The sequence below is a fragment of the Oreochromis niloticus genome, linkage group LG20 (genome assembly GCF_001858045.2).
Source record: "Oreochromis niloticus isolate F11D_XX linkage group LG20, O_niloticus_UMD_NMBU, whole genome shotgun sequence".
Lineage (NCBI taxonomy): Eukaryota > Metazoa > Chordata > Actinopteri > Cichliformes > Cichlidae > Oreochromis > Oreochromis niloticus.
In genome coordinates this window covers 29,179,891-29,240,521 of record NC_031984.2, presented here as the reverse complement: position 1 = coordinate 29,240,521, position 60,631 = coordinate 29,179,891, and the positions used below count along the sequence as shown (strand labels likewise).

Below are 60,631 nucleotides of genomic sequence, written 5' to 3'. Positions count from 1 at the left end.
TGCGAGAGGCGGGGGATGGTACTGGCTTGCTTTAGAGGAAATCTGGAACCTATAAACTCGGGCAACTTCTGGGGCGAGAAACGTCAGAGCGATTCGTTTCACTTGGTTGTATGGCACACCTTTGTCTCCGCCTCATCCCTTTGATCCGACCAATCGGTCAGAATTCATTTTTTTCTGTTGTCTTGTGCTCAGCTGTCCCCCACAAAAAGAAACCTTTGGACCAATCAGTGAGTCAGATGGGTGGGCAACTGAAAGCTTCATGCTCCCTTCGCTTTAAAAAGTCTGATTCGGTTTGCTGTTGTCTCACATGCTGCAGTGGGAGTGGGACATGAGAACATTCTGGCTTTGCTGATGCAGCGTTCTCTCACCGAGTACGGGAAAAGATTTTTAACATGTAACGCGACAGAGCCGATCCAAAACTCAACTCATTACTCACGTGTTTTGGTTTGGCATGTCTGAATATGACAACGTGAAAAGTTGGTTGGCGAAGAAGAAGAACCCAGCAGAAGATCAGAGAAACCTGCGGCTGTACTGAGGGAGTTCCCGACAGCAATCAGAAGGGAGGGAAACTGCTGTTACGGGTGGAGGAGTGGAGAGAGACATCATAAAGGAAACTGGACAAAATAAGAGTGAAGGATACAGTGAAATAAAGAAGAGAGGAGACAGAAGAAGAACGTGGCCAAGCATGAGAGAGGAGGAACACTCAAATGACCATCCTGAGGGAGGGGTGGTGTCCAGCAAGGAGGACAACAAAAGACCGCTTTCTAATGCCTGTCCTGTTGTGGTTGCGACACCGGGGATCACCGGGCATAAGCGGCAGATGGGTGCCCAAATGGAGGATCACATTTCCGCAATTACACCCACCATGTCGGCAGATGACGGCAAGGTCAAGCCAGTAGATGACATCCAGATCTACAATCCAACTGGCCCCAAAAAGCTCAAGAAGAGTCCTCAGCATCGCCCGCTTTCCCTTTCTCCTGCACCCGGTCCCAGCCCTGAAGGTATTTCAAGCGGCCTGGAGGACCCACACGCCCAGCGGGTCATCGCCAACATCCGGGAGCGCCAGCGGACGCGATCTCTGAATGAAGCCTTTGCCTCGTTGCGCAAAATAATCCCAACGCTCCCCTCTGACAAACTGAGCAAGATCCAGACCCTTAAATTGGCGTCACGCTACATTGACTTTCTGTACCAGGTTCTGCAGAGTGATGAGATGGACACCAAGCTGGCAGGATGTAACTACCTGGCCCATGAGAGACTGAGCTATGCTTTCTCTGTCTGGAGGATGGAGGGAGCCTGGTCAACCATGTCTGCTGGTCACTAGCCTTGACTGGAAGCCTAAAAAGTATGACGCAAAGGGGCTGAGGAGATGTCCCAACTGTGTCTGCTCACTAGTGGATTCACACTACTTGACACCTCGATTGCAATCTGATTGCCTCAATGAAAAGACAGCGTAACACCTGATGAGAGGAAGCTTTCATATGAGCAATTGTTTGATTGGTTATCAACTTATGAGTCATTCCACTTGTTTGCTTTTTCCAAAGCAGCTATCACTGCTCACGAATGCAAATGCAATGAGTTCAGGAAATGCAGCAGGGACTGCTAGCTTATTTAGATTGTTTTCTCTCTTTTTTCCTTTTAACATGTGTATTTTGTTTACATGAATCATAATGGAAGCTTTCATTCAACATGCATTTGCTTCATCAAGCTGATGGTTAAGGACTCGATCGTGGTTGACGCTTCATTAGCAGCACAGCTATTTCTGCTGGAGCCCCCTGACCCATCAGCTCTCTCAGGTACTGAAGCATGACAGCTGGTTTCATCATCATTGTCATCACCTCTGATTTTATCACCGTAAATAAAATCAGTATTATCATTATTATCAGTAACATAATCATTACTATAAGTCTACATACAATGAGCCACTTTTTATTTAACTTTCTTTCTTCCTTGAGGTAGAAAGTGTATAAAGGTTTGTGTAAAATCTATAGAGCAGAGGACTTAAAAGAAAGAAAGAACTGCAAACACCATACTGAATGTCTCAAGAGTTGTCGGGCCTTTGACTTTTCCGTGGTCTTTCAGCTCCTGGTTTTCCAACACTCTGACATTTTACGAATCCCTGACTACCTCTGAACCTTAGCAAAAGTTGGAAAAAAAAAAAGCAGCCACGGCCGTCCGTCCGTCCGTCACCCTGCCTTAAGTTTCTTGTCCATCCCAAAACCTAGCCCCTTTGTTTCTTCCAGTGCCAACAAAACCTCTCCCCTTGACATTCTTTCCTCTCGTTCTGGCCCGAATTTGCTTGCGTTGCACGAAACCGTGATACAGCTAGCGAGCTGACGAGGAGGCGTAATGAAAACAAACGGTCTCGGAAAGCCATGAATCATGTGTGTCACCATCAAAGGGGAAGGCTGATGTGGCTCCCTGCTGGGCTCCCATAAACCACTGGTAGTGATGGAGGAGGTGAGAGCTGATTTATACACACAAATGTAGAGGTGCACACATGCAACTATACACTTACAAAAAATACACTTTTTTCAATACATTGGCTCCACTAGGGAAATGCTATTGGAGTCCACATCATTACCAAATGATATACCTTTCTTTCTAATATTGTAGGCTTTTCTTTTGTGAGACGCAATGAACATTAACTGCAAGGTTTACAGTTATTTCAAGAGAATAGGACTGACATGCTGTTTGGCTTCAAAGCACATCCATGACAATCCATTTCTCCCCTCACTGCCAAAATACATGAAGACCGGCAACCTATCATTAGAACGTCCCAGGGAGGTAGCTAATGTTTCCAGCTCTTTTAAAGACTTATGGAGATGTTTACCAAGCCCCACAGTCAGCGCATTGCGGTCTCTGAAGGCTAGACTTCACTGACATGTTAGAAGACACTTGACATTTAGAAAGAATCCAGTTGTGGGCCAGCAGAGAAAAAGCAGCCCCTGTGCATTTCTGTGTGAAATGCAAAGATTAAAAATGAGTGCATGGCCTTGCCTATTCTCTATGTTGTCATGTAATTCAAGTTGTATTCTAAATTTTCATTTATGGATCAAATTGACAGTGAAAGTGACTCATCTCTCGCTTGAGTTGCCTTAGAATAATATATAGTTACATCCTGCCTTTAATGCCATTCTTACTTGGAAACAGGAATTTTTTATTATTTTTATATTTACGCAACATCCAATGCTGATGTGTATAAGTGGTTACAGTAGTAATATGTCTTTCTTGTCTGACCAGCTGCTGAATAAAGTGACTGTGATCTTTCTTTTGAATCTCTGTTCTGCTCCTTGTTCTTGTTTGCACTTTGTATGTCATGCTTCAGAGTAATGTGGGAAAACGAGGATCAGCTATACACGCTCCGTCATTTACCGACATTTTTTGACCATTTTCCTTCTGTAGTACCTTAAAGAAACTGATATTATAGCTGTCGCTGTAAAAGATTGTGTAGTCGAAGCCAGGCTTTCATTTCAGACTGCATTAGCGTATCCATCTCTTGTGCACTTCTCAGACTTTAGAGTCAGGCTTTGTTTTTATGACATATTACTTGAAATGTGTACAGTGTGATGTTTTACACACTGACACAGTATGACTTCGTAAAGCATCATAAGCAGAAACCTCCGGAAAAATAAAACTATCTGCAAAACCTTCTTGAAGTTCTTGTTTTCAGTGATTGGTGCACAGATTTATACTCTCACCACGCCTTCCTTGTCTCCTGTCTCTCTTGTTAAACTGTCTCCTTTCCTTTCCCTTCCTCCTGCCTCCCCCTGCTTTCTGTTTTTTAACGAGGTCTGTGGGCCTTTACCCGGTCAGGAACAATTAATTCTTCCCAAAAGAAACATGTTAAAGTGCAATTAAGTGCTCAGGAAATATTTATAGTATGTTTAGACCTAAATAATAACTTATAGCTTTATCATCTCAGTTGTGCTACAGTGGTATGTAGAGTTACTGTTTTGCAACTTGATGATTTAACAAACACTAAATCAATAAAGCTTTTGCACCACAAGGTAAGAGTATTTTATTTTCATTTTTATGATCGCAAGGGAACATACAGTATAAAACTAAGTGAAGAATTTCGGTGCAAAAACCCTGAATTACAAACTGTCCAGTGATGACAAAGCTCCCAAATAAAACAAGAATAACATGATCTTAAGACTCGTGATATCTGTCTGCTAAGATATGTAGCTCCCCGATTTACAGCTTCTGATGTGCTGTGGTTTACAGAAAAATATAAACCCAAATGATTTTGACACAACATAAATACACTCACTAGCAACTCTTTAGCGTTAGCTTGTTAGCAGCCATCATGCTGGATTAAGACCTAAGTTTTAAGCTAGTGCTAGCAAGTTTGGTTAGCAATCAATTACCAACCATAACAACCATTTGAAAGGTGTGACTTGAAACTAAGTGAATGAGTTTTAAATGTCTCTTAAATATCAAGTGACGCATATCTTTTAGAAATGCAGTCAGGGGGAAAATCAGGTCCGTCAGTTAAACGCTACTTTTAAGTAAAGTATATACATTATCAAAAGTGATATTGCACTTATACACGTATTAAAACTCGTAATAAATGGATAAACAGTTCTAGCAGATCTCAGACTAAACTAGCCCATTGTGCTCATAATTTGTATTTGTCATAGGTGTATTTTCCTTTCTTACAATGGGTCTGTTCTGATTCACAGTATAGTGTACGCTATAAGTGTTAATTTCTGCAGAAAAAAATGACAAGGAAAAATAAAGGGCTAATACTGGAAATTATTTTTTAATCAAGAGGAAAAGACCAAAGTACAAAATAGACAATCTTTCTATACATACAAATGGTAGGAAATGTAAGAAAATAACATAAGTAAATAATAAAGAATAGTATGAAATAAAGATTTCAATGTCATGTTTAGAGATACAGAGTTACTGTAAGTCCAGTTAGTTAAGAGTTACCAATACACATACTACTGAATGCATCAAGGCACATGTGCAACGTGTATTTTGGTCTTTGAGTTACTATTTACAGTGTCTTTCTTTAAGAAGAAGGTACAAATTACATAAGTAATAAAGGGAATTAAGAGCTGAGGCAATACTGGCCTCTACATAAGACCAAACAAAAACACGAGTATAATACAAGAGAGGTCATTTACAGAATCACAGACAAGCAGTTTAACACTTGCAAATCCATGCACATTATGTACTAGTGTGCATGCAATAACAACACACTCTCTCTCTCACACACACGCACACACGTCAGATAACGTTGACTTCATACTTTACTTTCTTTTAAGAAAGACGCAGCATCACGTTTCAATGCTGCCACTTTGCTGTCGAGAATACTCTGATGCTCTACAAGAAAGACAAACCAGCCGCATTTATCGGAGAACAACGATCCTCCGTGCAACATTTTCTCAATAATTCCTGTTGAGATACACGAGTACTGCAGCAACATTGGGATAATAAAAAAAAGAAGATATAATTACATTTTGGTGTCCACTGTCATTTTTGTTTAAGGTAAAAGCTCCGAGGCCTCCTGTCGGGCAGAGTGTGCCCAGGGTCTGATTAAAAGAAATGCTTGAACAGTTTTTTATTTTACCCGGATTAATAAAAATGATTCTTTGTTACTTATAAACAACAAAATCATGGGAAAAAAAAAATCAAATTGTGCTGTTCAATCAATCAAATCATGGATGTAAAAAAAACAGAAAACTTCTAGACAAAGCTAAAGAGTGACTCCACTGATCAGCTAAGAATTCTAGTAGTTATTCGCTGTTAACAGAGGTCTGAACTTTACACTTTACCTTCAAAAGCTCAAAACTAAAAAACATTAGTACTGGTCATCAAAATGTGAAACTGGTCAAACCTCATATGATGGGGAAAAAAATACTTTAACAAACTAGATTTTGCTACAAAATAACCTTGAAGAAAAACGAAGACACACAATCTCGAACTTTCTTTGACTGTTTGGAATGCCAAGCCCTTTATATGCCCCTTTAAGAGGGTGGTCCAACCCCCCCCCCAAAAAAAACTAACTTCAAATGATTGACAACATGTCTATTACAAACATCAGCATAGATGATGGATCGACGTGTTGTAGCGTTGTCTAGGCTGATTGCATGATAACAGTTTGAATGAAAACAAGATTCTCACAATGAAGCTCACTTCAACATAGCATTCATTTCCTTAATTAGGCTGTGACAGATTATAGATAATCAACTAAACATTCACCAAAATAAAAAACAAAACAAGTTCATGTACTTGTTAACCAAATCAAACAGTTTACAAAAAGACTGCATGTGTTATGTTCATCTAAATCCACAGGTTTAAACGTTTTACAAAAGTCGAGTCGCTGTGGGAGCAGTATCCGTAGTGGTCCCTTACGGTGCTTCAACACAGTCCCATCACCAAGTGCAGGCTGTTTTAAGGCAATTTTCTTTGGGTGATGTCCTTTAAGTGCATTAACAGTATTGCTACTACAATAGAACAATACAGTGGTCCTCAGTGGTGCCACGGTGGAATGAACACTCCTTTAGTCTCAAATATAAACAATAATACACAGTATTGAATACTAGTGGTACATCGATAGTTCGTCATTGCTTTGTGTGTGTGTGTGTGTGTGTGTGTGTGTGTGTGTGTGTGTGTGTAGGCTTTTAAATGCACATGAATGTAAGACACTGAACAGCAGTAAATTCTGCTTTGAAAATATTGCCTACTTTTCAGATGAATTAAACTCTACAGTATTTCAGCCCAGACGTGTCCACAGTCAGTCAGGGACCACTTAAGACATCTCAGATGAAGAGTGGGAAAAAGATAGCAAACAACATTTCATCCAAATCTTCAAAAAAACCTTTAAATTATCTACAGAGAGGAGAAGTTTGTTTTTTCTTTCCCAGAGCTTTGGAATTTCTCATGGTTCACATTATGGATGAACAGTGCAATAAAACAACGAAGAACTGCCCGTTCTTTCTTTGTTTTGTGTCTTTGTTTCCTCTTCTTTGCTTTGTCATCTTCTTCTAGTGGTTAAATTGTAGGTAATGACATCATTATAGCAGACGCAGCAGCTAGGTCTCTCTTTTTTAAATCTTGTTTCTTAATGATGGGGCCACTTCTTCATGGTGCTACGTTTGCATCGTGTCCATCAAGCATATACGCCTTTAACTGATGGTATACAGTAGTTTGGTTCTGCATTGTTTTTCATCCCGCTCAGTTTGAGTCTGATATGAGAAGCAATGTGGCAGAAAGAATTTATGATCTGAAGTTTCCCTCTGATGTTGGTCTTAAGGCAAAGGTAAGGCAACAAAAACAGCTGCTGGTGCTCCAGGAGGAATCAGAGCTCAAGTCCACGTCTGAGTTTTGGTCTGATCCTCAAAAGTTTGTGGTAACAGGGCTGTGGCCCTGACAATACACACACACACACACGGTCCAATGTCAGTAAGAAGACATGAGAAGTCTATTAAAATCAACTTGTATTGCTCTTTGGTGAGGTTTCAGAAGGTTTCTCAGCTGCAGGTAGTGCTGCTGGCTTCAGCCAAGTGGTTACCAGCATTGAGGTGCTCATAACGGCGGGTCTGTAGAGGTTCAGCATTGTGTCTCGGTTGGTCTGTGTATGTGTGAAGAAGGTCGGGGCTCAGTGGCTTTGAAAATGTGTCCCCTTCATGTTCATATGATAGCACGGGAGATCTGAGGCTTGTGAACGTTCTGCGAGGTGATTGGTTGGGTTTTCCTACATGGAGTCGCTGTCGTGTTCCATTGGCTCATCAGGGAGGCTGGAGGGAAGTGTGAAAAGCACATGTGAGCAGAGACCTGGGAGAGTTTGCAGCAATATTAAGGATGAAAGTGGGATTTTTGACCATGTGTGTTTGTATCCATGCACTGTACCTCTTGCTTGAAAGAACTCCAACAGAGAGCGAGGCCAAAGCCTTGACAGCATCCGTTTCCTCACAGTCTCTGCTCTGAGCAGCCATGTATGACAGACCCACTGATCCACTGTAGGCCTTCACACTCTGCCAGTACTGACCTGCAAACACACAAGATGTAACAAAAATGTCAAGCGAAATTCAACGTTGTTGTTTTAACCTCATATCCACTGGTTAAGTGTTGATGACAACTGAAATAAAAAAGCAGAGAAGAAGATGAAACCTAAGTGCTGCTCACTTTGTATCTGTATGACAGTTTGTAGGGAGCGGACTGCGTTAGCATTGGGCTTCTGGAGGAGGACGTCCTCCGGCAGTGGTTCCTACAGGACAGACACACAACATAACATGATATTTAGAACCAAAATAGCTACAACAGTATCATTTAATTTCTACAAATTAAAAATACATTATTTATTTTTGATTTGAAGCTTGGACATGCACAAACTGGTTAAACAGAGAATGTTTCATTAGCCTGCCTGTTTTGCAAGACCTTTAATAGTCTTAACATCCTGACAATAAACTAGAATTCAGCTGACCCTGGAAAGAATTTCAGCACTGATCATCTGCTGGTAAAGTAGGACTGTGATCAATTCTGTCAAAATTTGGCACAATGTTTATTGAAATGGAAGCACCACTTCAGTGAGCACATTGTGGTAGCTGATCCATGATGTGACGAGTGACACTTGTGCAAATTTAAAGAATAACGAACCCCAAAACCTGTCGAACACTGAGATACACTGAGTGAAGGAAAGTCCCTCTAACTGTAGTAAAAGTGGTACACTGTGTTCCAGCTAACTGTAAAAAAAACAAACACTGGTAAAGAACTCCATTAGTCATACCTGTATGCCCAAGAGTGAACTGACACAGGCTTCAGATGCGTCACAGATTGCTGTGAGGTCGTGACCTCCCTCAAGGGCCAAAACCAGACGGCCTCCTGCTAGAGACATCAGCTGACGGGTCAGGAAACCGAAACCTGCGGCGAACAAACACGCACACAGAGTTGTTAACATTAAATGACAACAAAGCTTGGCAGGTGAACTGCTGCAATTTCCAATAGTCTCCAAAAACAAATGCATATTTTCATCCGTAGATCCTCCCACAGCAGCATACCAATTACTAATTACTGTAATTATGGTAATATCAGTGGTGAAGCAAGACACAGTAGAAGGAACTTGAATCCTGTTCTTTTGTTCATGCTAAACATGAGCTTTAAGAAACTCTAATATCTTCAAGTGCAGTCTGCGGTGGGAAACTGTGCTTACATTTGGCGGAGACCTTGTAGCCTCCTAGAGGAGCGGGATTTCCCTCGGCGGCGTCAAACCCGGCTGACACCAGAACTACATCTGGAGAGAACTCCTGAGCGATCGGCATCACCACAGACCTGTATGAACACACAGAGTTCATAATGACTTAAAGGGACTGGGAAGGGATGGTTGTAGGAGTTTCTACTGGTTTCTAATACAGTCTTCAAATGAGTGTGTAATTTTACTAAAATATCTTGTGTGTTTTGTACTTTTGTGTCGTTTTCCTGACTGTAACATGCACCTACAGTTGTTAGAAACACATTGCTGTCTAGGAATAGGACAAAAAATTATGATGTGCACATTTGAGCCTTAATTATAAAGTTCAACAGGAAACTGAGTCACTGATTGATTTGAAAATTAACACAAAATGAACATGAAAAACAAAACAAAAAAACGATATATTGACATCACCACTGAAACATCACGGGGGAAGTTAGGGTTAGGGTTAAGTGATGAAAAGCAAAGAAGAACCAGCTGTAGTCTCCATCTCTGTTGATTCAATGTTTAAATAAACTGCTGACAGAAGCACTTCGGTGTGGATTCATTTCATTAGGGTGCTTATGAAGACCGGCCCTAGCATTCAGTGAAATATAGCTGTTTTCAAACACAACTGGGCATGTCCAAACTGGACACATGACAAATATTTACCATTAAATCTAAAGAAGTCATTAACATGACAAGTGAAACCACATACTGGCTGATCCCAGACTCAGCAGCTCGAGCACAGCTGACAAAGAACTATTGTTTCCCCTGTGGGAGAAGCTGCAGAGCTTCGAGGAACACAAGCCTGCTCAACAAAGTCATATTGTTGTTTTGTCAGCTCTTATACTCGCTGACTTTTTTGTGGATTTCCAATAGATGAAATTGTCCTTAATGCTCTTGTTGTTAGGGAAGAACGTGGTACTGTCCGGAGACGGGGAGAAGCTCGACTCGATGCTGTCGGCGAGAAGTTCAAAGCCGCAGCGTGCGAGTCTGTTTCCCATTAGAGGCTTGTCACTCTCCTCACGTCATTGACAACACAGGGAAAAAGAGGAAAAACAGTCCATCTGGGATCCATTTACCTTCATTATTCTGCCTGGGGACTTTGGAGACCTCCCCTCCTTCCCCCTTCAAGCACACGCACACACACACAAAGGCGCACATATCCAAATGCATACTGCTGACATGACTGCGTGCAGATGGACAACATGAGCTCATAGAGAGAAATAAGGTCGCCGAGATAAAACAAACACATTCCAAAATGAGCGTGCACGTGCAAACATGCACGCTCACTGATGCAAACGCACATCGGCGGTGCTTTGATTCGTCCAATAATTGTAATTCATAAAGCAGGCCTAAGCTTTATCACACCGATGCAGATATGAATCAAAAGCGTGCGCACACTCTTCACTCATCCCCACACACCCGACCGCAAAACCCAACCCCACCTCCCCTGTAGAGCCATTAAAGCTGCCACGGTCCCCCTAGAGAGAGAAACTGCAGACAAACTAATGGAGAGATGGAAGAAAGGAGGGGAGGGCAGGATTGGGGAGAGGAGGAGACGATTATTAAAGATCAATCAAAGGAGGACAGGAAGAGGGCGAGAATGTGTGCTGGGTGGTGGTGGGTGAGGGTTGGGGTGATGGAAAACTTAAGGGTGGGGAGGGTGAGTGAGGGATAAGGTGAAAATACAAGCTAAAGCGCTTGCAAACTTAACTCATAAAATGCATTCCATTAAACAGCGCCTGCACTTTGTGTTTTTCCACAAACCCTTCGATGCTTTCAAAAAACCTTTATTAATTACAAAAGCGCTTTCATAGCGCTTTAAATGCTGGGTGGCTGAGTGGTGAGGGAGTTGGGGTTTTTAAAAAGTTTTTCAGGCAAAGCACCTCCCCATTAGGGCTTAAACAGGGATTATGTTGACCTACAGGCTAATCATAATAGAATTATAAAAATTTGCTTTCAAAACAGCTCAAAAATATTTCCAGCTAATCCTCATCAGGAAATCCAGCACATTTATTTATTTATTCTGATCAATGTCAGAAAAATGAGCTCACGGCTCCGTTTAAGACGTGCAGGCTGATTCGTTTAGCCTGACGTTCTAAATAAAGATCTACTTTTTTCACAACAAGAATAATGCAAACATGTAGTAAATCTACAGTGGTGTTGAATGGGTGGGTCACAAAATCGTTGCACCACACTCCACAAAAGCTCATATATTAGCATCAGTTTTATTTTGTATAACTTAGAAGGCAATTATCTGAGAAAGCTTTGATGTCGTGATCTTTTGTCCTCATGGGGCTCCAGGCAGAGTGAAAAACAGAAAATTACTTAGAAGTTCTATTAGGTCCAGATCTGTCTTATGTACTAAAGATGATACTCTGAAGCAATTTTACTGTGTCCACTGCAGATGAGTCAGCGCGCTCCTCTCAAGTAAGATCTGATTACTTTAGAGACCCTTTCAACTTAATTTTGTTAGTGATTGTATTTTTTTAAAGAACTAAGTCTGTTTTAAATCTGAAAAAAAAAAAAAAAAAAAAAAAAAAAGAGATCAGTATTTTATCATGTTACTCTAGAAGGTACAAACATCCCAGATAATCAAAAGCGCCCTGAATGTTAGGGACGGTATTAAACCACTGAAGTCAAGGGACCAAACCACAATACAAATGATCAGAAAATAGATCCACCGGTTTTAAAGGTAACAAAATTTCAAACTGAACCTACAGTAATGTTTCTCTTCACACTCGACACAGAAGTATTTTTGTCACCCTATGCCCCGGGAATATAAGACATGCTCTGACTACCATTGTGTGGATAAACCCTACCCAAAAATCCAAATAAAACTAAGACCCAGTCCTAAAACAAGCAGTTTTAGAAATGCTCTAGAACTAAAGGAGCACTGCATAAATAAAACTCACACTGAGTGAGCTTGTGTATTATGGGGAGTAAACAGTCAGAACTAAATATTTTGGCAGATCACTGTTGAAGGCGCCCGGCTATTTTGTTATTTCCTGAGTTTCCGGATTATGACCGATCCACCTGATACGTACTTGAATATGTTTGATCTTACGTGTTTGGGTTTAAACATTTGTGGACATGCATATATGCAGAGTTCCCCCACTTATGTCTTTGAGCTCACCACTGTGCCTCTTTTCCAGTAACCACATGGTTGCCAGTGTTTCCTTGGGGCTTGGAAGCACCAGACAACCAAAGAGCCCACAAGACTGAAACTTTATTGGTGCTAAACTCCCACCGATGACAATTATCCAACCCACCAGCAGGAAGTAACGGTTTGCAATCTGTCAAACACAAGACCTGGAGACCGTTTACTGTAAACCATCTGAAGTTATTGGAAACAGGGAGGGCCAGACACATGCTCTCCAAATGACAAGGATTATTAATTACGCAAGAAGTACGTCAGAGGTAGCGGGGAGCAGAGTCTCTGATCGGCTTCGGTGTTTCAGTTGTGGCTCAGTTTAGAGGAAATGGGAGAAATCGTCTGATTACAGTTGTGCTAAATGACACTGTCCTGATCGATCAAAACTACTGCGACACTGAACCAACAAGGGCTTTTCTGTTGTACAGGAAAAGAGAAAATATCTATATATGTTCATTCTTTCTACAATTTGATATATTTCCAGTCTCTACGAGAAAGCTTACGAATAAAGAATTCTGTGTACTAAAGCATGACGAATGCAGATATTTCCATGAATGGCACAAGGGACCACTGGAAAGTAATGATGTGAATCATGTATCTTATTCAACAAGGCAACCTTCATTCAACCCAACTGAACATTTAAGTGAAATATTTCATCACTATATTTTAATTTGTCACCCATTTAGCTGCACTGTGCTGTAAACGCAGCCAGAGTTGCCTCTACCTGAATGCAGCGAGGTATTCAGCGTCTCCCATGGGTGGGTCCAGTCCTCCTGTCCATGCCACATTCACATTAAAGCCCTCACCAGCTCCAGATCCAACCTAAACGCCAAATAACAAAGACAATTGATGTCATTCTTCTCTGACAGCACTGCTCTCGAAAGGGAAGCAAACAGTCCTGGATGTCACCTACCTCAGCGGGAGACCCACTGCCGGGGAAGAAGTTTCCGTCGTCATAACGATGAAGTGAGATGTAGAGAACACTGGGGTCGTTGTAAAACACTTCCTCCGTGCCATTACCATGGTGAACGTCCTAGCCATGGCGATGAGGAGAGATTACTTTAGTACAATAGTTGCAACACTCATGTTCTAAGGGGATGGGTATCACACAGTAAAATGAGGCCACAGATAACAGGAAGTCTTACCCAGTCGACAATGAGGATCTTGCTGACGCTGAGCTTGTGTTGGAGCTGTTTAGCAGCTATAGCTACAGAATTGAAGTAACAGAAACCCCTGAAAGACAGAGACAGAGCCAATGTTTAAAGACAAAGAATATAAAGACTTTAATCTTTAACTGACAAAAAAGTACAGGTAATTGGTTAATGAAAAGACCTGTGCGATTCTGACTTTCACAGCTTGTTTTGGTGGTGGATAACATCTACCCAATTTAGACGTTTCCTTATTCTTGGTTTGAGAGACATGCAAGGTGTTCAGTACTAACACAAACGTTTATATACCATAGAGGAGGTATCCGACTGGTCCAAATCATTCTGAACCATGAAATGTGTCCCTAGCATACAATCAGACAAACTATATTTACTGTTTAACAGGGTAAAGAGTCCTGCAATAGAGGGCAAGTGGTCCAATATCTCAGTTTTCTGTTTGAGGAGTACCATGAGGACACTTGCTGTACAGGACTGAGCTCAGGAAAAATAAGTTATTGATGCACAAATATTGCTTAAAAAATTAAATAAAAAAATAAAAGCAAAGATCATCATGTAAACAAACTCTGCACCACAAAAATATTATATTTTGTCAGTTTTTTCTCTTTCACAATCACCCACAGAGGACATGCTGACAGCGCAGTAAGAACAGGAAAACCGAGTATGACTCACACACAAACACACACTTACATGGGATTGGAGGGGTCTGCATGATGCCCTGGTGGTCTGACAACAGCAAAGCCATTCTGTAAAGAAGAGATAGATGCAACTAATTAGTATTGTGACATGGTGAACTTCAACAGAGCTGTTCAGAACCTACGATCTTTGGCACAGAAGAGTAAAGACTCACGTGTGCCCTAAAAGGTACAATGCTACTGTCAAAAACCCTGCTAGGCTCAAGCTAACTGACAGATGTTACGTAAGGAAGGAAGGTTTACATCAGTGCTCTCTGCATTTATAGGTGTGAAGTAGCTTTCTGATCTCTTCATAAATCATTTTTAAACCCAACAAATGTTATAACTTTGGCAGTTCGTACTATTTAAGTGTAACGTCTGTCTTTAGCTTTGTTAGGTAGCTCTACTATACCAGTGTAATAGACTGATGCAGTATATTAGAACATAAACACAGGTGCAGGCATAAGAACAACATTATTATATTAATACTAATTATGTGTGTAAAGCGCATGGATATTATGCACTGAATGTAGCATGCACAGTTTATGGAGCGGAACGTCAGGATGCTGCTTTACCGTTTTTCACTCTGTACTTGACCTGCTCGTTTCACACATTTGTTTCATGCTCGTTTGGTTGTTTTTTTGTGAACCTGCCATTTCATCTTTTTTTTTTTTTTAAATTAAACCAATCATGTTTTTACAACCAAAAGAAGTCTTTACATTTTCATCCCAATTTTGAGTGCAACAAGGAAGAGAAAGACAATTAAGGCCATAATATAACAGAAAAGGTCTTTTCTGAAATTCGATCACCTTTGAAGTGGCTTCTGCTGAGAAACGCTGCTCTGCTCAGTTCTAGTCTACTAGTTTACTCGTAGGAACAAAGCACTGCCATGGTGGATATAACCTCCTCAAAAATGAGTTGGAGTTTCTCTAAATTGTTTTGGCCCACAGCCCAGAGCCTGAGGAGCATTAAATAAGTCATAAATACACTTACTGTACGACATGTTTTTAAAATGCCGTTTCTCAGAAGGTGCTGTGTAGTGTTTGGTGAAGCAGTTGTTCACTTGCTGACATCATGACAGCTACACATTACATCATATTATAGCTGCTTGAAACTTCGACTTTATTGATCGTTACCACCGACGGCTGGCCTTGAATGCCAACTTTAAACTGGGTCCATTCAGTAGCTCAGGGGTTGCAAATAAAGTGCTTTACTGCAATTGCAGCAGGTGACTTAAACAAGAATTGCGAACAAGACAATGAAAACTGCATTCACATCTTAGGTTTTAACGCCTGTCCATCTGTGGTCTCTCTCTTTCACACAGCGCTGGATGACTGCAGAGTTTCGATTCTCACCTTTAGTTCTCCTTTGGCCACTCTGAACGCCAGCTCCACGACACTTCCTGCTGCCAGACGTGACGCCGTGGAGGTGTGCGACTCATTCCAAATGGTGTCATTATCAACCTGCCGATCAAAAATACAAATGATCAGTATGCATTGAAGGAAGCATTAAAAACTACACAGTGCACAAGTGTTTAAATGGTTGCTGCTGAAATAATCTCATTTTTTAAAACAGAATCTCCTGCACTAATGTGACCTGAGAGTAAACATGTCACTGTTCTCTCCCGTGTTAATACAGATCTATATTTACAAGTCATTTTTCTTTCCGTTGGCTTTTTTTCTCTTCTCTGTTTGTTCGCAACCTGGCATAACTGTGCATTTGGCTCAGACGATGAAATCTAAGGCATTCCTTTCATCCCTGGTCCTGGACATGTTGTTCTCATTAGTCTGAGTTGTCATGGTTCGACTTGGACTGTCAGGCAAATGTTAGCGCAGGGCTGAGCCAGCTCTCTTTTCCACTCTAATATCTTCTCTTTATTTCTGTCTGTTTTGTAATTTTCGTGTCTTTGCTGCTTTTCTTTGAAACAGTGTCCACTTTCATTATTTTAGCGATTGTGGCATTTTCTAGGGCGTTCATCAAGTCTTGGTGTGTGTTGTTGGTTTTTCTTACCCCTACACCGCCGCATGGTAACATCACAAACATCCTTTGAGACAGGATCCCTGAAAATCAAAGAGAATTATACATTTTCATTGTGCATTCATACTTTTATTAGAAGATATTGTTTTGTTGTATAATCCAGTATAATCCTTTTAAGTCATGAGGAATCAGGCATATTGTGATTAAGCTATCATAATGCCATAAATGTCATTTCTGTGTATAAGACAGCGTACACAAATACACGCTTCCAAAACGCACTTATTACATATTAAATATTTAAACAGAAGTGCAGAGTGTTTGTCTCCCCCATCTGGCAGTGAGAAAAATTGCAGAACTGAAAACTTGCTTTTGATGATAAATTGTTTTTGTCCCTGCCATTTTTTGATTTTTAACACTTTAATCCCTTAAAAGACTTAAACTAATACTGAATACATGCCTGATCTTCATTTCTTTAAAATCCTTCCACCATTTTTCCACTACTGATGCCTCCAAGCAGCTCCTAGCCAACTCTGTCTTCACTGCTATTGTTGATCATCTCTCTTCAGCTCTGTCAAACCAGCCATTACTGGTTTGAATAAAATTAATCCGTTTTGTCATCACTCGATTTAAAACTCGAGTACGCTGCCAAACACAGAGAGATCTGACTGGTTCTGATAGGTATAATCAGCTCTGCATGAACTCATCTGGCAGGGCTTGAATTCAAAGGATGTTTTGTGGATAAAAGTATAATTTATTTCACTTTAAAACCCTTGAAATTAGTCTTTGATGATTCTGATCACAATCAGTATCAGGTGAAGCGTACCAGCCAGTTTGCGGTTATCCAGTTTGAGCCTGTTGAGTGGGTTGGTGCCGTATAGCAACACGTGACGCTCCGTGTGGACGGACTGCAGCTCCTCCAGAGTGGCTTTACGGCCGCGGATGCTCTGCAAGACGTGCATAACACGCATAAAATGATGTTACATTGGAAATCAAAGAAATTAATATCTTATTGATAACAATAATGATACCTGACTAACCATATCGTTCGTGTGTGTGTGTGTGTGTGTGTGTGTGTGTGTGTGTGTGTGTGTGTCCGTCCGTCTTGTGTCGTACCTCGCACTGTCCCTTCAGGCCTCTCTCCTGTAGTCGGGACCAGATGCTCTGTATCCTCCCAGCATGCTCTGGGTGGCTGCTGTTATCTCCACAGGTACACTGGTGTTTCAGCATTTGAGAGTCATAGACGAGGCCTGTGTACAAAAAAAGGATTTATAACAGCATGTTAGTCGAGATGGCCAGTTTACTGGCTTTAATTTCACACATGATGAGAATTTTTCTAACACTGCCATACCAGTGATCATATAAAAACACCCACTGTTGCAGGTTAACTACTGTTAACTGAACATGCTCCTCACTTATGATTTTTATCAACATATCAATGTAAAGATACATTTAATAATACACAACTAACTCCCTTGAGTAGACCAGCTATTACAGCACATCATTTGTGAAACCATCGGGAAAAACCCTGCCAACTGTTTGATAGATCTGACATGTTATACAGCCCCAGCCTAAAAATTTGTATACAGAAGGTGCGATATGCATTAACTAGAACACTGTGTGACTCACCAGTAGTGAAGCGTGGCTTGCTGCTGGTGTCTTGTGCAGGCAGGCTGAGGGTTTTCTCAGGCAGAGTGAGAGAGGTGGAGGCTGGGGAAGACTGCGTACGGAAGACGGGGCGATGGACGCCCAAGCCACCAACGGCCCCGCCGCCTCCGCGCAACACAGGTACTGCCAGGGTCTCCATTTGTCGGTGGAGCTGCTGCAGCTGCTTCTGCTGTTCCCATAGCAACGACTAGTGGGAGTAATTGATAGGGAACATAGATAAGTCAGATATACAGTCTACAGTTATCAATAATACAAGAATAAAAAGGAGAAAAAGTTAAATTACAAAAAGAAAAATGTTCAGTTGCTACTAATATGAATTATGCAGATGCCAGTGTGTCAGTGTTAGGCTGCCATCTACAGGACTGGATGGTGAAGAAAAAAGTTCCACAGTTGTATTTCACCCATCTACCCGTTTGTGTTTGTACACGAGTGTGTGTGTTTGAAGGTTTCCTATGTTTCCAAACCTGATTAAGTATGAGCGCATGCTGCAGGTTCATCTGCTCCTCGTGTGTCTTGGATGCTGACGGCTCCGCTTCCCTCAGCGACTCTGACCGCCCTCTGCTGTGATAGGCTGGCTCCGTGGGTGACGTCCCGCCACCGTCCTCTGAGTCCATATCCTCAGAAGGTATCTGATGCAATCTGGGCTTCTCACTGGACTTGGACATCAGCTGTACATGGACATAAACATGTTAAAGATTGATTTAAGAGTAAAAAATGTTTGAATCTGTGTTCAGTTGAGGGCAAGATGAAGTAACACTTTAATACTTTAAAAAGAGACGAGAGAACGGCTCAAAATGGCTGATGTTGGATTTAAAGTGCATTTAACGAGTAAAGGGCAATGAGCTTTGACAAAAGGCTCGATAAAACAATCTCAGGAAAGGCTCAGCCTCCCCCACACCCCCCTTAATGACACACCTGGGTATACCTTTAATCATGTTTAAAAGGTTAGAGGCCAGTAACCCAGTTTTATCTGTCTTAATCCAAATGTGGCAAAGAGGAGATCATGTATGATCTCAAACAGGTGCACGTGTATTCCTACCTTGCCCAGGTGCGTCTGCTGTTTGAGCCTCTCCAGTAGTTGCGTGTTGTGCTGTTGTTGTAGGAGATGTGTGTGAAGTGCGTGGGGACTCTGAGGAAGGGGTTCTGAGCGTGCTCTGCTCAGGGGCTTGTGTGATTGAGCACCTCCAGCAGACAGGTGGTCCAACGGCTGCGCAAACTGAAGCGGAACGGAGTCTAGGCCTTGAACTGCCAAGAGACAGAGCGATAAAGAGGAAATTCACTCACGTGAAAGCAGAGACATACGTTCAAACAAAATGAAAAGAAAGTAAAGTTACTGAAATGAAACACACAAAAAAGGTGAGACATTAAAAATAGTCTGAGTGGTAGCCTCCGAGTTTACTCTGAAAGTCAACAAAAGTGCATTCCCAATGTAACCACCAGGTGGTGCTGTAACATTTCATTCACTAAAACTAATAACAGGGTTACACAACTGTCAATACCTTGGACGTGTATATTTTGCAGTGTTGTGGATTTTTTTCTTTTCTTTTAATGCTGATGAAGTTTTTCAAATAAACCACACATAACATTAAAATGAAAACTGTGTGTTTTAACTGTTAACTGTGGAGCTTTTGCCTCGATACTGTGGATGAGTGCAGAGTGTGCGAGTCTCACCGGTGAGTAGCGGACTGCGGACCAGTCCAGATGGCTCCAGGATGATGACAGGTAGGTGTGGGTTCATCTGGCCTGCCTGATCTTCTCTGCTGAGGGGGAGGAACACTGAAGAGCCGCCGGCAGTGACCACCGGTACTCGGCTGACCTTCAGCGAGGACAGCTCTCCTTCAGTCTGCAGACACAGTTGAAAAGAACTTTATAGTCACAGCAAACACACTATTTTACGTTTGACACGGATGAATTCACGGGACAACAAATAACACACATTTCTGTGTTGATCAGTTCTGACGACACTGATGTAAAGCGGAAGTGACATAACCGCCTAAAGCGTCTTTTAATTTCATCACGCTGTCTCCCAGAAAGCCAGAGTTTCAGGTCATAGTGAAACAGCAACTCCTGAAAATCAAGCTTCCTTTAATTGACTTACTTCCTTTGTAAAACAGGATATGTGAAGCTGTGATCATTTCATTCACTTCAGAGAGATTTTGAAGTCACTGGGATGTGACTTAAGTTAATTTTGATTCTACAGCCAACCCTAACCCACCCACACAAGGAAATTAAGAAACATAGTTTTAAACAGCTCTATATCACATTATGACATTTCACCTTCATATCAATCTATTGTGAGGTCAGAGGTCAAATGTGTCACAATATTTAAAACTTGACAATACATATCACTTGTGTAAGAATCACAGTTTCTAAGTTATAAGGCTTTTCGTCACTTTTTGATCAACAAATAATCAAGTTGACCTTAAATACCGTGGTGGACCTAAGCCAAATTTCAACAGATGTTTAACATGAAACCGCTCTACACCCCTACCAAGTTCAATCAGAATTCATCCAAAACCTTTTGAGATGTCACATTCACAGACAGAATGACAAAATGACACGCACGCACACAAACGTTACCAGAAACATAACCTCCTTGGCAGAGGTAAGAAATGAGTTCAGTTATACCCTCGAGTTAGCTGGTAGTCCCAGTGTGATGGTGGGCAGGGTGGAGGGACTCTGGATGGTGAAGTTAGCTAGAGTACCATCTCTGAGCAGCAGTTTCTGGGCCTGAGAATACCAAACATAAACATGATGTAAAATTGAAATCCAACTGAAATTGTGCTGATAAAAATAAACTTTCCTAATCTACACTATGTGAAAAAACAAACAAACTGATTGTTACATTTTAAACCAAAGCTGGTATATTGTCTAACATTTTCTACTGTAAATAATAACTGAAAATGTTGTTATTTAGAATAATTTCAGTCTGTTGTGAGCTACTCTACACCAGCATGGTCTAATGAAACCTAAGCTAATGTTTTGTCTCGAGCTGCCTTGACACTGGGAAATCATGAGTCAGATATTTGCAGCAGGTGTGACAGAGGTTGCTCTGTTTTGACTTTGATGATTAAATGAATTATGTATAAACAGCTGACAAACAGTGTTCCCATACTCTTATGTCTTTAAACATATCATTACCCAGCATCTCAGCAGCAGCCAATGCATGGAAAACAACTTTTTAACCAAAGCAAGTAGTTACCTGCTCAAAATGCCTGTTTTACTATTTTAAAAACAAGTGTGAAAAGAACTTAGAGAGTTAATACAGTAAAACTGACTCAACAGCACTGTGTGTGTGTGTTTCTTGTCAAACCTCATGTGAGAGGCCGCCTGCAGATGGCAGCAGTCCATTCTCATTAGGCAGACTGTCGTTAGGAGAGCTACAGCCAGAGACTGGAGTGCTGCTGCTGCTCGGGGACGAGTCTGCAGACAGACAGACAGAAGGTGAGTTTGGCGTCTGATTATGCAGCTCGATTGTGTTTCAATCACATCACAGCAGATCAGAGGTAAAAACAATCATATACAAAACAAACATATACACCCCCCCCCAAAAAAATGTAAACATGAAAAACGTTGCTCGAGTCAGCGATAATGGAAAACAGCTTACGGCTACAATAATACATCGCTCTTATTTATTGCTGCGTTTGTGTGTCTGTAAGGTTACCCAGTGTATCAGGTACTCTGTGCTTGACAGTGGGTGGGGCACTCTCTTTGCGGGTGAGCGGACTCTTGCGGGTATTCAGGTGTTTCTTCAGCTTGTGTTTCACCTTCAGATTAGGCTCAGACGCTAGCAAATAAGAGATGCACAAAGGAATATTACTTCATGCTGTTTGCTGACTGTAAAAGTCCAAAAATGAATCAATTTCCATGTAATGAAATCCCAAATGTTCACAATGTGTCATAATAAAAAATGCTAGTGTTACCAAATACTTAATACACAGGAACTCCTACTCTCTGGACTGAGTAAAGATTATTCAGTTGCTTTTGATAGAAAGGTTGGAGACAACAGAGTAAAAAGTAAAAGCTCCATTTGAAAATATATATATATATATTTTCTAAACAGAGTTTGGTTCCTCCAGTTTAGGCATGAAGTCAGGAGCAGTGCAATATTTTTTCCCTTCTGGAAGAACTAATTGAGGTCAATCACTTTGTTATTTGGATAGTAAATGAGAAATGACCAGGCTGTCTTTGGGTCTTTCACGTCATAACTCACTTTCACTTCCCTATAGTGTCAATTCATAGCTTCTGCCATGATATGTATTCGTCAGATTTCTCCTTAATATGATATAAATATTTCACCTGCTCTGCGCAGCGGCGTGCCCTCTGGACCCTCAGGAGGAGGCTGCGTTGAAGAGGAAACAAGAGTGGGTACGCTAGGGTCAGGGCCCAGCTTTCTGCAAAAACACAACATAACCACAATTACACATCAAACCATTCATGTAAACACATGGTACAGCTTTACTTCAAATTCACGATATAAAGTGGATTTAAAGAATTACACTATTATTATAATGTGACTGTGTTGTACACTTAGTGTTTTGTGTTCTGCTTGTGCACACATGCTGCGTTACCTGTATTGGACAGGAGGTGCAGTCAGAGAGTTAGCGTTTGTTCTTTCCAGCTCGGCCTTTTTCTGCTTCTTAAGAATCACCTCCTGGAGTTTCTGTTTCACTAAGGAACTTGCCACCGCGCCTGTCAATCAGCCACAGCAACCAATCAAATCCAAAGAAACATTTACCAGCTGTATCAGTACGAAGGGAGGGGCAAGCCCTGCCTAAAGCACAGTGTTCACAACCAGACATTATTTGCATAGTTGTGCAGGAAATAAATACATAAATAAAACGCAAATACTATACATGCATGTATGCTTCCGAGTGTCGATGCATTTGTGTGCAATGCACTGTGAAGTCACCAGTTAGGCCTGAGACTATGTTTGCTTCCATTCTTGTGAATAAGTGTGCACACAGAGGTGGCAGCTGGTGCTAGGAGTGATCAAGTCAATATTGACCCAGGGACTTTATGTGCCTGGACGCAAAACTATATTTATCTCCACTTTTTCAGGTTATATTTAGATCTCACTTCAAAGAAAGCAGCTTTGCAATTGGAGAAACACTGTGTAACAAAGATGAAGATGTCTTGCAGGGACTTTCCTCTCTGGCCATGATTAGCACTCTGGGCCATAATTATTCATAAATTTGTGGAAATGGTTTTATGAAAAGTGAAAAAAAAAAAAAAAATTAGTTGGAGTCTTGTAGAGACCTGTAGAGTAACAAAGTAATTTCCCATTGTGTGTGTGTGTGTGTGGACTCACTCTGTTGACTCTTGTCTTTGTGTTTTAGCTGTTGCAACTCTTGCTGTTTCTCGTGATGCTCGTGCTCTCGCCTCCTTTGTTCCATATTAAACTACCCCACCAAACACATATACACATTAGCAACATAAAGCAAAAAGTCAGGTAAGACTGCAGGTGTAATGAAATATATTGTACAATAGTTTTCCCAAGAAGTCTTTTATGGTTTTACTCTGTTTTTTCCCTCCTTACCCGGATTTGTTGGTGTAGCTGTTGTTGGGAGAAGGAGCTGCGAGGTTGTGGGGAGAACGGTGAGAGGTGTAAAGGCGGGTGCAGCGGGGTGAGGAGCACCGTGTCCGAACCAGGGCGCATCCCCCGCTCTCCCACCCTGAGATCCATGGGAAACAGCAAGGATGTGCGCGACACTGCCACTGAGGAATCTGGGAAAAGGCAAGGATAAAGTGAAGAGAGAGAAATGCCAGTTTGCTCCATCCTCAACGAGGAATAGTTGGTGCTCTGAGGGAAGTGCTCTCTGAAAAAACAAACATTTAGGATTTCAAGGAGCACATGGGGGTCACTATGAAGCAGGCTTTATATAAATTGCTTTATAATAAAAATGGAAAAGCACAAAATTATTTGGGCCTTCTAGATCTGTGCTTGAAATGGCTTTCAGGATTTAAAAACCTTAACCTTGGAACAAATTACAACAGGATTTGAAAGCACAGCAGTGAAAGCATGAGAGGCTCTTCAGCAACTACCTAAGCAGATGCCCAATGCAGTACACCAAGACCCAAAGTGAAGGAATAATAAGAAACTGACACAGGAATCAAGAAAGTTGGGTTTATGTAAACACAACAAGTAGAAACAGCATTCCTGAAGCATCTATGGCAGCTGTGTAGGTCTTTCATTACCAACACTCATACAAGACACACACATTTCCATGCCTTTTGCATGCTGTTGGGACTATCTGCATCGCACGGCTGAGTCAATGGGAAAGATTGCCTCACCCAGTGCTAAAAACAAGATCCAGGGAGGGAACAGCTTGGGAACAGTTTGGGGGTGGGGGGTTTCCATCCATGAGGCACACGCACGCAGACAGACACAAATGTCTACACATGACTAAAAAAAATAAATTAATAAAATAATATACAGTGGCTCACACCAAAACAGAGACACAGCTGTAAGCACATATAGGTATTCAAATGTATCTCACCACACATGTGGATAATGTTGCAGCAGGTGACAAACATTCACCTGCATATGTCGGTTTATTTATTCACACATTTGAATAACCACCCACGCATAAACAAGCTTTCCGAAAGCAAGCAGGCACACGTACCGTAAAAAAAACGTCTACACACAATCACGAGCTGCACACAAAATAGGCTTGAGTAAATACCAATTGCACAAACCTCCCTAACGCTTAAACTGGCATGTGTGCATGCACGCGCACGCACCCACCCACACACACAGAGCACGAAGAAATAACTTCATGTGACATCATCTTGGGTGCTGCTCAGATGTCGGGCTGCAGAGTGTGAAGTGAATGTCACTCACAGCGTGGCCTGACCTGATGCCAATAGCAGCACTTGACTGGATATGGGTAAAAGGGAAATGAATAGATACCACAGTCTCAGGGGAATTTGTAAAGTAATCGCCCAAATTAATCTTATTTGTGTTCGTGCAAACAAAATGATCTGCTTCCAGTCTGAAAAACAAGACCACCTTACGAGCCAGGAGTCAGCGGTGGTCAGGTAAGTCAAACAGCTTTCACCAAGGAGACTGCAACTAATCCCACACTATCATAAAAATAAATATTTTTACACTTAAGCTGCGTTTTCTCTCACTGTTTGGTTAGGTTTGAGAAAAGATTGTGGTTTAGGTTAAAAGAAGTCCTTTACCGCATGTCTGACAGCTACTACATTTTGTAGGTTACCTCAGTCACAAGCCCTGTCAGAGGAGTTTAAAGAAAAGAAAATACTCAATGTAGTCAGAAAACACCCTTTCAGTTTCAAAATCTTGCTGCCCTTCATGAAATACAGGACCATTCATGTTTGTGTGCACCACATAACGTCAAGCAAACTGCCTGAGGGGCAGAAACTCACCTTTAAAAGCAGCCAATCCAGCCCCTTTGGATGGCCTTGGAAAATGTAAAAGTTTTAAGTAAAGGAGGGAAGATTTGTTTTTTTCTTGTGTTTTTTGTCTGAACTTTTAATTCCATCTGAGCCACAAGTCTGAAGTTTTACAACAAAACTATCTGGTTAAGCCAAGAAGCTGTGCTGATGCTTTTTTAAAGTTTATTACAGTGACCGCAGAATGACTGAAGATGGAAATTTAAAGCACCATGTTGACATTGTGCATCTCACGCTGATCATCACTCGCTTTGTAAATGGATGATTTATTCATTGTGAATAATTACATAATGTGCATGGACTTCTTCAGGAGGTGACTATTTTTACAATCTGCGACGAGGCTGGGCATGAACACAACAGTACAGAAGACAGATGATGTCAGTGGTGCTGTGTCTCCTAGAACAAACATTAAACCTCACCTACTGTCTTAGATTGTCAGTACTCTTCCTCCATATTAGGCTACAAATGCAGAAAGACAAGCCCGAATGCCGGCCGTGGCTGGAATAACAGAAATCCCTTGGCAAACACACACAATCACATTCACAAAGACACAGGCGGCTATGCACACATATTTTCTTTAATGACAGCACAGAATAATAACGTCATTATTCTGAGGAAATGTAGAGGAGAACATGCAAGGAAACAAAGGCTGGCACAGTACACACACACACACACACACACACACACACACACACACACAGTTTGGGAACACCGGTGTCTGTTGCCCTCCTCTCCTGGGTTATAAATAGCGAATGGCACTCTATTCCAACATTTACCTACACAGACTTCTTTGTTTCTACAGGGTAAACCACACTCTCTCTTCTAGAGTAACCCAGTGATGTCATCTGCAGTTTCTAGTTAGTTGTCTAAAACCTACTAAGATGTCCATGAAATTCTGGCCTACACACAAAAAAGGCAAAAATACAAAAGGACACACACATAAAACCGCTTTTTCTTGTTAATTTCAAGGAAAAATCCTCATTACTGCCAAATGTTGCTAAACTTGCTTGTCTTTATGAAGAACTTACAAAACGTGAAATCACTTGGCAGTAGAGCCCAATTATCTCAGCAGAGTACAATGTAAAAAAGTTTTTTATAAACTTGTAACTCCCTGATTTGTAATCTGTGTACCAAGCTATAACTTTATTTGACACTGTTGATATCAGACAGACCTCTAAGGAACGTCTGTTACATGTTACTCTGTAAAGCATTCAAACTAGAGATGCACAGACTGACCAGGGGACTGGAATCGGTCGATTTCCAGCACTCTTGGCCCTGACCAGTGATTGTCCGGTAAGCCCATGTGAACGGGAGTGCAGGACACGCACACTCACAGCCACGCGCTGACATGCCGTTAGCGTGGAACCTCCTCACTGTGAATGAAGACCCAAAAAACGCAGCCATCCTAATATTTGGTCTTTGTCCTTTAACAAGATATAAACATTTGCCAGTAATTATTTAAACACACAGGACAATCATTTTGTTTTTGTATTTCAGGGGTTGAAAATCGTGTAATTATACTGGTTTTGGTACAAACTACTACATTTCTAGTATTGTGATGTGCTTACATTGGAGTATAGGACTCAGTAGTCATCATGGTTGAATGCCTCATGAGCACACATGACCACATTAGATTTTGAGCTGTTGGTTAAATATAAACGAACTGCATTTTTTAAATTTCTTTAAATCTGGGTTCAGATTAACATCTGTTTTTGTGTATCTCTAGGGTTTTTCTCTCCCCACATTCCTCAGTGTAGTGATACTTCAGGAGTTTGCCCACTTTTCTACCCAGTAAGCAGACACATTATGTTGTTTTTAGAATTGCAGAATAACTAAGAATAACACACTTCCCATCAAGCCAACATGACTTTAAAGCTAGACACCATGTAGTGGTTTAACTTCTGCAGGCACATTTAAATCATCCAAAGTCTCTCTCTCTGGGGCCTCTCCCAGTAATACGAGGCTCTGGTGTTTTTAGTTCCCTTAAAGAATGGCATTATGTTACACTTCATTACATCTGCGTGTTGCACTCAGATAAAAATAACAAATCTTGGCCTTGTGCTTATGATTGCATGTTGATTTTATTTAAAAAGCACAGCTATTTTCTGCAAATAGAGCTGGGAATGCATGTGCTAAAATAACATGCATATTATGCACACATACATTTAAGCAATAGGTCCTTTTTGGAGCATTAGGAACATGATACTCGTGAAAGCCAAGGAAAGTTGAATAACTAATTTTTAATTTTTTTAAAAAAACCCCAGTGCATTTGGAGCTTGATGGATTTTATTTATTTGTCCTAAAGTTCAGGAAGAGTACCAAAGAGGTTATGTTTTTGGTAATGTTCGTGTGTGTGCCATTCCTTCTGTGTGTAAACATGACAGTTTAGGAAGTTTGGAAAGAATTCTGGGGTGTAGGGTGGGGTCATCTTAACTATCCATTAAAATATGACTGTCATCCATCAAAGTCTTTAAGGTCGACTTAATGATTTATTTGAGAAAGATGTTTACTAAAAGCCTGATAACTATGTTTTTAATAGCTGACCCCAAAAATATGTTATATCACTAAAGGAAGTACAGTCGAGAGAGAATGTGCCATGTAATTATTCAGAAATATACTGTAGTAGTAAAATACTATATAATAAGCTCAAGTTATTTATGTCCAGTGACACATATATATATAAACGATAGTACTGTTTCCTTAACAGTAAATACTGCCCAGTGAGTGAGCTGTGCTTCTTGTTAATGTGGTTTTTTTTAGCCTTACACTAAATCTGAGACCAACATTCAGAAAACAACGTGGTCGTGCATTCAGCATCGGCAGGCTTTTATACTAAAACAAAACGGTGCCCACATCGTCCAGTCGAGGGTAACAAAGTAACTACTCTGTGTGTTTAAATGTGCACACAACTCCAAGACTTCTTGGTGCCAAGATTAAAACGTCAACATACCCGACACTGTAATAGGTTACGTTTTATTTTGAAATTTGGATTTAACGGTGACACACAGCTAAGCTCTTTGTGAAACAAAGACAGACAAATTCAACTGAGAGGTTTACATTCAGCGAGTGTGTTTGTGCGAGTGAGAACGTGTGGGAGTGTCAGTGTGTCATTATGAAAATTACCAAGGGTGCAGTACGATACTGCTCGCCTAGTTGTAGAAGCCGTTGGGAATGTGCTGAATTATCAGGCAGATTATGTAGATTAGGTGTATGTCCTCAATGAAGACAACATGAAATTCAAATGGGTGCGTCCAGATGTGTGTGACTGATAGAGAGAGACAAGGAGTCCTTCCCACAGCATGCGATTTTGGGTAATCCCTTACATCTGAGTCCTCCCTTTTCTATTCTTTTATTCTGTACTAGTGTACAGCTCAGTCTGGACTGGTTTTACAGGTAAGACAAGGATATGCAAAGGCCTCTCTCTCGCTCTCTCCCTCGCTTGGTATTTTCCTCTCTCCCTTTCTTCCTACAAACCATCTTGTGGAGTGGAAAATGAGGAGAGAGCGAAAAAGCTGCTGCAATAAAACTGAGGAACACTGGAAAGAAAAAACCCAAAACAAAACAAAAAAGCACAAGCAGACAAGAGGGGCGAGGAGGTCCCCTCTCTTTAACACCGTGTAGATAAGACGAGTTATTCTCACTCACTGAGAGCTGACAGCCAGAATAGTGCCACAAGTGAGAACCACTCACTACAAAGTCAACAATCAAGAGAGCACACAACCACTTTGTGTCTTGTCACACATCCAAATATAGTTAGAACTCCTTCTCTTTTCACTCTGCTGCATGCGTGTGTGTGTCTAAATCACACTACACCTTTTAGAGGCACCAGCTAATTTCAGAAGATAAAAATGTCATTACCGCAAGGTATCTGTTAAGCTGCAGGCACAAAAAAAGACTCCAATGCAAATTAGGACCTTTCAGATGAAGGAAAGCCATAAGCACAGTTAACAAGGACATTCAGAGATCAAATCAAATAAAATCGGAAAGAAGGCCGCCTTCTGACTCCGATTTTCGAGTCTCTCTCTTTAAGCCTGACACGGCATTCATCCATGTTATTACAGTGCTTTTTCAAGCTTATGTAATAGAAGAATCCACCTGTGTTTATAATGTGGAGTCAAATATGATCGCGCACACACTCTGAACACCTGTCAAACCATTGTGCGCTTAGTGTGATGGTATTTGAGGATGTGCACGTGAATACTTGCTCCATAGAATTCCTGATCCAAGCCTGCAGCATGTCTTTGGAGCGCTTTGCCAAGGAAAACAGTTCCAGTTTCATCTAAAGCAAACAAATGCAGGGTCAGACCCATGGGTTTAAGCCTGGCTCTTCTTAAGTAAGCAGCTTCTTATAATCTGCAAAAACTAAACTAAAATAACACACTGCAGCAATTATCGGAAGCAGGATGAGAATTGGGCAGCTCTTGAAGCCACATGTTGACACAAATAGAAGTGGCTTTATGAAACTTTATGTCACCATTTTCTGATGCAATGTAAATCTGGCAAATTACAGCACTTAGAAGCATGAGTTTTGACCCATACTAGGCTACTACTAGAAATTCCCTCGATGCTAAATTGCACACTCGCGCAACGTATATTCCTGAAATCCTACTACTTCTCACTTCCTTATTTGCCAAACCTAAAATCTGAACTTTATGCTGAAAGTGCATTTTAAACCTTCCTCTATGTTGCTGACTCAACCAGAACCATCCATCGATAATAGCGGCAGTAAACTGTGTCAAAGGCAGATTTTACTGCATGGTATTGCGTGCACACGGCAGTTGAAGTTAACGCTTAAAATCTCACGTGTTGATTGATTTCATTCGTTTAAAATTGCCACGCTTCCCTCGCAGGAAGCGCTGGCATGTGCAAACAACCAGAGCAGTGATGCCAAAACCATTTAAAAGGTGTGCGTGCATATGTGTGTGTGTGTAACAAACAGACGGGACTGCAAGTGTGTGGTTATGTCAGTATACGTGTGTGTGTGTGTGTGTGTGTGTGTGTGTGTAAGAGAGTAATAGAAGAAGGTTGATGTATAATGCACTGAGGGTCCAGTTTCCCAAGTCCTCAACGAGTTTCCATAAACATCCAGTGCTGCTGTGTGTGAGATCAGCAACAGCTCACACAAACAAACACACAAAGCATCCTGTATATTGTGCTGCCGCTTCTAAAAAAGTTTAGTAGTAACTGTCGAAGCACAGCAGAGCAGTATCAAAGAATAAGTGAGACACACGGCTGAGAATTAAACAACGCAAGAAAGAAGCTCTTTAACATTCTGCACCGCTCTCTTTAATACACAAGCTGGGCTGATGGAGGTCAGTCCTCACACTCTCAGACGCACACATCACAGCAGGGTTCGAGTGCGCGGTATCCAGTGAATTTCGTACAAGTTTTCCCTCACCGTACTCTCATGAGATATTAAAAAATAACTGTCACATGCACAAGTACAAACATGGAAGTAACAATAAAGAAGTGGCACATACCCGTGTTTGTCTTGTAAATATCCGGCAATGTGAAAACCCCAGTAGCACTTCTGCCTCAGCCAACTCACAGCAGGATCTATAATTAGACAGAGAGCTCCACTCCCCTCCAGTCATCTTTTACTGTCGGCCACATCCTCTTTTTTTTCTTTAACTCCTTCTCTTTCTTTCCTCCCTCCCTCTCTCTGCCTCTATTTGGTGAATTTCTCTGACACCAGACTGTTGATTTCATCATTTTGCTCACACTCCCTCACTCACCTGGAGCACAACAGCAAAAAAAGGAAATCCTAATTAGCCTCAAATTACAATAAATAAAATCTGAACTACATAAATGAAGTGATAACTCATATCTGTAGTAACACTAAAGGAAGTGCTCTAAATCCTCATGAGCGTACACCTCTTTACAACCAAAAGCATATTTCAGCCTCTCACACACACTACACATTTTCCGCATCACACTCTTGACACAGCGATGACCATTAGGTCTTGCCACCAGGGGATCTTTGAAGTCCATCCCATAAACAACATGGATTGCAACCATGGTAACGGGGGCGGTCATGTCAGCAGGAAGTCGAGTCTATAAAAACACAACAATGAGAGAACCAGGGTGGCTTCCTGTTTAAGAGCTCAGTTTAGACTCCCATTTCCTCCCCTCTCCTCCTCCCCCTGCTGTTGTTGCGACGCTGCTGCTGCCACAGTGCCCTTGAGCCCTACAGCTGGAAAGTTTCTCATTAGAATAACACTGCTTTCTCTGAAGGCCTCTTTGTCGGACACAATCACCCAATCGGTTCAAAACACCATTTCTGTTCATGAAGAGGTGAAAGCCTCTGACATCCATTAACGACTTAGATTAATGACTAACACTGGCCCTGAAGGCAACACACTAATGTAATGAACACACACGTTACAGGCACATGGAAAACTACTAAGTCAGCTATTGACAGCCCAGATAAGTCGGGTTTCATCTATTTCAATTGTTTGTAGTACTAAATAGGCTCAGACGCAGCTTAAAGAGTTCAAGAACTTCGCAGTGCTACTTGACCAGGACATGTAGTTTTTCCACTACTCAAGGAACACTTTGGCTTTTTAGGACATTATCTCAACTAATTTTCAGGAAGCAGGAGTGGTGCAAGAAAGCTTTTCCACTGTTGTCAGTACACGTTAACAAAAACACATGTTACAGGAATGACTAAAACAATTTTTTTAAACAGCATATTAGAAAAAAAAAATCTCAGCAGCTCTAAAGCTTACTGCAACTTTTTTTTGTGGGGGAGAAGTGCCGCTATGGGGCAAACTGGTCACAGCAATTCGACATCTTTTTCAATGGATCGTTCAATTCCTTCCTGGTTTCCACAGGTGGAGCTGTTTGTTTTGTCTGTCGGCCATGGCGACACCTGATTACACTGTTTATTTTTTCTTCTTTTCCATTTTTGGAAAGGAAGAAAAGAAGAATGATTTGTTCATCTTGACTTTTAGGTTCTTACGAAGCGTCTTACAAGGAAAGATCTAAGTCACCGGGGGAGGGATTCAGAAAACCCACTGCAAATACAGATTTTGTCGTTTAGCATTTAGTACAGAGCAACAATAGTAATGGCTAATCAAACAGAGTGAAAAGCACAAGACATGGGGGTGTATTCAAAAAAAAAAAAAATCCACCAAGTTGCTAAATCAGCCTTGTGCAACACAGGATCTTTATAAATAGACTGGTACTGACAGTTAGAATCACATGCTCTTTACTCTGGGAACGCTCTGTGTCTCTTTGTTCTCTCTAAGAGTACCAACTCAACTGTGTGCTACATCAAAAGGTAACTCCTGCAGGACATGTTTACATCACAATATTTAATCTTTCTCAAACCTGAAATAATATTTTTATTTTAAAATGAGACACACATTGATACTAGGATACTTTTCAGGGCCATGGCCGGGTTATATTGATCAGCTTTGATACTCCTCTGCTACACGTGCTCCATAGACTGCAGTGCAATTTGCAGGGAGTTTGTTGAGGAAAAAGGAATTCTGATGCACCCCACGGGTTTTCATTCATCCCGATCTGTTTTTCTTTGTCATTCCCGCTCTCCTTTTCCATCGTTCCTTCTCACTCACTCATTCCTTCAGCAACTGATCTCCCTTCCTCGCTCACATTTCCTATCTACTATCTCCCTTTCTCCCTCCTTCATCCAGAGGAATCCACAGCTGTCACTCCCATTCAAAACCTCGTCTTCCCAGAGCAGCTGGCCAGACTGTGGTTTGTGTGTGCGTGTGTGCACACGTGCGCGTGTATGGGTGTGGGCCTCCCTGCCTACAACTGTCGCCAAAATATTTCTATATTTATGATCTCGCTCTGCTGGTGCATAGTTGGAGTATCCAAGTGTAAATGCTAGTGTGTGTGTGGCTGTCAACAAGTTTAGGAACTACCCTCTGCTATGTGTATGCAAGTGTGTGTGTCCGTATGCATGTGTTACAGCAAAAATGAGGACGACCCTCTTAAGTGAAAACATTACCGAGTGTTAAGTGAGGACACCAGAGGCACCTAAATCATCTGCAAGACTCTGAAAGATATCTGGCTGCAGGCCTTCATGTGAGAACGACAGGAAAAATCCACACTTGGATTCTTTTTACCCTCCTCCAAATCATTTGCCAAGCTCAATACATAACTACTTTGTAATAAATCAATAAATAATTCATGATTTTTTCCCACTTTATACTTTTGATTGCATCCTGTTTGCCAGCCCCCGTACAGTTGGTGTGGGATTAAAATAAGGTGATAATGGTTCAGTGTGTGAGGTTTGACTTCTATTTATATAAACAAAAACCAGCCTGATGAATAATTTATTGATCGTTCAAAAATGAAGTTTTCATTGCCTCTGTAACCAGCGCGTTTATGCAACATCACAATTTTTATATTTTTTTTCCAAAAATAAGATAAGAGCCAGCTGCCACTGAAATAATAAGTCTACAAATAAACTGTACTAGCAGCTTTGGCAGGACCAACCACAATGTGTTACAGCCTTTACCATTTTCACTATCGCAATATTGTGTTTTAATGTTCGCCAATTAGCCCTAAACCTGACTGAATGTATATAATATTTCAGTAGCCCAATCTGCCACATGGCATTTCTTATACCGCACACATGGTATTTCTTCCTTTCACATTAACATAATGATACATCTGGGACAGTCTTTAGAAAAAGGGACTTCGACAAACAGACAGAAACAGCTGCACCTCCTGAATCACAGTGAAGATGGAAACAGTTTAAGTTATGGACACAACAGAGTCATTACAGAGTATTTCCAAATTTGAGTCAAGGGCAAGGTATTTGAAACCTATTATAACAAAAGCCACTGTGTTGCCTTTTTTTTTTTTCTCCAAATTACACGTTTTTTAAAATTTGTCTCATTTTGCTTTTTCCATCAGGAGATTTATGAACGTCGTGTGAGGAATCTTAGTGAGTCATTACGTCCTGTTCTACTTCGTCTAAACAGGTGCTTTGGGATTCCACCAGCTCAGCATACCAGCAATACACCCATTTACATAACTCACATACAGGTCACACAGATAGAAAAACTCTGACAGAGTGCATCTCTGTCACTTTTTTTTTTTTAATCTTAACCCAGTATTATAATTTACTTGAAGGTGAAAACAACTCACTCATCTGAATGCCTCCGTCTGTCACAGAGGTAACACCAGGTGTGCTCTCCTGTTTGACAAATAACAGTCGACACAGACGTGGTTCAGAGAGCCACATTATCTCCGTTTCCTGTATTCCGCTGAATGCCACACACTAGCTCACTGACACATTAAAAGACACCAGATCGTCTGCCATTTTTCCCCATTGCTGTTTTACATACTGTCGGTTAAGATATTACTCCAAACACTCTTCTAGCATGGGGAAAGTGATACTTTTTGTATTTACTTTGTTTTGCAACAAACAGAAGAGCTGTAACTTGGGAAATGAGTACTATGTCTGATTGACAAATGTTCTTAAGGCCCAAGTTGGTATTGCAACATGTTAATCATAACACAGGTGAGGAAAGGTTCTCTTTGTGTTGCATGAACTCAGATTCTTTGAGTTTTTGTTTGTATGACATCTGACACCTTCATTGCTCAATACAGGCACTTTGGTTTTTCCTTGTGTCATACTTTTCAGGAAATCAGAGGTTAAACTATGAAACAAACTAAGAAAAAAAAATCCTTATAATCCAAGACTGGTGCACGTAGGGAAACCATCTCTAAATTGTGTCACCCAACAGGAATGTGGAGACTTAAGAAACTAAGTTCCTTCCTTGACAGGAATAAGACCCTTTATTTGCTGAATGCCACTTTTCCAGCTGATGAAATACAGCTGCTCAGCTTCCAAAAGCAGCACTGGTTGTGTTGGGCATGTTCCTGTTCCCAGTGTAACATGAGGAAACTATTCACCATCGAAAAAATACGATTACATTTAAAAATTGTGTGCTGAGCCACACTGGAATAACATTTCCTGTAAAATTACAGTAAAGTACTGGCAGCTGCATTTCTAGTCTTTAAGCTGTTATTTTACAGTTTCCCTACCGTAAAAAAAGAAAAAAGAAAACAGCACTATGTGGTATAGAATATAAACTTTATACTACAATAACTGTTTGATTGCCATTATACTGCTGTTTTAGTGTTCCTACATCACACCAACACTGTGCGCAAGCTGCTGTGAGCTATAAATGGATGACACTCCCTTGCAGCCTGAATGATTACTCAACTGTGGCCAATATTTTCCCCTCAATGCCATCTGCATTTACAGTACTCAGCTATGACGAGAACAGCAAATTGCTTTTTAAAAAAATCATTTTTTCAGTAATTTCTTACAGAATTTTAAGAATTCATTGTACCAGTCTTCACAAACTCTACTTTAGAGATCAAGCGAACTTCAGTTCTGGTGCACATCTGTATATGTTTTCCTTTTCTCCTTCACACTCCTGCTGTCCTTCACATCAAACACATTCCCCAACAAAAAAAGCCACTCAACAGTAGCTCACTCGATGGGATCTCCCTCTTTATCTTTTATAATACACGTTTCTCACACACACACACACACACACACACACACACACACACACACACACACACACACAGAGTCCACACTTATGATAAAAAGCCAGAAGAAAAGGGGGAAGAAACCAAAACAAAACACAGAATTCACACTTCTTAAACACAAAGCCAGGTAAGGGAAATAAATAATGCCGTAAGACTCTTGCTCATATCTCTTCTCTCAAATATTTTGTGATATTGTAGGCACGATTATTTAAAATAAACTGACTAATATTGCTGGTTGTAAGTGAAAACAGTGAGTCATCAAAATGACAGTGGTGACTGATATGCCGATAGCCTGTGGCTATCGGCATATCTGGAAAAAAAAAAAAAGCCTGTGGTAGTGAGATTGGTAGCTACAATCTGCAGCAAAGGCTTTTTGGCTGATAAGAACAACACAATATATCTGCTTATCTGGCTGAAGCCTCAGCCTGTCCTGCACGGAAGACGTAGTTTGACTTAACTCAGCAAAATCAGACAAAACTTACGTCAACATCCAGTTCAGCGTAAACACAAGTTTGATGAGCGTTCCTGAAGGATAAAGAAAAAAGTAGCCAAGGCAGACTCCCAATTTAATTACTTAATGAACGCTGCTGAAATGCTGTGTAAATCGGAACAACTATTTTAGTCTTTTGAACTGTGGGCAGCAGTTAGTTTGGTTTTTCCCCTCTACTTGTTTTATAACAGGTTTCAAGATGCAAAGCTTGACTGTGTGACCTGTTCACATGGAGATTTTTTGGAACAGGGATAACATGCTGGAGTGGCTGACTGCCAGAGCACCCAACGGAGGAACGGCTTCGGTGCCTGTTGCAATTGCAAAACATTAATGAACTGCAATAAAGTGCACGTGTGAAATAGGATTTGGGAAAAAAATGAAAAGAAACAAAATGAAAGAGAGAGAATCTACAGTATCGCTTTACTCTATCTGCTTCTTTGAAATGTAATCATTTTTTTTTTTTAAATCTCTTCATTTCGTGGGAGTAGTTAACATGTTCCAGGAAAGCAGCTTCATGAATATGCACCATCACACTCTGCCGTCTGCACAGACAACAAAGGAAGAAGGCATTAACATTCCTGCACATGCTCTGCACTCTGGTCAGGGATGAACACACAAACACACATGCGCGTATCTAACAAAGGAAAAAACAAAACAAAACATTGATTCTGGAAAAACCGATTCCATTCTGAATCGTGCAAAAAGACGGAGGCCAAAACATTAAGTTGATGATGTTCAAAAAGAAAAATTGTTTGGTAATCAAGGGGTGATCATATTTTTTAAAAGAAAATGCCTTTGGGTATTTTTCTAATTTTAGTAGCTCAAATGTGGATGTTTTCTGGTTTCATTTGATTTCTATAAATAAACTGAGTATCCTTGATGTTTGTTCTGCTCATTGGACAAAAAAGCTAATACTTGTAGAAGATTTTGTACTCATTTTTTGCGAGATTGGTTAACATGCGAGTCCTGCATCTTTGGCTGTTGGATGGTATAACAGACATAACAGCAATGACGTATATGGTGCGCAATATAAAAACACCACTACATAATGCAGAAACCTATGCTTGGTGCCATCCCATACTTTAACCAGCAGAGCAGCTCTAGCTCTCAGCACTTCCTGCAGGACATGTAGCTGCAAATGGTGGTATGGAGTTAAGTGGCGTCTTCGCACTAAGTTGCTAACTAGTTCGGGAAATACATTTCTGGAAAGTCAACAAACAGCAACGCCATTGTTTTTCCCTTTCAATGCAATCCCAGCACGCCCTCACCCACACGTTACCCTTCAATATCGGAATGTTTTACTCTCTAAAAATAGGTATCTGCCTCGGGCCCAAAACTGTGTCGGGTTTTAGTTTACTGGAGATTTCCAACTACAGAACAACTCTTCTCGCCTCTGTTCCAGTACTATTTGTTTTCATCATCCTCTGTGTGTACATATCAAAGGGGTGTCTCACAGAAACTTGTCTTACATATACTGAAACACACACCCAGACAGACACACTGACCACAGATGGGCATTGTATAAACCTGTATTGTGTGGTTCTCCTATTCAATTACGAAGAAATCAGCCTGAAGCTGTAAACGTCACTGAAGATAATCAAGACACACACACACACACACACACACAATATGTGGAGTCACATGTAAAGTCAGGAGTCCGGTCAGATCCTATTACATCCGCACCTACAACAAGCCATCTGATCCGAGGTCAGCGTCAGTCGGTGTGAGCTGAATCATGACTTGGTGGAGCTGTTTAGGTCAGACAGTATCATCTAGTTCGGAGAACTTGTGACTGATATGTGGCTTCTACAGTACCAGGAATCAGGCTAACCTATTATCTATGAGCAATATAATATTAGCATTAATGACAGACGTGTATCTGCAAAGCAGAACTTCAATGTTTCAGGGCTGTTACATGAATGTTCTTTATTTTTATTTCTACATAAGTAATGTTTAGTCAGCAACTACCCATTTCAAAGAACAAAGACAAAAGTCACTGATCCTGAATATTTTAGGATTGGTGACTTAAGTATTAATTGTATAAACAAAAGCAAATTAGCTTTAAAATAAATGGTAAACAAATAGTAAAATGTGTCCTTTGATTCAAGATTTTTCAATGAAAGTTCAAGTATATAGAGCCAAATCATAACAACAGTCGCCTCAAGGTGCTTTATACTGCAAGGGGAAGAGCCTACAGTAGCTGGAGAAAACACCAACAATCAGATGATCCCCTAGAAACAATCACTAGGCAACAGTGGGAAGAAAAAACTCCCTTTTAACAGGAAGAAATCTCCAGCAAAAGAGTGGGGTGAGGGAAAGAAAAAGAAAAAAGAAGAGCATACTAATTAAAGCTAGGACATCTTACTTTCCGTGTATTTGTTTCTCACCGATAGTGGGAAACGGGAACAACCCCAGCTTCCTTAAAGTTTGGAACTCAGAAACAGATTTAGATCCAGGGCTTCTCGTCTGGCACAGTGGCTGTAACTGAGGTGAAAATTGAGTGTTTTGAGATTTTTTGTGTGCGTTTTTTTATACCCTGAATGCCACAGGAATAAATCCTTAGAAGAAAGAATTCCATTGACTTCAGTAAATTTAATCCGAATTACGTGCCTTGGCATGTACATGACTGTGTGCATGGAAGTGAGAGAGAAAGGGGAGGGGGAGGTATCAGAGTGAGGCTGGAGGCCAATAAGAGACCAGTTACCCAGCAGACCACAGCAAAAAGATTTTAGCTCAAAAGGTTAATGCAACGTGAATTGATTTGACACAGTAATAAAATGTCGAGGACACTCTTACCTCAAGCCACACCGCACACACTTACAGTCTCTCAGTCCCCTTTGCAAGACAATACTTTAAATATGTGCAGCCTGTCACACAGACACAGAAAAGTGCACGCACACACACTAAACTGAAATAAAAAGTAGACAACTGCACCACACACAAACACAGTCCTGTGAGCCCCCCTTGGAGAGTATTATATAACATTACCCCTGACATATCAAGTGATTTCATGCACCTCGAGGCAGGACAATTGAGCCATTTGTTCAGCAGGTCAAAAATAGCCGCCAAACCTCCAACGCCGTCTACTGTTACAACCATTACTACTGAACGGCTTGTGTCTGCACTCCCATTTGGCTTTAACGTGTATTAGAGTTCAAAATCACCTTAATTTATATCTGCAGCGCCGGTTGTTCATTAGTACAAAACGTCAGTAGGTTTTTGAATTTGCAGCTGCAGAGGATGAATGACCTAATGCTATTTGGGTGCCAAAGCGCAAACTGGAAATTCAAGAAGGAGCACAATTAAGTTCTAAATAAACAGTCTAGCAGCTGCAACATTACAGTCGTCTAGTGATATATCAACTCAATAAAAGGCTAAACCTGCTGATTAAATGTTTCAATAGGAATTTTGTTACTTAGATATGCAAATAAGTGAGAACGATTACCACCATTAGAGGTAATGATTGATTGATGCTTATTAACTTTCCTCCAGTTGAGTTCTTAAATTCAACAGGAACCGGTAACTAAAAGAAACACAGCGCCCAGATCAGCTGACCAATGTGGCTGGAAACCACAACTAGGATATGTGATCTCCACTGCATGACTGTTGGAGTTACTCCGTTTAGCCATCCAGAGAGTAAAAGGCTGAGAAAATGAGCAGAGTACACATGCGAACTGCAATAAGTTGTATTTTCTATGTAGAAGTTTTTGTTGATTTCACTGACAGCCCTGAAAAAGGCAGTTTTTTCACTCGTTATTAGGAAAACAATTATTTAAAAAGAACATTACTATGGTCAATCAAAATAAACTATTTTGAAATATCTCTGTTTGCAGAATTAAGAGTTGTGTCTTTTTTCATTTCCAGGGCGTGTAGAGGAAAAGGCTGCTGGAGGAAGAAGTTGAATATGAGGTGAAGGTCTTTTTATTAATAGATATAGCCTTTGAAAGCCATTGTGAAACTTGCCTGAAATCGTCATACCTGTATGCACTCACTTCTGGTAACTGCTACAGGAGCCAAGTATTACAAGCTATTCTTTAAGTGAACAGCACTTCTGCGTGTTTTCTGTTTCACGTGTGTGGAAAATTAGGGTTCAAGGCTATTACAGACACAGCAGGACAAGTGGGACGTAACCCTGCAGGTCTATTATAGCACTCTGTGTAGTTTAAAGGGCTGTTTGAGCTCCAGAGGCTTTTAAAATGGTGGTTTCACATGTTATGCACATCTGGCGCAGACCGCCGCCACCTTAGATGGCTAACCAATCTCCGACTTCAGACGTCTGGCGTAAGGGCAATGCACTCCACAGGGCAAACGATTTAAAGCGAGGTGTGCATGTTTGAGACGGAGAAATTAGAGAGAGGAAGACAAAGGATAGAGAGCCAGTGCCAGTTGCCCTGCATGGACAACACGCATGTAACCAGACTCTGCAGTTACAGCCATGACCTCAGTGGGGTTTGTTTTTTTTTTTTCCAGAGACATGCACGCAGATACACAAAGCCCATAGTGGGTCCTTGGTTAGCATGCAGTCAGCAGAGCCTGGCACAGCGAGAGCCGGCTTTCATTCAGAGAGTCATGCATTGTAATCCTACACAGCGTGATCACACAGGCATGCTTCACAGCAGAGAATGCTAATCTAAACTAAAAATGCAGGACTAAAAGTGCCAGCCGGGGTCACTTGTCTCGGATGCTTGGAGCAGCAGAATACTTTTTGAGCTCAGGTTTAAGAACAAAAGCATCAACTAAGCTTTTTGTTAAAGAGAGGCACAATAGATGAATATATGACAGGAAGCGTTGTTGAAAATTGTTGAAAATTTGACACGATTACAAAGAAAAGTAAGCATGCTCTCATTTTACTGGAAAGATGGCAGCTTCTTGAAATGAGTGCTAAAGGGTTAGCCTAAGTTCACGTCCTGCATCACACTAGTAGTCAGAGTGAACATTTTCATTATCTAACCATGACCACACTGTGAAAGAAACAGTTGCAATCACCATAATTAGGAGGAAATATGTTTTGATATCTCCAGATGTTTATGTGAGAAGCTTTTGTGCCAAGAAGAATGACCGTCAGAATCCTAACTGATGACTCTTACACAATCCTGGAAGTGAAAATATAAAAAGTGAAGTGAATCCCTCTACTGTACTATACACTGGTACCAGTGATTTCCTAATATTAATTAGAACACAGAACTAAGTGTTTTGTTTTAGTAGGAAACTAACTAAAACCGGATGCTTTTGGACGTTTACTAAACAATAAATAGCTCATGTGGTAAATTTACATTCACACATTTTTGTAGGACTGCGTGACGCATGTTCAATTAAACTTCTGCATGACCTGCAGCAAAACTAACTTCTAAACCCACATGAAAAACACACAGGAGGCTGCGTCTTTCCAACTAGGCCAGCACCTGTTCTCTACTTTTACTGCAGCTTAGATCATTGTGGAAAAACTGCTGTCACCCAAATTGCATACGCTGTGTGTGTGTGTTTGTGTGTGTGTACACACATGTTAAACAGAAAATGATGTAAAGAAAACAAGATGTAGTCGGGTGCAGGGACTGCCTGGAGAGCGGCAGCATCTTTTTCCACATGAGCGTTTCAGCGCTGATGGCTTTTGCCTGACTTTAACAGGTTCAAGTAAAATACTACCAAAAAAAACCAACTACTTATTAAGTCAGAGCGGCATTCTGAGCGTTTTCAGCAGAGGTTTAAGGTCTAACCTGCCACTGTGGGAAGTACGCTGTCCTGTCTGTCAGTCCTTACGATGTTCCCAGAGGTGCCGATTCCATCTGTGGAGACAAAGAGAAAAGTATATCACTGAACTGCAGCTGATATTCACAATATCTAACAATAATGAACAAAAAAAAAAAAAGCAAACAAAACAAACAAACACAGTTGGTAACTGACAGCTTTCACCTCTGAACCTTCCCTAAAATGTCACAATAAACAAAGCAGTTGTAATAGCAGCCTTAAAGAGAGAGGTGACAACAACGCTTCTTACAGGTGTGTATTAATAGATTTCACCACTGCCATGTGCTGGACTAGGCACAATGTGAGCTGTTCATGTGATGTGATGTGATGTATCAACAGGTCTAGTGCACTATTTTGACCCACATGTGGATAGAAAAGATGAGAAAAGTGTGTGGTGGTCTGGGCTGTACCACGCAAGCACGCACGCAACACACACACACACACACACACACACACACACACAACAATCCCAGTTGTAGAAAAGTACCCGAACAGTGCACCTGCACTTTAAACTGGGTTGCGGAGGTGCTGCTGCTAAACTGCGATGCTGGCCGACATCTGCTCAACCTCACTGGGGACAAAAGTAAATAATATTTGAATCTTATCTTAAGAAATGACTGATAAGAAACACAGGTTTGTGGCTAACACACCTCCGCCAGTTTCAACAAAACACTCATTACTCTGTTTAGGAAGCCAGACATTATTTACGTGATTTACAGCTTGTCAACGGCACTTTGCTTTAAAGTCCCTCTTTCCTGCTTCATAATGACTTGAACTGTAATGCAAATCATGTTTTAAAACGACTGTTGGAGCTGATTGTGACTTTATCTAACATATATGTACAAAAAACTAATAAAATAAATTAAAGCTCGAGAAAAGTACCGTATGTTTTTTAGTTTTATTCAAAGATGTGCGCGCGTGACACTTTTTTTTTTTTAAAGTGCTCGCGAGCAATTAAAATAGTGCACCTGCGCACGTAGCTTAACGCCATACTGCACCTGCCAGACGAGTTGAACCCCCGACACAGAAGAGCCCGAAATTTAAGAACATTTATCAAACTTTCAGCTGCTCGGACCGTGTCACCACCAGCGTTTGCCTACCTTGTAAACCGGAGCCCGTTTACACCTAACCGCCCCTTCAAAGAGTCCAGTCACACTTGAAGATAATCCAACTTGTATCGGAGTCTGTTTTTTGAAGCGTTGAACAAATAAAAAGAGCCAAAAAGCTGACGGAACGTGATGGAAGAGAGATGCAGAGGTCCGCTGGTATTGTCAGTGAAGCCTGTACTGAGGAGCCGAAACATAGGAACTTATCGGAGGCAAGTTACAGAGAAGTAAGTCCGGCCCCCTCGAAGCGCTGCTCCCTCCCCTTCGCTCTCCTGCTGACAGAAATAGCAGGCGAGGCGGGCCCCACCAAAAATAGCCTTGACTTCACACAGGACCTTCTTGACTATTGTTTTCCCGCACCGACTCGCTCCCTTTGAGTGCACGCTCCGCGTTTAACTGCTCGTAACTTGTACGGCATTCTTAACTTTATATATAATTTATATCTTTTTCTTTTCTTTTTTTTTCTTTCTGTTTTTTTTTCTTACAAATGAGATGGGGATTTTGTGTCACATAAAATAATAGTTCCCTCTCTGTGGCTCCATCTGCTGTCAAGAACTTCCAGAAGCAAGGAGAGTGACTCGGCTCTGGGATCTCCAGGGTTCTTTTGGAGGCCCCCAGAAAAAAAACCAAAACAAAATTAGGCTATATGTGTGAACGTTTACTATTTGTCATAAATGCCTAAATGTTTCCAAAACAACAAACAACCCACGCAGTGTTATTCATGTCAGGATACGGCAACATGTGACCCTCCAAGATGAGACAGATGTTGGTCAAAATGGAACTTCCATCACTACAGCACTGACTTGCACAGATCTGCTGTGATACCTTTCTTAGCACTCATTTTATTTATAGTACGGCGAATATAAATAGTCGTCCTGCATATTGATTTCTGAGCTTGTAACTTACAGTAAATTACATACTGTTGAATAGCGTTTTCAAAGGCCTCATGCCCCCCACTCCATTGACTTTGCTGTCTGTCTGTGGTGTAGGTGGGGACCAGAAAATCTCTGATTATAGTCATGCACCATTGAGCTAATGTGCAATGAAAACTATTATAGCACCGAACAAATTAGCTTGTTTGGGTTCACATTAAATGTCGAGTCTGTGTGAGTTTCTGCACAAAACCATAAAAGCTGCAAGTATTTTCTCAGGAAACAAAAAAAATTTTGAGCCTGATTTGGTTTCCTTTGTAATTCTGATTTCCTGCCTGTGGTGCTCAGTTATGAAGCTATTTCAGATTTTTTCCTAAATAACTTAAGAAAAAAGACTGTATAAACATTTCTGCGTATAAATAGTTCTTATACAGCCCGCTATCAGAGTATTATATAGAATCACAAAGGTAAATATTAGAGATATTTCCTGACAAAACTGAACTGTGGGAGCGCAAGAAATAACTTTACATTAATCTTTGGAAATTAATCTGCAGTTGGAGCTGAAGCTGAATATCATTCATTCCTGTCCCAAAGAACAGCAGGAAAAACAAAGTAAGGCTGTTTAAAGGAGCCCTCATAAAAAATGTCTCAGATAGTTTCTATCTCCCAAATTACCAATGCCATATACTGTAGTCCTGATTCTACAAATACAAATAACTTAAGTTGCTCCTGTACGTGAAGAATGTAAATCTGTGTGTTTAAAACTGTACCCGATTCACTCGTGTGGTGTAGGATTAAAGAGCAAGCAGGAAGTCTGTTATGAAAGAAAATGCAGTCATGTAGAAACATGGACATTTTGTGTAGTATTTATATAGCTTGTTCACGCTAATTGAGTATTTAGTGTGAACAAGTTTCCTATTGTGCTTTCAAGTATGTTATGCAGAAAGAGAGATCATGGTTGCTGGTGGCTTGACATGATTAGTCCTGCTATTTATGGGAAAAAGACTGTGTCCATTATCCTCTCTTTAAAATGCTTAATTTTCATCAAGAACTTTGCTTTCAGCCATCATTTATCGGCTGTTTTTAATGAACTTTTAAGTATTACAGGCATAACAGTAAAAATAACTCCACTGTAATCGGTGCAAACCTTGCCTTGATACAGCAGACATGGCTAATATCAAAAGAAAACTGGGGTAATTAAGAGCCGTTACGGTTAAACCAGGGATGTGGCCGTAAATAAAGCAGGCTGACATAATCCTTAACAAAGTTGAGTCATAATAGACTTTTACAGTTGAAACAGTAAAAGTCAGGGTAAAACTATCCAATTAGATGCTCTCGATGTCTAGCTATCTTTATTTTCCCTCATAATAACGAAGGACTGAATGTTTGTCATTCTCTCCTGCGGTAATGCAGACTACCTTTTTTTCTTTTCTTTCTCTTTTTTTACAGAGATTAAAGACACTAAGTTCTGTGCAATGTTCAGATGTGCAGATACACATTTGTTCTTGACATTTTCAGACCACCAAGGAAGTAGAGCATCCTGTCAGTGTTCAAGCGCACACACTTACAGTACAACACGCTGCTGTGGAAGCCTGCGTGACGCAGGAACATTGCCTTGTCAAATCTTATAGCCCAAAGTCTTCCTAGAATCAAGAGGCAGTTTTCTGGTACAGGCCACCGACAGTGAATCGCACACATCCTCGCGTCACAACCACTCCACTGAGGTCTGCATGATTCAGTAAACCTCTTCGGCCCTTTTCTATAATTAATTGCAAATGTGTAATTTCTCCAGGGTAGCACCATAAAAATCAAACCTCTGTTTGTACCTGCAAAACAAACTCCCTCCCAGAACTTCCTGTCAAACATTCACATTTAGAAGACATTTTAAAACATAAACTAATACACCAAACTGCTAGAAATTAGTTTGAGTTATTATTTAAAAAAATAAGGCCCCAGGGAATGTCTTCATGCATGGCGGAGGTGCTTGGAGACGCTATCTACTCCCTGTTTTTCTCACTCTTCTTAATTCAGCACCATCTGTAGAGTACCGTTTAAACATTTTTTTTTTTTGAGTCAGAAACTGACATTTATAATAAGTTTCACTAGCACTTCACAATGTTTTTCCCCACTTTTAACCGTCCTTTTTGTTTCCACAGAGCACGAGCGTGTGCAAGCCTTTTATCCTTTTTTCCGATCTCGGCGTAAGCCAGGTCAACAACTGATGTTTAAGACCAATATTGAAACCAAGAAACGAGCGCTCTGTCTGCTGCTGGTGGTGCTTCATCGTCCGCTCGCTCACCCTCGGGTGGCTCTTTGAACAGGGGGAACCCGGCATTGTTCCCAGAAACCCTCAGTGTGTGGGTGTATCTAACGATATAACGGTGTGTGTGAGAGAGGGTTGTGTCCTGTGTGTTTGTGTTTGCATCGTTTATGCGATTCTACGTGTTCAAAAAGTGTGTGTGTGTGTGTGTGTGTGTGTGTGTGTGTATATGTGGTTAGTCCATTCAATTACACAATCTAGCATGCAGTCTGAATCACATCCGGTTTCGAGCTGAAAATAACCAAACCACAGGGTGACAGAAAAGCAGCGCAGCAGGCAACCGCCCACAGGGAGAGAGGAATACATACATATGCATACACACTCTGTCCAGCATTGGTCACTCGGTATTTTTCACAAACAATAATAGGAACTGGCGTCTATTTGGGTGTGCTATGCTTTGACTCCTCAGATTTTCAAATCAAAATGATTTCACATTTTTGTAAAACTCATCATATCTTTTAAAGCTTTAGCAAGAAATCAAATAATCCATGTTATCTTCTTAAGATACAACATGGGATAACACAGTTATGAAGAATTTGCAGAAAAATGATGCAATGCATCAGTTTTTTTTTTTAGAAACATGATCAGTCATCCTTTAAGATGTAAATTAATTTGAAATGACACAGAAAAGTTTGACGTACGGCTCTTTTTTGTCAGTTTAGTATATGGGGCAGGATGTGGTCAAATGTGTGCTACAAAGTTGCCTCCCACCTGCAGGGATGTGCTACTGCTAAAGCAACAACACTTGACACAAGAAGTGATTCTTCAAAAAAACAACAATAAAAAAAATAAAGAATGTGCAAAGCTAAACTGGAGTCCTCACAAAACAAAAGGCAACTGATTAAGTTCATTTAGGATGCATTAAATGCCATCTACTTTACAGGTAAAGTGGATGTCTGTTTGTGTGTGTTGGGTGACTTGGGTGAGCCTTTGCTGTGAGCATCTGTGTCTGATACTTGATCTACCATGTGCAGACAGTGTGTCGTTAAAAAACAGCACATGCTCTGGTATAAACACAAATGAGTCCGTTTTGCGTAAGAGGGAATGGTATGACCCTTATTTCCACTAATTATGAGAGACAGCAGTCTCAGTAAACTGGTTTAACATAGTTAAAGTCCGAGCTTACAGATACTATCAGTAAAATGGAATTAGTGGAGGCTTAAGAGAAAATGAATAAAGGAGTGAATGTTGAAGGGAAGGGATTAAAAAGTTAAAGGAAAGTCAGGAAGAGGATAAGAGGACCTGAGCAGAGTGGTTTAGGAGATAAGCGAGGGGAAAAAAATAAGACAGATAGGATGAGAGAAACAGAGAGAGCGACAGAGAGAGGCTGGGAGCACTGTAATAATGTTTGGCCTTGGTCTGCCAGCGGGGTCCTTCCCCTTATGAAGCCAACAGGAATGTGAGGAATGCTGCATGAGAAGAGGGAAGGAGCTGAGGGAGAGAAAACAGAAGAGGATGATGGGAAAGGAAGAATAGCCAAGGAGGAGGAAGCAAAGAAAGGTATCCAGATGAAGACAGAAAGAGGGAGATGGGAAGATGCAGAAGAGGGAGGGTAATATGAGGAGGAGGAGGAGGAGGGGCAGACGGGGAGGAAAAGATGTATTATCTTTAGTGGGGCTGTGTAAACACAAGAACAAAGAGGATGAAAATAATAAGGCTGGAAAATATTTGGTAGGAAAAGCACTGGGATTTTATTTTTGTTGAATATTGCGGACGCAGATGTATGCACGCAGCCGTGTGTTTGTGTGCGTTTACATATTTTCATTTCGGAATTCTCTTTGCTAGTAATTTAAGCTGCTAAAATTATATGGCTGTAACACAGTGAAAAGTCTTCCCCCCACCATGTTTGAGTGTGCCTTAGTCTGGTGATCATCAGTTTCTAATCATGATATAAAGACAGAAACCTTCAGACGTGCTTTTTAAAGTTCCACCAAACTGAGCACACAGAAGAAATGCATTTCTTCACAAATGCAGTACCTGCATTCTGAGTTATACCAGAAACTGCCACTACCACACCCACACACACACAAAACACAAAAAATTGCACTAACCACATGAACCTCATGATTTTCAAAGCATAAAACAAGAAGCTTTTATAAAAGGTCAATGTATATGCAAGTAATCCCTATGATCTGAAAACTCAGACATCAGACTGCTCCAATTGTCCAGATGTCCTAATTTTAGAGGGAGGAGATGTCCTTAATATCAGCGGTCCCCAACCTTTTTTGTGCCACGGTCCGGTTTTATGTCCGACAATATTTTCACGGACCGGTCTTTAAGGTGTTGTGGATAAATAAACAAAATAAAACTAATACCGGTACCAAAAAAAAAGAAGATTTATTCATAACACACAGAAAAAGACCCAGGGAAACCGAGTTAATGATAAAAATGCTAAAAAAAAAATAAGGCTAAAAACCGATAAAACCCCTGAAAACCATAAATTTCACATCCTAGCCCGGTATCTGAGCCAGATATATGGCCCGGGACCATGGGCCAGGACTGTACAGGGGTTGGGGACTGCTGCTTAATTTGGTCTTCTCAGGCAAACAGAAGCCCCACCCACCTACTATTTAAGCTTGTGAGGGGCAACCAATCAGAGAAAAGATGCTTAAAGTAGTTGTTTTCAAGACAGATGATAAAATGAGACCCATCCATTACACGTAAGGATTATTTTGAACTCTAAACCATGTAAAGCTATTTTAGTAAAGTACAAGAGTAAAAATATGGAGGTGGAAATTAGAACAATGAACTTTCACTGTTTCTTCATTTCGCTCATGTATTAAAACACAGACATGTACATTGATTTGCGGTGTTATTCTTTTTATGTTCATTGTATAACGATATATAGTGAGGTGGCAAAAATGCCTGTGCATAAATACTAAATAACTAAATAATTGATTTATATATTTATTGTTCTCCTTCTTCTTCTTCTTCTTCACTGTACTAAAAGTACTTTATCAACATGAGTTTAGAAACAGCGTACACGTAATGTACACAGTATACGTATAATGGAGATCTAATGTTTTAAGCCACCACTCACATATATAATTTGAAAAGATCAAATTATATAAATTATAAAATTAATTTTAAAAAGCTATTTAGATGTTGACAGTGCTGGTAACCTGGGCAATGTATATAATAAGTTTAATCCAGATTGATTACCTGTCTAGGAGGAGTTAAGGAGGAGCAGACACATATGTTGCAATTGTCATAATAGGTCTGCCTAACCCAGCATACTGTACATACCTGCATACAAAGGCAGTATGACTAGACTAAAACAAAAAAGGACACAATGTTAAAAAGCTAAACCTATAAAAAAATGTCAGCAGATGTGAAAGAAACCACAGACTCAGCCGACTTAATGCACCGAGGAAGACTGTTCCACATTTTAGTAGTTACAACCTAAAAAGTGTGGTTGCAGAATGGGGAACAGCTGAAAGACCTTGATCTGATAAACGGAAAGCGCGACTGCTGGAATAAGCTTTTGGCACTTCTCCTATATAAGCGGGGATAAGGCCACGAAAAGGCATGTGCACTAATAAAATTTTGATATGAATTCTGAATTTCACTGGAAGCAGGGATGGGAAGCAGGGATCAAGGCTGATATGGAGTGACAGGTTTTGCAGATTTTTGTAACTGCTGTGCTGTGGACCAATTCATAGGAGGAGTGAGTAACAATGAGCTGCATGAGAAACCATGTATTAGGAAATCCAAGCTGTAGGTCGATAGCACAACGTTGATTGCAAAATCATTCTTAATTGAAAGAGCTATTAATAATATGAGAATAAAATGCATAAAAAAACATAAATATAGATATAGAGATAAGAGGTAAATATAGAGATATTTATAAATAAATATAAACTTTAAAAAGCTTTTTAAACATGAGAATTTTGCTTCCTCTTTATTTTTAGTTAATTAGGTTGTCTTTGGGTATTGAGAGTTGGGCAAAACAAGAATCCTGAACACATTCCCCTGTGAAGATTGCTACCTTTATGTATTATCACTTACTAAAAATTTATGTTTTTATTTTATAATGTCTATTTTAGGTTTACTCTTAATTTACTTAATTTTGCTGTGAGTCTTAAATATTTACATTTTTTCCAGCATCAGTTTGTTAGTCCCGTTGTTTTACATGAGACTGGTATATGTTAGCATCTTCAAGCAGAAGCCTAATACATAAATAAGCTAAACACATACAGTATATACAGTAGAGACCTTTGAAAGTCTTTCAGGTTTTATTCATGATGTGTGGACTGTATTTATCCAGTCACATTATAGGATGTCTTTGTTCTAGGGACTTGCATTTTTTGTTAGTTAAAAAAAACCCTTTGATTAAGATCAAAGTAAGGGAGGTTCCAGGAAATTAATATACATCTTTCTACTTTGAAATTACAGATACGTGTGAAAAGACTGAGGCTGAACCGGTGTCTGAAAGGACTCGGTGCATGGAAAGCTTCGGTGACATATGCAGTCCACAGAAACACAATGGATCGCTGACAGGCATTTTCCGCAACATAGCAACAGTGTCATTTGTGCAGTCATCACTAACCACCACTGAAAGGTAAAACAAAGAAACAGTGTTACTTTTTTCCAGCTTTATGTGCAATATCTCATCATCCACTTTGGTCTGAGAGGCATTACCACACACACCAGTCATATAGCATTATTAATCTGCACAAACTATATATATAGCATCATTAAACTGCAGAGAAACTTTTAGCAGCAGGTGAAAAATCCGAGCACTACCAAAACCATTAAAAAAACCAAGAGATCTGTGAGAGGTTTAATGCAGAGCAACAAAAGATGGCGGTAAATACTTGAACAGAAAGATGGTTTTGACTAAATGAATTACAGCCTCTCTTTTGGACGTTTGATCTGGTTTGATTGAAAGTGAACTGAGGTCAGCTCCGGTGACGGCACAAGAGGAGTATATAATGAAGGACTGAGGATCCTTTAACACCCCGAGGATGTTTGGAGTTATGGTAAGTTGTTCAAAACACCACAAGAAACCATAGCTACCACAAGAAAATCCCAGGGATGTCAGCAGCCGGCTCACACACACACAGACACACACACACACACACACACACAAAGCCTCAAAACGTAAAGTCAAATCAAATCAAAACTCAGCCCTATAACACCCACCGTTCTGAACAACAACAAGCCTGAGAAGCGTGAGCGTGTGTGTGTAGGAAACACCCAGACAGGCCAAAAATAGCTCTACTCTTGTTCCCCCTCTCTCGCTTTCAATCCTTCGCTCATTCGTTTCGCTCTCCGTCTGTCCCTCTGTGTTTCTCTGTGTGTCTTGTTTGTGTCATGATTAACCACGGGTAGGAAAAAAATAAGTTAATTTTTCCATATGGAAAATGTCACCCACTTAAAGAGCGCACTCGAATGTGAGAATATCAGGCTGAGTATGTGATTCAGCGAACGGAGAGAACAATGACTATACTAACTGTTGCATAAGGGGAAACATGAAGGTTTTCACAAAATGGGAAGAATTAGTCGGTTGTTGTCTGTCTGACACGTTGAGCAAATGAGGCAGGTCTCTGAAGAAACTGTAGAAGATCATAAAGTAGTATTTATCTTTTTTCCCTCTAAATTGCTGTCAAAATAAAACAGTCCAGGATGGACTAAAATAGCTGCTGGCACGCTCTGGCCATGCACATACAGTAGATTATGATTGGCCTGTGTTTTCCTGCATCTTTTTCACAGTGCTGTCACGCTCACGGATATTTAACCGGGGTCCAAAGCATTGTGGCAACTTTGTCAGTTTGTTTAGATTTAGTATACCCAATTACAAGTGAAGCAGCCCCTGTAAACAGAAGTCACATGGACTCACGAGGTGTTTACCGGACAGTTTTAGTAACCTGCCATCCTGCGTTGTTACAAATTTTTTTTTTAAAACAAATATAATTGCAGTCTTTGTTAAATAAGCAAAGCAGGCTGGCATGGATTTGTTTCTCGGGCAGTGTCAGCCTGGGCTTTGTTAAACCAGCTGTGTGTATACTTAAAGCATCATTTTGAATTATTAGGGCCTTGCGTTCTGTTATAGTAGCATCCTCCTCGCTTACAGTAAATATGTGAAAACAAAAGGGAGCTCCAACAACAGAATGGGTTGTAAACAAGCCAGAGTTTAACCTGGTTATTTGAACCACTTCAGCTCGAGGTAAAAAAAAAAAGAAAGAAAATGTTTAAAACTTGTCTAACCTGGAACAAGAAGCTTCGAAGATCCTAATGCCCATAACTATAAGCTCAACGTGCAGCACAGAACGGGACAGTAACATCATTTACATGCAGATACAGATCAATGTCCCCGAGAACACACGTGGTTGTCTGGTCACATCCATTTTTAGACTGCTAGGGTATGTACCATTTAGACCTCTCATCTACATAAAAATCATCTGTGAGAAGTTACTGTTAAGATTGACTATATGGCTTTACCATATAGTGTGATCTCGAGACACAGAAACATGCATTTCTTTTAACTGCACAGAGAGAAGATGCAAACTCCACACAGAGCAGGTTTGAGCCAGTATCCTTGCTTTGAGGTGAGCGTGCTAACCACTGCACCACTGTGCTGCCCTGTGCCAGATGGGACAGGCTAAAGTTGGATGTCTGGTTAAGAAAATGGATAGACAGATGTGCCGCCATTAAAAGATGAGTACATCGTGGTCATAAATTGATGGACATGATCAACAACAATACTCAGAGAGTCTGTAGCATTCAAAGTTGGTACTTCACTAGCTGGGCCCATGTCCTCATTTTAGGTTTGATAGCGTTTTAGTAGGTAAAGGTGATAGCTTGGACATGAATTGAGCTGCGGTTTGGGGAAGGCCTCGAAGGGGACTGGTAACGGCTCCCAGGCCTGGCAGATCCCCGTGTACTAAATAGAAGTGAAGAAGTTAAAGAATTGAGAACAAGGACGGAGGGAGGGTGGGGCACGTAAACGAGAATGAACAGCTTGCAAAACTGGGGGGAACCTATATAGATGATGAGCGTGTTTGGAGGTGTGGTCCCGCTCCTGAAATTCCGATACATAATCTCCAATAAAATATCCACACCATTATAGCAGCAGCCTGAATCTTTGAAGGCACTATGGACCCGTGCTTTCATGTTGTTTATACCAGATTCTGACTGTACCATCTGAAATGCACAGAGACTCATCAGACCTCATCTTTTCTATCTTTTCTGGTCCGGCTTTGGTGAACCTGTGTGTATCCTCAGTTTCCTGTTCTTAGCTGACAGAAGTGGCACTCGGTGTGGTCTTCTGCTGCTGTAGCCAATCTGCTTCAAAGTTTGACATGTTGTGTGTTCAGAGATGCTCTTCTGCAAACCTTGGATGCAGTTTGAGTTACTGTTGCTTTCCTATCAGCTTGAAGAAGTTTAACCCTCTGATATCAGCGATGCATTTTCGCCCACAGAACTCCTGCTCACTGGATATTTTCTCTTGTTCAGGTGATTCTCTGTATAACCTAGAGATGGTCATGTGGAAAGAGCCCAGTCTCTTACACCAGCCTGTCTGGTAACAACCAACACATTCAAAGTCACTTAAATCACCTTTCTTCCCCATTCTGACGCTCAGTTTGAACTTCAGCTTGGCCAACGTCTACATGCCTCAATGCGTTGTGGTGCTCCCATGTGAGCATGTGTGAGTTGAACAGGTGTGCCTAATAAAGTGGCCGTGAGGGTATACTATACTTTACTATCACAATTGCGCTTCAGACTTTCCCCCTTCATTGGTTTCACAACAACATGTGGCAAAGAAGCAAATGAGATGTCGACACCTTTGAAGCAAGAAAACCAAAATCTTGTGCTCTCGGTAGTTTCCTGCTATTAGATGTCTTGACAAACCACAGTACTGGTTTTCTTAGAATTGCCTCACAATTTCTGGCATTGATTGCACTTGTAAGTCATTGTTCACACCAGTTCAAATGAAGGAAAACATGTATAAAAGTGCCAAGTGCCGTCTGTTACAAATACCTTTAATATATGACAAATTTCCATTAATTAATTTTCCTCTTCCATAAATGGGGCTTAACTGTGACTGAATAACAGTTCTTTCAGAGTATTAACTTGTTGATATCAGTTTAAGGCATGACTGACTGAAATAGAAGAGGGATGATTCATTGTGTTTTTTAGACACTGTCTGGTTAAGATAAGATCAACTTTGCTACCCCTGTAGGAAAATTCCTCCTAGCTGCTGAAGCCCCTGAAACAAGTGGATAAAAACATCATACAGCTGTCATCGCGCACTTATATAAAACACTCGCTCCGAGTTCTGCTGAAGAAGAAGAACATGAAGTAGGCACATACATCAGCTGTCTGCCACCGATGACTGATGAACTTGTGTTTTCTCAGGGGGTTTCATGGAAAGGTTATACCTCTGCTTACTGCTGTGCCTTCTGTGGGAATTTAAGACAGAGAAGGAGAGGGAGAAGGAGAGCCAGATGGCTTTTCCTTGCAGGATATCCTGTTATAAGTTGAGCTAGCCGGGCCCAATCTGACCTCCTCACCCCTCTTGACCCTTAACCCGACCGCAATTTAGGTTCATATCTCCGCTGTTTCCTAATCGCCCAAATGTCTCAGCATCCTTTGCTATGGCATTGTTGCTTTCAAACTCACAAGTAGCTGCCTTTGCCACTCTTCTGTTTATTTCATTAATGTTTTTTCCCCCTTCTGACTTGTGTGGTTAATTACGGGGAAAACCAAGTTATAATGCTAGGCTTTAAATCCAATATCCATAAAATTTAATGACAAGCTACACAACCTTTAGCATCAATCCACATCCCAGGTACAAATCATCTTTTTTTTTCACCATCTGGAAAGTGCAGACAGTCATAGTATATGGCAGATGGCTGCCCCTCCCTGAGCCTCAATCTACCGGAGCTTTCTTCCTGTTAAAAGGGAGTTTTTTCATCCCACTTTCTCCATGTGCTTGCTCGGACTGCTACAAGGTTATCTGATTGATGGCCTTACAATATAAAGCTGCTTGACTGTTGTTGTGATTTGGTGCTATATAAATAAAATTGAATTTAACTGAATTAATATATAAAGTAGATGTGTCCTGTTCTCATTATGCAAATTTCTAGCTTGTAAAGTTTAGTAACATGAGACCTCATCCACCTCAGTCACTTAGGCAACTCATTTTCCACCATGCAAGGGTTTTGAGTGAGAGATGATGAATGACTTTCATAGATATGTAGACACACACACACACACACACACACACACACACACACACACACACACACACACACACAGAGAGAGAGAGAAAACACTGGAAAATAAGTGATCAGAGCAGCACAATAAAAGCTCTGTGTGTGTGCTGTTTCATACTCAGTCGCTCTGACTTTCACAGTTCCTGCTTTCTCTTACAAATCCTCGATTCAGAATTCGAAATAATTCCACTTGTTTTTCTGGCCATGTGCGTCACTCGCTGAAAAATAATATCCTCCTAATACTATCTTGGAACAAGTTTTAAAAAAACCCAAATGAGTGGGTCTGGGATTATTTTCCCAAATCAAATGTAATTTTCTCAGTGCTGCTGGTGTGTCCATCTGTCTTTCCCTCTTTACCTTGTTTTCAGTTAGTGAAGATGTTGTTAAAGCAACCTTTAAAAAAAGAAGTCATGACCTCACTTGGCAGTGCAAATTTAAAACACGCACACACAGAAAGATCATAACATCATAATAATCTTAACATGATCAGAACAAAAACGAGTAAGAAAACTGAAAAATAACCCTTCAGGTATCGTTTCTGCCCTGATGCACAAGTTTTTGTCTTCCCCCACTTTCTCTTTATGTCACCTCTTTCTCCCTCTCTCTCTCTCTCTGGCTCACACCCAGCCCTCCCACCCACCAGTGTAACTGGAATCCATTAGCTGATGAATGGTTGTTTGTGTTTTTTTAAGCTCAACAGCGCCTCCATCCACATCAGTGGCCACAGAGGGTGATAACAAAACATGCAGCGTGATTAGGGAAATAATTAGCCAATCATCCTGTGACCTGCAAGCCAAGCCCGAGGTCAAAGAGACGCAAACCAGGCTGCTTCCCAGGTGCTTTCCCATGAAAATCAGTCAGGAGGCACAGCTGCGAAGCAAAGGCATACTGGGGTCATTGTGAGCAGACAGCTTCCAATCACAACACATGCGCTTCTTTGCCTGTATCCCAGGCTCGCTGCGATACGGCTGAGAGTGCGAGTGAGGATCCCAGTGGACTCAGTGCAGAGTTTGCCCAGGGAGGCTGTGGTGGAAATCAACACTTCCTGCTTCCTGTGGCGAAAGGAAGTGCTACCGTCGCTGTCCCCTTATCACTGGGTATCCAGGCAGAGCAGAGGGAGGAAGGCAGAGCAGGGAGGGAAGAGGAAGAGGAGGAGGAAGAGAAGCTGGAGGAAGGTCATGCAGGCTAAACAAAGGGAGAGGACTGAAGAGGCTGGTTGGGTTGTGGCTTATGTTCTCCAGGGTTACATTCTGGCATTAAATGACTTAGAAAGCAGTAAATATTTAAAGGTGGTGAGTGATGAGAAAGAGGAGAACATGTGTAAAATGTCTGTTACTGGCTTGTAAGGCACTGCTGATGGACAAGTCAAGTTTCTTTATTATTTTTTATGTGATATCAGCTTTTTGGCAGCTTTGTTAACCATCAGCCATAATCTCTCCCACGGGACAAAACAATAGCCTTTGGCTGGGACTTGCTGTGACTGAATCACAATGCTGCACTGTCTGTGCTTTGCCTGTGCTTCTTCCACAATGCATTGATACTGTTTTATATTATGCAACATGCAATTCAAAAATGCAGCAGGGCTTCCCTATTTTCTTAGTTTTATGTTGTCATGTTACATCTAACATGCTGGCAGTTTATCCACAGGGAAGCAGAGAAGAAAATAGAGGCAGGAGGTGACAAAGACTATTTAAGAAAAGGCAGAAGGAAAATGACAGCGGCATGTGTCTGTAAATGCAACAAGTTGGATGCCTTCCACAGACTGAAATCAAAATGTATCCACTTGCATTTTATGGTGAAGGAGCAGGAGAGAGACAGTGAGAAAGACAGAGGGAGTGAAGGGGGAGAGAGATGTTTGGGATCAGGGTGGGGAAGCTTTCAGCACTTGGGATTGTCCCAGATGGACACAAGCCGCTCCCTCCCTTTATAAACAGCCCCTTCTCTTCTCTTCTCCTCTCCTCTCCTCTCCTCTCCTCTCCTCTCCTAATTTATTCATTTCCCTATAATGCCTGCTATCCACAACTCAGCTCCCACTTTGCACAGATTCTGGGACCCTCACCAGAAAATATGAACAAACTGACACTTTCTGTTTTTCTTCTCTTTCTCTTTTTTTTTCTTTTTCTGACAACGTCTTCTGTCCCCCTGCACTAGCACCACCACCGCCCCCAATCCCTGCCATTTCCAAAGTCAACACACCACTAAATGCCGGGCTGACTCACTTCCACTGTGGGTGGCTCTGTTTCCAATTTTCTCACCACCCCACCACCTTGGAAGAAAAGAGAAAACTTTTGTCCAGAAAAAAAAGTAAGCAACCATTGCAAAAGGAAGATCCATTTTTCCAAGTTGCTCAGTGCTAAAAGGGACAAAAGCTCGCACGGAGGTGCAGAGAGAGAGACGTGGAGCGAAACCATACCATGCTTCTCCCACTTCTTTTGTGGCTCTGAAATAGTTATCGCCGTTTCCCTTCCTTTCTTTCTCTTTAAGAGAGCGTGGGAGCGCCCTCAGAGTGCTGCAGAGAAACCACGGGGCTCATAACAACAGGAGGAAGCCGGTAACTTGAGTAAGTTGGGCCGGGCAGAAAGAGGGGGATACGCAGAGGAGGTGGAATGAAAGGAAAGCAAAGAGACAGAGGAACCTTCTGCAAGCGTTTTTATATCTTGAAAACATAAAAAAAAAGTTCACAAAGCTCAAAAAACGCAGAAACACACCACACATTTGCAAATAACCTGCTGGATTGCTGACAGCATTTCCCCACACGCAGATCCAAAAACACACACACACATACACACACAAATAGACACACACGGACACTTTTGCATTTGCATGAAATCAGACAGCTTTCCCAAGAACAGGACTGCCTTACCAGTCTGCCTTGTAAACATTCAGCGCGAGAAGTGCGTTACAAAGTCCCATCAGTCATGTTCATGTACAGTTCCAGAAAGTGGTGAGGATTCTCCAGCATCACACACACACACACAAACACAAACACACACATGCACAGGCACAGTATCAGTTCCCTCTGTCCAAGAGTTGAGAAAGTGAGGGGCCGCAACAAAAGGCAACAGAGGGAGGGAGAGACTGAGGGAGAGAGAGCGAGAAAGAGAGAGAGAGATTAACCCCTCTGAGCTGACTGGTGGACTCTCTCCCTCCCTCCCTCTCTCTCACACACACACATACACACACACACACACACACACACACACACACACACACACACACACACACACAGTTGGTTTTGCCGTATCACTGACTTCTTGTGTTTTCTCTCAAGTGCCAAGAGGAGGAAGGGAGAGCAGAGGGAGGGCAGAGAGAGAGAATGTGTGTGTGTGTGTGTGTGTGTGTGTGTGTGTGTATGTGTGTGTGTGTGTGTGCGTGCGTGTGCACTCATGGTTATGATGTGTGTGTATGTGTTCTTGTGTATTTTAAGGTAGGAGGGACTGGCTGGCTCAAGTCCAGAGGCAGCTAGCCTGGTAGAAAAAGACAATAGCAGGAAACACTATATCAGGAGGAGGCAAAATACCAGCACAAAAATAATTAACAGACACTGAAAAACAATGACATCCACAGTGGAAAACACAGCCTGCAGCCTGCTTCGAACAATGATAGTGGAAACCAAAAAAAAGAATGTATTTTTGTTATTCTAACCACAGGATATAAAAACACTATAAGAAAAAAAACAAAAGAAAAAATGTACACAGATCAAAAGCATTAGCCGTAATGAATGTAAAAAATGTTGCTATTATTTTTGTTGGCGCAACATTGGATGCAAAAATTATAAAAAGTGCATTGCTGGGTCTCGTGGGGGAAAAACCAGTTCTCAGCGTCTTCTTCTTTTTTATTTGCATCATTTTAAAAGTTGTAGCTACTTACTTGTGCACCATCACAGGCATGTAGACACACATTCCCCACGCAGTCATGACTCCCACACAAATCTCACCACCACTCCCACACACACACACACATTCCCTCAGCTATAATCATATCTGGTGATAAGAGCAGCTTCCCCCAGCGGTTACTGGTTCTCCAGGCACCGACCACAGTGTCTTACAATGGTCCTGTATTCTAAGCCTGCGCTGATTACACACACAAGGAGCTGCATTACACACTGCTAATTCAATTTCCTCCCCTCTGGGTCAACCTTTGTGTGAGTTTATGTGTGTATGTGAGTCCATAAGGAGGAACTGATTAAGAACCTGATGAGGAGACCAAGATCCAAACTGTGTGTGTGTGTTCTTCATCCACTTATTGCAATTTTGCATTTCAAACAATACACTTTAAGCTGTTCTGTGCTGGAAAAAAATGTTCCAATTCACTGGGATCCTAAAACACTCACAGACTGCTGCTCACTGTTTCCATGTGCTGTAATAAGAAGGCTCAATCGCCACAGCAAATATTTAATGAAGTCAGGTAAGTCTGGTTCTAAAAGCAACAAGTGATACTATGTTACATAGAAGTACTTAACTAAAGTACATGCCTGTTTTGGAACCAGTTGTATCCCTTGCTGCCATAATGTGGACATTTTTACCTTTGGCCAGTAGTGCAACAACACAGAAAAAGAAATCAGATGTAGAATAGCACATCACAAGAAAAAGCTATAAAAATCATTCACTTCATACCTCCAAAATGAAAGATACATCCAAGTGAAAAAGAAAGTTTTCACAGTCCTTTGAAAAGTTAAGCACATCCTAATTTACACAGTAAGTACACCTCTGTGTGTAAGCACCTCTGTAAAAGCAGAGGTTTCATCAGTTTGCTGGTCTGGAGCATTTAGGGGTATGTTACAGGTGTCCAGGGAGTGGACGTAACTGCAAATATACCCCAAGGGGAGACTGTGCCATGCTCAGGCAAAACGCAAAAAACGCCTAAAGCTACATTAAAGACCTCAGTTAGCATGTCAGATATTACAGTTCATGACAGTACATTTAGAAAAAGAGTGAACAAGAGTGGCTTGTTTGTTGCCAGGAGAAAACCTCTTCTCTCTAAAAGAACATCATGCATCTGAGCAAACCACAAGACACAAAACAATGTACTTTGGACAAATGAGGCCAGAGTGGAGATGTTTGGCTTTAATGCACAGTCCCACATTTGGTGAAAAA

The 60,631-nt window shown here is 41.1% G+C and overlaps 2 protein-coding genes across 4 annotated transcripts; one reads left to right on the top strand and one right to left on the bottom strand.

The window, feature by feature from the left end:
• Positions 1–248: 248 nt before the first annotated feature.
• On the top strand, positions 249–3,641 carry LOC100696102 (twist-related protein 2-like). The gene has a single exon (XM_005454086.3). It carries the CDS (start codon positions 686–688, stop codon positions 1,319–1,321), a length of 636 nt encoding a protein of 211 aa, XP_005454143.1. The 5' UTR covers positions 249–685; the 3' UTR covers positions 1,322–3,641.
• Positions 3,642–4,743: 1,102 nt separating this feature from the next.
• hdac7a (histone deacetylase 7a) lies at positions 4,744–58,598 on the bottom strand. 3 transcript variants are annotated; one of them, XM_005454087.4, is made up of 26 exons: positions 58,399–58,598; positions 41,986–42,054; positions 23,357–23,544; positions 23,129–23,219; positions 22,389–22,509; positions 22,117–22,211; positions 21,482–21,604; positions 21,131–21,240; positions 20,446–20,547; positions 19,489–19,660; positions 18,857–19,062; positions 18,282–18,485; positions 17,779–18,004; positions 17,266–17,399; positions 16,976–17,096; positions 16,186–16,235; positions 15,531–15,638; positions 14,192–14,247; positions 13,484–13,571; positions 13,252–13,371; positions 13,063–13,160; positions 9,161–9,279; positions 8,738–8,871; positions 8,137–8,218; positions 7,861–7,999; positions 4,744–7,748 (listed from the first exon to the last, which is right to left on the bottom strand). In XM_005454087.4, exons 1-26 carry the CDS (start codon positions 58,415–58,417, stop codon positions 7,706–7,708), a joined length of 3,018 nt encoding a protein of 1,005 aa, XP_005454144.1. In that variant the 5' UTR covers positions 58,418–58,598; the 3' UTR covers positions 4,744–7,705. The 3 variants fall into 3 exon arrangements, with proteins under 3 accessions (XP_005454144.1, XP_005454145.1, XP_003449166.1); XM_005454088.4 differs by lacking the exon at positions 58,399–58,598 and adding an exon at positions 43,117–43,443; XM_003449118.5 differs by lacking the exons at positions 41,986–42,054; positions 58,399–58,598 and adding an exon at positions 30,717–31,123.
• Between the last annotated feature and the right edge of the window lie 2,033 nt (positions 58,599–60,631).

Coding starts and splice junctions, on each gene's coding strand:
- LOC100696102 (XM_005454086.3), top strand. CDS start 686: ATGAGAGAGGAGGAACACTCAAATGACCATCCTGAGGGAGGGGTGGTG.
- hdac7a (XM_005454087.4), bottom strand. Junction 21,241..21,481: donor CAGAGTACCTGATACACTGG/GTAACCTTACAG, acceptor GTCTGTCTGCAG/ACTCGTCCCCGAGCAGCAGC. Junction 17,400..17,778: donor CAAGCCACGCTTCACTACTG/GTGAGTCACACA, acceptor TTTTGTACACAG/GCCTCGTCTATGACTCTCAA.